Below are 72089 nucleotides of genomic sequence, written 5' to 3'. Positions count from 1 at the left end.
TGTATTGATGCCGTCGGTAAAGCAGAGCAGTGTACTGGATCTGATTTAAAATCGTGCCCCGCATTTCAGGATAGACCATCGCCTTGTCGAAGCCCCCTGCGCGATTCGAATTAACTCGAAAATTTTTCTGAAATCCGTCCACAGCATTGCGTTCCATCTATCGTTGCCCTAATCAGTCTGGTCATCTTCCCGGAGAAAACGTTCTCGTCCATGATTTTCCATAGCTTGTCTCAGTTGATACTTATCAAATTCCAATTTGTTGCTCTTATTGTAGATGGGATACATAACACCCTCTTTCCAACCCTCCGGTAGCTATTCTGTGTCCCATATCCAGACCATCAATGCTCTGGGCTGGTAGTTCCACCTTCTCGTGATCCAGAGCGGAAACGTGTCTGCAAATTGCAGATGTACGGCTGAGAAAACTATTACAACACCCACTAGAGGCCGTCAACAGATCTGCCAAATCTTCGCGGAAGAAGTGGTACACCTGAGTTTACACTCGGGTGTGAGGGTGAGGATCCAACACGGGTTCGGGGGACCATGTCCCTGACCTGCAGATGCGACCGGAGGGAATGCGACCGGCAACTCGTTTTGAGTTGTGTCAGGAACAAGAGGTGTCAGACGAGGCCCAGTGTTGTGTCGGAGGTGTCAGTGTTCGACAAGCGCTTCGGGAATTGATGCGCCCGAATCGTGTGTGCGACCTGATGAGTGCGATCGACAGCTCGATTTGCTCTTCGGGATCGTGAAGCCTCCGACCCGCAAATTGGGTAGATGCGCTAAGTGCTGACTTAAGTCAACACTACACCCATAGAAGAGGTTGCAAAAATCCAATGCCTATTTAGCACATCTCTGTGCCGATAATGCGCTGAAATGTGCACTGTGCCGAAGATGATATGTTTGAAAAACCGTAACTGGCATAAGGACTCGCCTCCCAACTAAAATGATGCATGACCACTACATTCAAGCAAAACAAGAAAAACATTTTATGGGATTTCGTTCCTATTGGATAATTCATCCCAGAAACAAGAAAATAAAATTATAAACCACAGCGCCCGTAGGGAGAATCGAACTCAAATCACTAACCAAATGGTCTTGCCAGACTGACATCTTAACCAGTGTACTATTTGAGCTTCATGCAGGAAGAGGGATATTTGTCATAGGCATTCTGCCACCGATCAATCACAAAAGAAACGCACGACAGTGGCTTCCCGGCGTTTGGCCTCCTTTCAAGGTATTCATTTGTCTTGCGATGGAAACGGGAAAGGGAACGGGAGTGGAGGAAACGGGAAACCCATTGAATGAGAACTGTGCTTTGCTTACTGCCTGCTATTACATACACACGCTACATATACACAGCTGCTAAAGCCGGGCAGCTTTGCCGGTAAATTGAAGGAATGTTTTTGTTGTTGCTTTTGCTACATACAAACGCACAGCTTAGCCGTGGTTGTTTGCCGGTTGATTGAATTGAAGGAATGTTTTTTTTGTTGTTGCTTTTACTGCATACACACGCACAGCTCGGCCGTGGTTGTTTGCCAGTGGATTGAAGGGATTGAATTAGAAGGATGTTTTTGTTGTTGCTTTTGCTACATTCACACGCACAGCGCTCGGTTCGCTGGCTGCCTGGTGTTGGCCGGTATTTATTTCCATCCTTCTTCGTCTTGTGATGCGATAGGGAGGGACGTAAAAGCGTTTTTATTTTGTTTCTTTCAGACATACGCAATTCGGTTAACTTGGGAGATTAATGCCGGTGGGAGCAAATCGAATCAGCACCAATCGCGTTATCTTCTTGTACCAATGATGCTATGTAATTGACTACACGCCATTGGCACAGAGGCTGAATTTTGGGTGTAGAGAGTTCGGAGGAGTTTGAGTTGCATACGTGGTTCAGGAGGCCTTGCCCCCTGACTCGCGTGAACGACCAGAGAAAATGTCGTTGACACCTCGTTTTGTGTTTCTGGACTTCCTGGGCTGGATTCGCAAACACACTCTTTTAACACGATGAGATGTCGGGTCCTAACTCGTCAGAGGAGAGGTTATGTACCGAGTCGTATTGAAATGAGGTCATTGCTGATAGTGGATTCGAAAACGAGTATTGCCTTGGAGCGCTTTAGCGCAAAACGACCTCCCACCACTAAAGATAAAGTGTTAGGCAGTTCGGGGTGGGGATAAAGGTCGAGTGGCCTCAGGTGGACTTTATGGCGTGGTGTAGCATTGTATCATGAGTCGTCCAATTGCACTCATGGAGCCAGAGTAGCTGACTTGTATGATAGTGATCACGAGATAGTGATTCGATTTGATGTAGGCGCCACGACAGGATCTAACTTCGTTGATATCCGAGAAGTGCCGACTGTCTATTAAAACCTGGTCGATCTGTGATTGCGTTTTATCCAGGTGTACTTGTGTGGGAGGCGGTGTTGGAAAAAGGTACGCACGACCATTCGTTTGAAGGCGACGATATCTATAAGTCTGACGCCGTTTCCGATGGCCATTTGAGGCGCTGAGCCTTAGAATTGACAGTTTGAATTCATCCTACTGGTCGACCTGAGCGTTAAAATTTCTGATGATTATCTTGATATCATGTTTTGAGCAGTTCGGCAGTTCGGTTAATATCTCGGAGTAGAAAAAGATAATTTTAAAAAATATTCCGATGTGATTTTGATGAAATTTCAAACTTTTCGTCAAATACCACTCATCATAGTTTGGACACCCTGTTCGCTGACCTCAGCGACCATTTTGTACCACCATTTCTTCATCTCTGTTGCATCCCGAGTCGTTCTACCATTCTTCTTAATCGTCTGTTTAACAATTGTCCAACATTTTTCGATAGGGTGGAATTGAGGGCAGTTGGGAGGGTTTATGTCCTTTTCAACAAAATCCTCCCCGTTGTCCCGATACCATTGTAGTACCTCTTTGCTGTAGTGCCAGCTTGTCAAATCTAATGTAGGAAAGAATACGTTTTCACAGGCACTCCTCCTTGTACATTTCGAAGTTCATGGTCTTGTTTGTTTCAAAAACCGGAGTTTTTCGTGCGCAGCTGCAAATACCTTGCCAGATCAAACACTTTCTTGCAAACTTACAGTGTCGGACAATAGAATAGGATCGCTCTAATGTAAAATATTCAAATCACCTTTTAACAGCCAATTAAAATATAATAATATGCGACACCTAGCGGCAAGCACTTATTGTAGTATGCCAACTTTGTATACTGCACGTTTGTTGCAATCAAAGCAACCCGTTTGTTCTCTTCGACCAGAAAGCTGTCAGAGGGTGAAAAAAGTCGCGTCATAAAATAAGACCAGCTCATCGGTTCGGCTGTTCCAGCATTTTCAGCGCTCTAGATTTGAAGAAAAACTGTTGTTTTCGGTGTTGTTTGTCCATTTTCGTGTCCTGGTAAGTATTTCCCATAAAATTAATCATGTAAATCATGAAAACAAACAAAAAATAAAGATTTCCTTCCTCTTACTCTGTTTTCAGCGAAAAAGCGATGGGTCGGGCACAGCACTGCACGGAGGTTCAGCGAGCGATCATCCGGAATCTGTACAAGGCTGGCAAAACCCAACGCGAGATTGCCGACTACTTAGGAAGGTCGAAAACTTTCGTTTTCAACGCGCTTCACAGCACCGGCAAACGGGAACTGACCGGCCGGCCCAACAAAACGACGCCGAAGGACGATTCGGCAATCAAGCGGGCCTCGTAAAAGGACCCTTTCAAAGCGTCCAAGCAGATCAGAGACAAGCTGAACTTATCTGTGAGTTCCCGGACGGTTCAGCGACGGTTGGCGGAGAAGGGACTAGGAGGAAAAAGTCCCCGGAAGGTGCCGAAGTATGAAGGACCAGCATCTCTACGCCCAGATACTTCGGGAAGTAATGCTGCCACACGCCGAGTGGGAGATGCCCCTAAAGTGGCAGTTCCAGCAACGAATCCAAACACACCGCTAAAACGGTTGAAAAGTGGTTCCAGGATAATAAGGTAGACGTTATAGAGGGGCCAGCACAGTTCCCTGATCTCAATCCCATAGAGAACCTATGGGAAATAGTTAAACGTAAGGTGTACACCGAAAAATAAAAAAAACAAGCAGCAGCTGTGGGAGAGAATCCAGGCGGTGTGGTACGCTATCTCGGTGAGAACGTGCTAAAAGCTGGTGGAGTCGATGCCGAACCAGGTGCGAGAAGTGATGCGTAATAAGGGGCAGGAAGCTGCCCAGAATCCATTCTTCATCCGTCGTACTTCGTTAGAACCTTGTTGTAAATATAACTGCCGGGCCGTCCTTTGGCTACTACATTTTGCTTCAATGTCTGGTTTGGTCGATTACTGGCCCGATATGATCGTATCCTTTGCGCAGACGAATCCTTTTGACGGTGCACTGGTCGTCATTGAATTTCTTGGCGATGTCATAGTCCGACTGCCCCGGGTTTGCTTTAATCGTTCTCAACACCCTCCAATACAGTTTCCGATCCTTAAGTTCACTATGACTCTTGATATGAACCTGTCGATCGATAGTATGTATCTCACGGAAACGTTTGAGAACGCTGCACACGGTCGATTGAACCTTTTTTAACAATTTATTTGAACCCGATCACGACGGGTTGTCGATGTGGATGTCCAAAATTAATTTTCGTCTCGCGGCTTCCATCACGTGTAACTGTTTTTGATACAAAACGAATCGTTATGAAATTTTTAGTACTGATAGAGGAAACATTCCAAAACAAAGTAGGCTGTCAAAACATTCCAGATCTGACAACAAGGAGCGCTATGGTGTAATAAACAGTGCGTCCAGATTTACGATGATCCATGACTTAGCTGGGCAACAAGTTGGGAAAGCGAAGTGCTAGCCAGATAACGCCTAATGGTGGTACCAAGAAAGACATCGAAACCCGGATCAGAAAAGCCCGATTTGCGTTTGCGAGTCTCCGAAACATCCGGTGGCCACGCCAGATCTCTCTACGAACGAAAAACCAAATTTTAAACTCATACGACATATTCATATTGCTGTACGGGTGTGAAACTTTGTGTACATATACGGTGACGACGCGAAAACTGCAAGTAATTGTGAATCGCTGCCTGCGGAGTATCATCCGCGCTTGGTGAACTGGCAACTGGATCTCAAATGAGGAACTACATCGCCTGGGTCATCAAAAGGGCGCTGAAAATCGAGTAAGTGCAGACCGAATGGGCACACGCTGCGAAGAGATGAGAACGAGATTTGTAGGGAGGCGCTTGCGAATGGAATCCAGAGGAACTCGTGGCGGCGAAGCCTAGTCGTCGAAATCCGAACTGTCGACGAGAATCTAGACTGGGACCAAGTGAAGACGCTGGCTCCGGATCGTAAATATTAGAGGTCTTTGACCACGGCCCTTTGCGCTGGAGAATGGACTCGGGAGTTTAAGTAGTAAGTAAGTTTGAGTTTAGTGCCCATACTTGAATGTTGTACTCTTCAGAGTGGTAATACACTGTTTAAGCCTTTGCCATGGGTACAATGAGCGGTGATAATGAGCGGAGCATTTTCAGATCGTCAGCGTTAAACACTTATTCAGAATCAATTAGTTCACAAAGACCGTTCAAAAACAAGTTGAACAGTAGTGGACCTAAATGACTCCCTTGAGGGACTCCAGAAGGAACAGTGAAGTTTTAAGATTTGATATGACCCTGTTATGAAGATTTCTCAAAGAAATACGCATTATGACAACAATTATGACTTGGGTTTTAATATTATTAAAAAAAAAAAGCATAAATACATTTTCTCAAAATCTGGTAAACAAAATGTTTGGAAGAGTTAGCAACCTTTTGAAATTACCGAGAAGCCATCTGAATATGTCAAGATTCCAGGAGCATTGAGTGATTAAGAATAGCATAATTAGCCCGTGTTCCTCAACTCCGAAATCTTAAAAAGGATTATTGTTCCGTTGCAGTTTCATTTTATGTTGGCCCAAACGAAACGCTCTGAGCCAGCCGACGTTTTCCAAGGAACTGTTCTTTTTCCGAAATTACCACAGGGACTCATTCCCCATTGACACATGTCGGTTTTATGATAATGACCTCATCATGGGCTCATTTGGTAGAGTCGGTATCATTCTCAAGCGGTAATTTTTATTGTTGATACCTACACTTTTTTTTTGAATGTGTATTTTTGTTCTCGTTTGTGTTCGTCAGTCGATAAACCCACCATCGAGAAACATGACAGCAGTACATTTTTATTAGGGGGCCCATTTCCGATGAAAATTGGGCACTTTTCGCCTCATTTTTCTGCTCGGCTTATTTTATCACAGCACATCGTCTTCTTGTAAAATCAAGCGTCGTCGTTGTCGTCTGCGTTGATGAGTGCCCAAGGTCTGTGACTGGACTGGAGTGAACCCTCACTGGAATATTTTCAAGTAGCCGCGAAAAATAAACCTCCGACAGCCGTAAAGTCCCGAAGAAAAAATAAACCCAAAAAACCTTCACTAGAGTCTCATTTGCATGCACCCATAAACGTAGGGAAGCGCGACTTTGGAAGCAAGAAATAAAAACAAAAAATGGCGGTCATAGGAAGAGAAAAATCATCGCTAAGTTGAATGTGGTTGCCTTAAAAGTGGCATTAGGTAAGAGGAAGAAAAAAAGCGAAGTCGTTTTTCTTAGATCGATGGGCTTGAATTGTTACTGACGTAGCTTAGCTTTTTATCGCCTGAACTGGGATCGTCAACGGTCTGGATGTTCTGTCTCGAGGCAAAAGAAACGTGTTTATGCGTTTTCCCGGGAAAAAGTTGAATTCGACATAAATGGAAACGATTTTGATGATTTCAAAATTGGTGTTCAGACAAAAGTGATAACATTTGATCCCATCATCGAGATACTGTTTTTATGTGATAAACCAGAATTTGCTCTTCGTAAACTGAATTTCTCAAGTCGTTTTCTTGTTGATTTTTTTGCTAAACCATATAGGAACAACAATTATTCAAATAAAGGAATCTTTCGCTGAAAACTGTTAGAGGTTATTTTTGACCAATTTGTTGAATTTGATTTTAACGGTTTTCATAGATTTTAGCAAAACCATTTGAAGAACAATCCCTCGAAAATTGTTTAAGTCTCATTCCGGCAAATATCCTGAAAATTCCCCTTCACTTTGGCAAACCAGCACGTAATAAAATATGTATAGCAATCCAGCAATCCGGAATCCTTAATCCCATTATAATCCGCATTAATTGAATATAATCAATCGTCGATGCCAAAATGTATCCATGTTTATGCATGAAATGCAAACAATTTCGCACTTACTCATACAGCATCGGCGCCATCTCTCGCAATTTTACAATTTTGTATTGCACGAAGCCGCCGCCGAAAAACAACAACAGCTGATCGGTCTTAAAACCGCAATTTATTTGGCGATACATTATATTCGATCACCATTATTGTGGTTTCGCTAGTGTGGTTTGAAGTCAGGAATTTATTAATATCGAAAGGTTTTTGAATCGAAATTTTCGACATATTTGGGTGGATTTTAACCTCAGAGCGGGCGCATGAGTTTAAGCAAAAATATCTTTGCTGAATTTGTTTTAATGGATTTGTGGATTTTTCATTGATTACTGTTATGACAAAAATGACAAAAATGACAAAAATGACAAAAATGACAAAAATGACAAAAATGACAAAAATGACAAAAATGACAAAAATGACAAAAATGACAAAAATGACAAAAATGACAAAAATGACAAAAATGACAAAAACGACAAAAATGACAAAAATGACAAAAATGACAAAAATGACAAAAATGACAAAAATGACAAAAATGACAAAAATGACAAAAATGACAAAAATGACGACAAAAATGACAAAAATGACAAAAATGACAAAAATGACAAAAATGACAAAAATGACAAAAATGACAAAAATGACAAAAATGACAAAAATGACAAAAATGACAAAAATGACAAAAATGACAAAAATGACAAAAATGACAAAAATGACAAAAATGACAAAAATGACAAAAATGACAAAAATGACAAAAATGACAAAAATGACAAAAATGACAAAAATGACAAATATGTCAAAAATGACAAAAATGACAAAAATGACAAAAATGACAAAAATGACAAAAATGACAAAAATGACAAAAATGACAAAAATGACAAAAATGACAAAAATGACAAAAATGACAAAAATGACAAAAATGACAAAAATGACAAAAATGACAAAAATGACAAAAATGACAAAAATGACAAAAATGACAAAAATGATAAAAATGACAAAAATGACAAAAATGACAAAAATGACAAAAATGACAAAAATGACAAAAATGACAAAAATGACAAAAATGACAAAAATGACAAAAATGACAAAAATGACAAAAATGACAAAAATGACAAAAATGACAAAAATGACAAAAATGACAAAAATGACAAAAATGACAAAAATGACAAAAATGACAAAAATGAAAAAAATGACAAAAATGACAAAAATGACAAAAATGACAAAAATGACAAAAATGACAAAAATGACAAAAATGACAAAAATGACAAAAATGACAAAAATGACAAAAATGACAAAAATGACAAAAATGACAAAAATGACAAAAATGACAAAAATGACAAAAATGACAAAAATGACAAAAATGACAAAAATGACAAAAATGACAAAAATGACAAAAATGACAAAAATGACAAAAATGACAAAAATGACAAAAATGACAAAAATGACAAAAATGACAAAAATGACAAAAATGACAAAAATGACAAAAATGACAAAAATGACAAAAATGACAAAAATGACAAAAATGACAAAAATGACAAAAATGACAAAAATGACAAAAATGACAAAAATGACAAAAATGAAAAAAATGACAAAAATGACAAAAATGACAAAAATGACAAAAATGAAAAAAATGACAAAAATGACAAAAATGACAAAAATGACAAAAATGACAAAAATGACAAAAATGACAAAAATGACAAAAATGACAAAAATGACAAAAATGACAAAAATGACAAAAATGACAAAAATGACAAAAATGACAAAAATGACAAAAATGACAAAAATGACAAAAATGACAAAAATGACAAAAATGACAAAAATGACAAAAATGACAAAAATGACAAAAATGACAAAAATGACAAAAATGACAAAAATGACAAAAATGACAAAAATGACAAAAATGACAAAAATGACAAAAATGACAAAAATGACAAAAATGACAAAAATGACAAAAATGACAAAAATGACAAAAATGACAAAAATGACAAAAATGACAAAAATGACAAAAATGACAAAAATGACAAAAATGACAAAAATGACAAAAATGACAAAAATGACAAAAATGACAAAAAAATGACAAAAATGACAAAAATGACAAAAATGACAAAAAAGACAAAAATGACAAAAATGACAAAAATGACAAAAATGACAAAAATGACAAAAATGACAAAAATGACAAAAATGACAAAAATGACAAAAATGACAAAAATGACAAAAATGACAAAAATGACAAAAATGACAAAAATGACAAAAATGACAAAAATGACAAAAAATGACAAAAATGACAAAAATGACAAAAATGACAAAAATGACAAAAATGACAAAAATGACAAAAATGACAAAAATGACAAAAATGACAAAAATGACAAAAATGACAAAAATGACAAAAATGACAAAAATGACAAAAATGACAAAAATGACAAAAATGACAAAAATGACAAAAATGACAAAAATGTCAAAAATGTCAAAAATGACAAAAATGACAAAAATGACAAATATGTCAAAAATGACAAAAATGACAAAAATGACAAAAATGACAAAAATGACAAAAATGACAAAAATGACAAAAATGACAAAAATGACAAAAATGACAAAAATGACAAAAATGACAAAAATGACAAAAATGACAAAAATGACAAAAATGACAAAAATGACAAAAATGACAAAAATGACAAAAATGACAAAAATGACAAAAATGACAAAAATGACAAAAATGACAAAAATGACAAAAATGACAAAAATGACAAAAATGACAAAAATGACAAAAATGACAAAAATGACAAAAATGACAAAAATGACAAAAATGACAAAAATGACAAAAATGACAAAAATGACAAAAATGACAAAAATGACAAAAATGACAAAAATGACAAAAATGACAAAAATGACAAAAATGACAAAAATGACAAAAATGACAAAAATGACAAAAATGACAAAAAATGACAAAAATGACAAAAATGACAAAAATGACAAAAATGACAAAAATGACAAAAATGACAAAAATGACAAAAATGACAAAAATGACAAAAATGACAAAAATGACAAAAATGACAAAAATGACAAAAATGACAAAAATGACAAAAATGACAAAAATGACAAAAATGACAAAAATGACAAAAATGACAAAAATGACAAAAATGACAAAAATGACAAAAATGACAAAAATGACAAAAATGACAAAAATGACAAAAATGACAAAAATGACAAAAATGACAAAAATGACAAAAATGACAAAAATGACAAAAATGACAAAAATGACAAAAATGACAAAAATGACAAAAATGACAAAAATGACAAAAATGACAAAAATGACAAAAATGACAAAAATGACAAAAATGACAAAAATGACAAAAATGACAAAAATGACAAAAATGACAAAAATGACAAAAATGACAAAAATGATAAAAATGATAAAAATGACAAAAATGGCAAAAATGACAAAAATGGCAAAAATGGCAAAAATGGCAAAAATGGCAAAAATGACAAACATGACAAACATGACAAACATGACAAAAATGACAAAAATGACAAAAATGACAAAAATGACAAAAATGACAAAAATGACAAAAATGACAAAAATGACAAAAATGACAAAAATGACAAAAATGACAAAAATGACAAAAATGACAAAAATGACAAAAATGACAAAAATGACAAAAATGACAAAAATGACAAAAATGACAAAAATGACAAAAATGACAAAAATGACAAAAATGACAAAAATGGCAAAAATGACAAAAATGACAAAAATGACAAAAATGACAAAAATGACAAAATTGAAAAAAAATGACAATAATGACAGAAATGGAAATAAATGACAACCATTATAAAAATTATGAAAGTTAAACATGAAAAAAATGTTAAAAATGACAAAAGCGACAAAAATGAAAATAATGACAAAAATAACAAAAATGAAAATAATGACAAAAACGCTCGAACCACTTTAAAATCCAATACTATTTATTTAATTAAAAAGATATTGATTCTTTTGACTTAAAAAAGAAACGTTCGAAAAAATTATCAATTGATAAACTTATAGTATTGAAATTAAAACTGTTTCCTGTAAGAGTTTTCCATCCTTCTACCGATTTTTTTTTAAGTTTTGGACATTGACTCAGTCGACCCCAAAGGATAGAATAACTAAAATAAACGCCACACTAGCCCTTTCCTATGAGCAATATTGTATGACAACAATTTCCGGTTCATAAGCCACCGATGTTCATGTCCATGTCGAAAAAATAATCACACACCTACATATTGAACTGGTGCTCGAAAAACGAATGGGATAATGGATCAAGGTGAGAACTTCGATTCGATTGATGAATAATTTTAATGTAAATAACCCTGCAGATACAGGCAAAAAAAACTGATTGATCTTTACAAACGGTTTATAGCTAACTCTGGTTGACAAACACAAACGTGACATTTCAATATTTGTTCATGCAACTAACTGTTTGAATTTGGAATTATTCATCAGATTTGAAAAAATATTATCGAAAAATAAATCCATATGGTTTGTATTCCTTATAAAATTAACTAAAACTGATATATTTCTCAGATTCTGAAGGCTCTAGAAGCTTTAGATACGAAAATTTATTTTTGAAAGATATTTTCATTAAAGTATGGTTGAAAGTATTTGTTAACATCCCTACAGAAAGAGATTTTTTAGAAAAGAGACATCATTGGCTTTGCATTTCATGTCTAAAGCGAAAATTTCTCAGAGCTTTCGTACAGTTTTCATGAAAATGATTAATATCGACGTTACAAAATTGATGTTTAATATTTACAACACATTTGCATGGAAAAATCTTTCATATTATTAAAATGTCTTTATCAATCCATTATCCGGGTTAACCTGAAGTCAAGGTTCAACTAAAAAATAATCGGATCCGGTTGTGTTGCTCGGATATCTTAAAAATATATTTAAAAAAATTCAAATGGACTTAAGTTTCGATTTTGAATTCTAACTGGCGGTTGATGGGAAAAAACTGTCCAGTTTTCTTTTCATGAAAATTTCGTGAAAAAAATTAAAAAACTTTCATTACATTGTGTTTAAAAAAAAAATTATGTTAATCCTCTTCTGCTTTCGAGCTCATATATGTCCTTGAAGTATTTACCTTTATTTTTTAGCATGATTCAGAACTGTGGAGTTTTCAAACAATTTGAATGCATCAACGAATAAATGAGCAATTACCTTAACAATCTAAGAAAAAAGTTTAATTTTTTTTATCTCCATTAAGTTATTTTCGAAGACATTTTTTTTAATCTACGAATTTGTGATTCATGCAGTTTTTACACATTTAGTAGGGTTATGACAACATTATCAGCGTGCTTCGTTATTGAAATTGCTGACAGGTTCACTTTATAAATTTTTTTGTATTTTTCTGAACTCAAATTGAACTCACTGTTAACAAAATTTCCATATTAACAATGCGTCCACGAAAAATTGTTGGTTTGTTTTCAGAAATATTATGCAAGCAAATGATGATTATTAAATTTTGAGAACTGTCGACGAGAATCTTGACTGGGATCAGGTGAGGACGCTGGCTCCGGATCGTCAACAGTGGAGGTCTTTTACCACGGCCCTATGCACCGGAGGATCGGCGCGGGATCATTAAGTAAGTAAGTAAATTTTGAGAAATGATTAGTGGGCTTCCACCTAAGGATGGAATGCAACTACCGGACAGGCATTTTAGCAATAACTTCAAAAAAAAAAATTTTTTTTTGAATATTTGTTCCTTCAGTGATATGAAGAGCATCAAAATTATGATCACCAAACTATATTAGAAAAAAAATCAATTTACTACATATTCATATGATGAGAGAAATCGTTTAAAATATGGTAGTTTTCACTCATTGTCAAAAGTGTTGTCTATTACCGAACACCACGAAAGACTTCTCCAAAGTTGTCACCAATGGCACAAGTATGTGGAAAAATGACTCAGATAATTTGCTCCGGTCTTGTGAGTACAAGTTTTTGAATATTGAATGTGAAATACTTGTTTCGAAAAAACTATAAGAAATTGTTTATGATCAGCAAAATTCTAAGTTTTTCAGAGAACTTAAATATTTTCGTTTTTGAATCTTCAGCTAGCCATTAGAATGGGGCTATAGAACTGAAAAATGAAAATACTGACCACAATACAAATGCAAAGTTTAGGCGATCCTCTTCGTACTACTAGGCAAAAGCTTTTGATTCCTACCATATTGGTTTACCTTTACAGATTGGATTCTCCTATTTCAAACACCATATCAGCCTGCTTATTATCTAATTGCAAGGTGTTAAGACAAAGTCCGGGCAAGTACTGCTTAACTCTGGCATACGAGGAGAACACGCTACTCGGGAACGAGGAGCTGGTTTCCTATCAAGCCCGCAGGCCCATGCGGCTCTCATAAGATGGGAATCGATTAACGAAAGAATAATCGTTGCCAGATTCAGAACACTGGTTAGAAACCTTATCATGGTCCAGGGTTGGGAAAAATGACTGTTTGCTATTGAATTCTTAGAAAAAAAATTGTCCACTTGACGTTACCGATTTGCAGGAGAAAGACAAGTTTTACAGTCAATTGACAGGGTCGTTGAGAAAATTTCGAAGGGTGACATTCAAATCCACTAAGGCGATTTCAACGCAAAGATTGACTCCGATAATCAGGACTTTGAGCGCATCGTGGAGCGCCATGGTCTAGGACAGATTAGCGAAAACGGAGAGCTGTTTGTAGAATTTTGTGGCAACAACAACATGATGATCGGTGGATAGCTTTTCCCCCATCGACCAGCACATAAGGTCACTTGGGTATCCCGAGATGGCCGAACAGGAAATCAAATTGACTACATCTGCATCAGCGGAAAATGGAGAAGGAGCCTTCTTGATGTTCGCAACAAACGAAGCGCAGACATTGCATCTGACCATCACCTCGTCCTTGGCGAGATACGACTGAGAGTTGCACGTGTCCAACGGCGCGAGGAGAAAGTCGGGTGTCGATACGACGTCCACCGGTTGGAGAATCCAGAGGTTAAAAGGGCATACGTTGAACAGCTAGAATCCCGAGCCTAGGAATTGCCGACAGACGGAACAGTCGAAGAACAGTGGTGTGGAATCAAAAATGCCTTTATCACGAAGAGCCATGGTACTCTCGGTAAAGTTTTTGGAAGAAGAAGTAAATCGATGTCGGATGAAAGTTGGAGGATGATCGATGATCGGAGAAAGGCGAAAGTCGGAATTGAGCAGGCATGTACCGGGTCAGCCAAAGCAGCCGCCCGCTAACGTTATGCGGATCGAAAAAAGGCAGTTGAACGAGCTTGTAGACGAGACAAGAGAGCCTGGACAAACTCCCTAGCCGGAGATCCCGATCAGGAGAGCATATCAAAACTCAAACTCAAACGTATCTCACCAAGATATTTACATCTGATTCAGTTATAATTAAGTACTGAAAAATTTAGAATTTAATTTTCTCCAATCTGAATTATATCTTATTCTGATTGACAGACTTGAATGGGGTTGAGATAATTTTCAATGATAAAGATTTTTTCGGGTTGTCCCAAAATAAAATGATTATATCTTATTTTTATATATGTACAACTTTTTCTGAAACACGGACATCGAAGTCAACGGCCCAAACCGTACATCAATCAGTTTCGCTTAACAGATCCTTAAAATTGGATCCAATTTTTGGGAAACCGAAAATGGAACATGGTTTTAGCAAATAATTAGTAATTTTTCTCGAAGCACTCATATCTTGATAAGTTATAATTTTGATAGGTTTTGTTCTGCCTAATATCAAACTATGCTATCTGAACGAGATATAATCTTGAAAGGAGCATATCTAAAATTGATATAATTTAGCTGTGATCGTATAGATTTTTTGATAGAATTTGAGATATTTTAACATCCTACGAGTACTGAATAATAACTCATTTAGATAGGAAAAAATTAGTATCAAAATATCTCATCTTGATATAATTCAGTTTTTTCCTCCTGATCGGGTCGAGGACTCTCTTCTGCTGGTGTTCGTTAATTTCGCTTTGCGCGGCTCTAAGGTGACGAGGAGTCCCAGAAAAATTAGTCCATCTCATCGAAGCACAGAACGAGGCATTTACGTGCAAGGCTCTGCACGACGCGACGGTGTCTTGTCTGATCCAATCCCGGTAACTGCTGAAGTGTATCACGGATGTATCTTATAACCGCTGCATTTTCCCATCGTAATGGATGAAATCTTGACTGGATCGATTGACTGTAGACCAAACCGAGGATTGCCGTGGAATCCTTCGACAATGGAGCAACTGAACGACCTTGACCTCGCAGACCGTTTAAAAAAATCAACACAGAAAATCGTTCCAATTTCGTGGTAGCTGCACAACAGGTTGAGAAAGTGGAGTGCTTCCAGTATCTTGGCAGCCAGATTACGCCTGATGGTGGTACCAAAAAAGTCATTGAAAGCCGGATAAGAAAAGACCGATTTGCGTTTGCGAGTCTCCGAAACATCTGGCGGTCACGCCAGATCTCTCTACGAACAAAAATCCGAATCTTCAACTCAAACGTCAAATCCGTATTGCTGTACGGGTGCGAAACTTGGTGCACATATGCGGTGATGTCGCGAAAACTGCAAATATTTGTGAATCGCTGCCTGCGGAACATTATCCGCCCTTGGTGGCCTGTCAACTGGTTCTCAAACGTATAACTACATCGCCGGTGTCATCAAAGGGCGCTAAAAATCGAGATTCGGGAATGTAAGTGGAGATGGATTGGGTACAGGCTACGAAGAGATGAGAACGAGATTTGCAGAGAGAGGCTTGACTGGAATCGAGATGGGCATCGAAGATGAGGCAGGCCCAAAAGCTCGTAGCGGCGTAGTCTAGCCGCTGAAGTCCGCACAGTTGACGAGAACCTTGGCTTGCAGCAAGAGAAGACGCTGGCTCCGGATCGCCAGCAGAGGAGATCTTTTATCTCAGCTCTATGCGTCGTTCAATCGGCGCTGAACCCTTAGGTTGGTAGGTAGGTGATAAAACATCAAAAGGATAATGTGGTTTCGAGAAAACAATAAGCGGCGTCCGGCCATAGACAGGTTCCCGTATTTACAAATTTCTTATACTCAAAAAACCCCTTTTGTTCATGTGTTGATCCTAAATGTGTAGCCTGATACTCCTAAGGAAACCACTCATCGTAATATGCCGACAACACACGCCTTGGCAGCCAGCTCGCTAGGCTGACGTGTTCCTACTGACGCGGCCACTCAGAGGCTACTTTCCTTTTGTTTTGATTATAGTCGTTTTAACATCTTTGTGTCATTCGCGAATTATATCAACGATGCAGTTGGCAGACAGTCATTGAAAAACTTATCCGGTACAACTGTGATCGATGTTTACTCTTGGGCTCTAATTCACGGACATTGGCTCAGGAAGCAACTGACTTGCCAACTGAGCTATATCAAAAGCCCCTCAGAGGCTACTCAAGCCAACTGTCGAGTTAATACCAGAACCCGGCAACGTTACACGGTTTGTCTATGTATCGTGTGACCAACATCTTTTAAATATGTGCTCGTGAATCTCGTTTTTAAGCTTTTTTCCCTCAGATTTAAGCTTTTTTTTGCCTTGAGAGCATAGGAGATGAAAGCTTAAATCTGAGGAAAAAAGCTTAAATCTGTCAAAAAAGCTTAAATCTGAGAGATGTGCTCCACACGGTTTGAATAACATTGCCGGGGTCTGGTTAATACTCACCCACACAGTTGTACTATACATCTCAGCCAAGCAGGGTTGCCAACATTTTTTTTTAAATCAAGGAACTGGCGAAATAAAAATCAGGCTACGTAAAAGTAACACAATATTTCGCTCAAAGTGATGACCTTTTTTTTGGTCATCGCTACACATTTTCACTCTAATATGTGTTCTACTAGGTTGAATAATTCTACTGCATCAAAGCAATCCAAAGATTCCCTTTAATTCCCTTTTTAAAATAAGAATTAACGGGATTCAGCCACATTTTAACATTTTCACTTCAGCTATAGTACCTACTCCAGTTCCATACTACCCATTTTTTTGACATTCGCAAAAATCAGGCACATTTTAAAAAAATCTGGAAATTCAATGGCTTATCAGGTTGTCAGACAGAGTCTCAAAAAAATCAGGCAATGCCTGAAAAATCAGGCACATTGGCAGCTCTGCAGCCAAGGAATGCACTGCGTCACACACACCAAGCTGCTATCGGTCGGCTTCGCTCTCACTGTCAGACTAATGTGGCTTGAGTGCACATCCCAGCAATGTTATTCAAACCGTGTAGAGACCATCTCTCAGAATTCCCCTTGTTTCCCCTTTTTTTGACAGATTTAAGCTTTTTTCCTCAAATTTAAGCTTTCATCTCCTTTGCTCTCAAGGCAAAAAAAAGCTTAAATCTGAGGGAAAAAGCTTAAAAACGAGATTCACGAGCACATATTAAAAAGATGTTGGTCACACGATACATAGACAAATCGTGTAAAGTTGCCGGGTGATAGCGGCACTCAAGCAGATCCCGGCAACGCTACACGATTTGTCTATGTATCGTGTGACCAACATCTTTTAAATATGTGCTCGTGAATCTCGTTTTTAAGCTTTTTTCACAGATTTAAGCTTTTTTTGCTTTGAGAGCATAGGAGATGAAAGCTAAAATCTGAGGAAAAAAGCTTAAATCTGTCAAAAAAAGCTTAAATCTGAGAGATGTGCTCCACACGGTTTGAATAACATTGCCGGGGTCTGGCCGCTCTAGGGGTTTACATGTTTCTGCTGACTTATTTTTGCACCACACACTAAAGAATAATTATTATTACAATTTATTTCAAACAGTTAACAGAAAATGTTTTTTTTTGAAACAGTTTTCAAAACAGTGTCAAAAAGTGCCACTTTTTGACTTTCTGAGGATATATTACAACCGATATCTAAAGGTATAAGAAATTAATTTCCAAGGGTACTTTCCGGCATTGCAAGAAATTGTGTAAGCAACTCGTTGCAAAATATTATTTTTCACCACTTTTTGTAATCATCCTTCACAGCAAGCCTCGTTGGATAAAATCACGACTCGTGCTAAAATCCATCCAATTTTTGCAACTGTGTATATTTTCAGTACGAGTAGTATTCAACTCAATGCTCAACGAATTGTTCGCGCAAATCGTTGTAGAACTCCATTTTTTTTATCATTTGCCGTCAGAGATGCCAATCTGTCTAATTTTTGAGGATTGGCTTGATTTGTCGAGGCTTAGTCTAACAACATGACAAGCCATAGGTTTTCCTTTATTTTGGAAAATAAGCTTGATTATCCATGATTTTTGTGAATGGGTCAAATAGGTATTTTGACGACCAAAACAAAAAGGTCCTCACCACGATCGAATTTCCGTTACTCAGATGCATCCTGATTTTTATTTTATAAGGTCCTATCCTGAAGTTTGAAAAAAATGTTGGTTACCCTGCTCGGCATAAATAACTATGCATATTCTGAAAGTGAATTCAGTATCGAAAAGTTAACGTTTTAACACTAAAGGAAATGCTAACAAATTAACCAAAAAATAATATTGAAACCCGGACTCTCCTACCGAAATACTCTTGAGCATCCCGGACCCGGTTGCAGTGCGTGCCGATTGCGTGCCGATTTCCCATCGATGGCGATAGGAATTTTCAATTTTGGCTTAGCTCGACTTCGATTCTTGTATGTGTGCGTGCGTTTGTGGTCGAGATGATATCCGGGAAACATTTCGGATCCCAGGATGGAATCCGAAATCAGAATCGAAGTGCGGTTCCAAATGAAACGTGAAATTGCATTAGTTTGCAAGCGTTTACGCGCCAAATTGGCTCTCAATCAAGGTCGATGTGATTTGGAAGTGACACGCCAAGCTAGGCGAATATGAAACCGGGATTTTATCGGAAAAGTTGGAATTTGTTCCATTCCTGATTTAATCACCGTTTGGCTATCACTTGTGTGATAATTGGCGTATTATTGCAAAAGAGAACAATGCGATTTAAAATTAGAAAATTACGGCTTATAACATGTATAGCTTTCCGCTAAAGCAATGGAATTTGGTAACGTAAAATCCCATTCAAATCTAAATCCCATGAAAAAGGTCGATCGAAGCTGCCGGTTTGTGAGAAGAAAATATGGGGCATGAATATCATTCCTATTACAACCTTCATCAGCATAAAGTTTCCAGAAGTGCCAGGCAGCTCCCCGCCTCAGATGATTGCTTGCCGAAGCATAATATTGATGCATCCCCTGGGACTTTGTGCAGGAGCATCCGGGAAAAAACTTCCGGGACGGGCATCGTCGAGCCACGTGCTTCGGAAGAATCATCAGGTAGGTTCCAAACCAGCTGCATCATCACTCGGGATCCAAGAAGCTAGAACGAGCCATTTGGGTGTGTCAATTATGATTGCGCCTGATGGTTTATGTTTTAAAAAAATCCATAAGAATCATAAAAGACTTTAATTTTATTTAAATAAAATATTTTACAAAATATAATAAATTGTGAACTTCATTGACCGACCTTTGTATATATTTAATGTAAAATCAGGCGCTGAATCCGAAAATGATATTCTGTATATACTATTTTATAGTAATTTTCCTGTGCTGAAGAACAATTACGTTTGTAATGAATGACAATGCCACTAAATAAATTCTTCCCACTTATTTTCACCATCTTTAATTTCTTCTCACTGTTTAAACGTCTATTAAATTTCATAATCTTAAGATGTTCCGTAAAACGGGGTAACTTTGATCACCGGGGTAAATACCAGTGGAAGTGAATTGAATAGTTTAAAATTGAAGCAGCAGCATGAATTATTTCCGCTGGCTCTATCTTTCATTATCTTAATCGATTGAAATTAAATCAATAAAATCTGATTTGTCAATTAATTGAACAATCGAAATTATTTTATTTTGATTTGGAGTCTCCAAACCGGAGATACTGTTTAGTAAAACAAAAAATATTAGGAAACGAATTCGGATTGAAATCGCAGGCATATTGTTCTGATCTTCTGCATTCAATAGATTTAATATAATAAACATATAAGATTGATGAAAAAATAAACATCAAACTGGTAAACTGAAAAATTTTAAACATCTTCTCTCTATTCTAAATCATATTATGATTTTTCTTGATGCTATTTATTATCTTAAGAGGTTATTTGAAAGGTTGATAAAATCAAATAATTCGAACATACATTTCACTTTGTCTGTTAGTATGTTTGTTTCCAAGGGAAAACGTGTGTAAATCGGTGAAATCGTTTATTAAAAAAATTAAATTAAATTTCTTTTTTAAGTTTAATTACTATAAAATTCAGGAAAAATTTTCAGTCAGGCTTCCGCTTTTCCAAATCCGAATTGCCGGGCTTTACGCCTAACTCCTGCCATCAGATTTTGTACAGCCATCTTGTCCACCTTCTTCGCCGCAGAAAGCCAGTTTGCCTTGAACTGCTGCTCCTCCTTAGCAGTATTTTTTTTGGTCTTCTTTAGGTTTCGCCTGACAATAGCCCAGTATTTCTTAATTGGGCGGAGCTCTGGCGTGTTGGGAGGGTTCTTGTCCTTGGGAACCACCTGCACGTTGTTGGCGGCGTACCACTCCATGGCCTTTTTACCGTAATGGCAAGATGCCAAATCCGGCCAAAACAGTACGGAACAACCGTGTTTCTTCAGGAAAGGCAGCAGACGTTTATTCATACACTCTTTCACGTAAATTTCTTGGTTGACAGTCCCGGAAGATATGAAAATGCTGCTTTTCAAGCCACAGGTACAGATGGCTTGCCAAACCAGATATTTCTTCGCGAACTTTGACAGTTTCATGTGCTTGAAAATATCTGCTACCTAGCCCCTTCCTTTTGCCGTATAAAACTCCTGTCCCGGAAGCTGCTTGTAGTCGGCTTTGACGAAGGTTTCGTCGTCCATTACCACGCAGTCAAACTTCGTCAGCATCGTCGTGTATTTGGAGTCGCGATTTGGAGGCACTACCTTCTTGTATGTCCGGCTCGTTTTTTGGCTCGATGCACGGTTGTAGACGATACACCCAGCTTATTTGCGGCATCTCGGAGAGAGAGGTTAGGGTTTCGGTTGAAACTACCGGCAACTCTCTTTGCCGTCTCAGCGGCTTCCGGTTTTCGATTTCCCCTCAATCCAGACTTCCTGGCTGTCGACAAACGTTCCCCAAACACTTTAGGGTAAATGTACCCGACCTTGGCACCTAAGGCATGGTTTACCCTTTTTTTGACATTCCTACCTTCCTGTTGAGTGCACCATATAACATCCTTTGAAGAATTTACTTGCTAACTTGCTTAGAGTTCAACAAAAATATGTTTTCTCTATGGAACTTTCATAATTGTGAGAAAAATGCATGCAAAGTATCCACTGCGGTGCTCCAATTACTTGGCCGCCGTACCAATTGTTTGCCGTTTCGATGATCCGATTCTTGACCACCAGCAAAGTGCAATAGATCTTTACCAACAATGCTCAATTGACAGTTAACAGCATCGTTGGCTATTCTGAATATAAGGCCACTGACAGAATGACGTCAGCTGAGCGTAAAGTTCTATGCGACGTTGGAACACCGGGCGCCACTCATACAACAAAAAGGCTTTTGAAAACATTGATGAAATTTGGTTGAAAGGGAAGCACAAAATAAGCTTTCATTTCAAAAAGTCGGAAGTCCACAAATTCCGCAATGCGATTGCGACACATAGGGTTATTTTCACTACCAAACAATTGTCTTCATATTGTGGAGTTTGGCTTCATAAAGTAAGAAATTGAAAAATTCCTTGAATGGTATTTTAAAATGTTGCCCATTTGAATTTGTTAGCTGAGATTATGAGCTTCTAGCAAGAGCCATCTCGAATGCCCGGGGCGTTGCGCAGTGGTTTGACACGCCAAATAGATGTTAGAATGTAAACCTTGCTAAAACAATTATTTTAATTCGATTCACATCAAATATTTTAAGGAATTATTGGAAAGCAAACGATATTTTCCTGAACTTCCAACTTCTGTTTCCATGAAAAAAATTAGAACAAAATTCCAAAAAATTAAATCTGTGTAGGTATATGGTTCCAAGCAATAGAAAACGATTCCAAAACTCAATCTATTATGTATTTTATATACTAATGTCATAAATTGCCATCGATCTAAACATTTTTAGATAAGAAAAACATCGTAAGTCTTGTGAGACGCTTAATTTAACTTAGTTTTTTTCAATATTTCGAACCACTGTGTTCTGTAGGAGACCACGTGGCTTTTGCTCGGCAGACTGCAATGCAAATGCTGTTCGCACGCATACCAATGTACCTGAGATTCATGGTTCCCTAATAGCGATTTTTGCATTTAAAATGCTTGGATATGACTTTTAGTTTGTCGAATCACTTATGTTCTCCAACTTATTTCGAAGCTTAAGTTGATAAAAACGGTCTTATTATACAACCCAATTAGTATGAAAACATTTGTGCGTAGTTTTAAATGAAGTTTTAGGGAAAACATCAGCCCAAAAATACCTCTTTAATGAACATGTATTTTTTCCAGCTTCCAACACTGGTGGTGTATTTCGATTGAAGTTGCATGCCAAGAAAAGGAACAAAATTAGTTCTAAATTTTTATTCAAAACCTTCTTCTTCTTCTTCTTCTTCTTACATCAACATGGCCAAAACATGTAGGCATCCTGGAAAATGGAAAACTTGCGTCTTTCACTTTTCTTTTCAGCGTATTATCTGTTACATATTCCTATGCATTGCAGATATTACTACGGCCAGGCCAACCATGTGATGAAAACCGCAAAAGATACAGGATACAGGGAAGGAATGAAGCGTGGAGATCCCTACCAAACGCTACATATAATATTTTGAATATGGAAATACCTAAATATGAATTTATGTCATTTGGTAAAGTATATATGGAACATTGCTACATTAAATGCTGTTAAGGAATTAGGAAATTACGATAGTTACCAACATTATACTCGCCGCAATAATAATTAGAATATTAAATATTACCTTTGGGTTTCTGTAGATCAGCTTTTATGCCTTCGTATCTTTCCGTCCCCTCTGTGGATAATATGAGGGGTTAATGATCAGAAAAAATTAGTAAACGGTTGAAACACAAAGCAATTTATTATGTATTTCCATTGGCTTTGTAACCTTCAATGCAGTGTTTTGAGTTCTGCAGCTTGATACAACCTGGGACTTCATTAAATAAAATTAGAGACCGGAAGCTATCCCAATCAATCACAGAACTGCATGCGTCCATACCAACTCATATTGTCGAGCCATGCTCCACGCGTTTGTCCAGCTTACAGTCAAATAATTCCCATTCCCTCCTCCACTCCCTACTTCAAGGAGGGGGAGTCTCCAACAATCATAGAAGCAACTCCTATACACAAACCCCGACTCCTGTCAAAGATGGGCCTTCCCCTCTCAATTTTTCATTGGAAGCAAACACGGGTCCCAAACCATCACTAAAACACAAACCGTATCCAAATTAACCCCCCTGCCATACCCGTTCTCAACCGGAGCTCAATATATCCTTTTTCCTATCATCCCGCTGTACTGGAAGGGGGGATAACCCCTCCCACCATCTACACACTACCTGCACCCGAACATCCACCCTCGCCAACCCTGACTTCATTTGTCCGATCAACTCCCGAGAATCACACCAATTTCTTCGCAGTTTTCACCGTTTAAACGTCCGCCGATAAAAAAATTGAATTCTTCCTTTCACACTTGAAATTCGTTGTATAGCATCATGAATCACCAAAGAAAACAGTTCCATTTTCACTCAAATTTATGGATTTTTTAAATCGAAATTTCGCAGCTACGGAAAAACGCGTGTTGTATTTTCAACCGACGCCTACTCCTCCTTCTTCTAAATTTTTATTCAAAACCTAAATAAATATTCACTCTTTAGTCTTTCTAGTATTTTTTGATTTATTGCCGAGTTTAACTATAAGCATGAGTATTTATTGCAAATTTTTCAAATGAATGTCCGCGTTTGAAAGCGCATGTGAATTTAACAGCTGCACTAGAAAGGTGAGTTCATCTGATTTTCATACGGTGATTTCCAACATAATTTCCTCGGATGCAGATCGAATAAAATTAACTTCTTTATTAAAGTACAAACAATCAAAAAAATCGGTATGCACAGATTTGAAACAAATTATTCTCTTCGCAATGAAAATATATTCAAAATTTTTTAAGCTCAATTTGGACCTGAAAAACATGAAAAGACATGTTGGCATGCCAAGAAAAGGACCATGCCAAAATAGGGCTCACTTACCCTAATTGCATTTGTAACGGTTGATTTGGCAACTTTTAGCGATTTTGCCAGCTTTGCGTGCGAGTAGCTCGGATTTTCGCGATGCGCGAACAAAATTTTTATACGCTGCTCTTTTTCTTGGACGGCAATTTGACAACTGAAGAGTGAATTCCAAAATCAAAATAGGAGCAACATTCTACACACACACACACCTTCAAAATGAGGGGTGTCAAGTTGATATTGACCAAATATTGAAAGTATCACCCTTTAGACTCGGGAACTACTGAACCGATTTACCGAGTCTAGAACTGATCAAGCAAATGAAATTCAATTTTACGTGGGATGGTATTTGTGTACGAGAAATGTTTGAATGCTGTTCAAGAAGCTATGGGTAATGAACTGTGTGCAATTGAATATCGAAACGGTACTCGTCGCTTTTTCCTTGCGCCTTTCAAACAATTGGCGTGGAATTGTACAGAAAAAAACATGTAGCATTATTGTGAAATCTTGGTTGATCGTGCGATTAAATTTGAAGCGAAAAAAGGAAATTTTAGAAGATTAGTAGTAAATGACGCCGAAACATGTCAGTGCGTGTTAACGTGGATCGCAGCAAACGGTGGACGTGACCCAAGAAAATTATCGGTGAGCGCGTTCCTTGTTGATTCTTCTTTTACTGTTTTCTTCATTTACTAGACACACACAAACACACACACACACACTCACGCACATACACGTGTACGTTTATGTTATTGTTCATCATGTCATTTAAATTTTTAGTTCCCGGTTGTTCATCTGAGGCATCATTTCAACTATTTATCAAATACTTAATCAACGATTTAATAAAACAAAATCTTTCCATAACGTACTTATCATCATCAATCATCAATTAATTGTTTTCTAATAATTTCAGCGGGTTATCATTGTAGATAAGTTTTCCCACATTTTCTAACAATTCCGAATCGAATTTTGAATACGGCGAATGCGATAGCGTCACTGTTTCGTGAAAACGTGTTCAAAGTTTGACGCATCCATAATCTCCCAGCAAAATATGATTTCGTTTTCTTTATTTCTCGATAACCGAATATCCTTCATACAGGCTGATAAAGGAACCAAATAAATAGCAACATAAGTAGCAGTAACAAAACCATGAAGGCGGATGTTTTTGATTTGCGATTAATTTATTTGATTTAAATCTTAAATTGTCAATGTACCCATATTTAAGCTAATTTTTATTTTTTATGTTTAAAGTATAATGTCATTTAACACTTTCTTAGGATCAAGGAGCAACAATGTGATTATTATTCTATTTCAGATGCGAACCTAATCAAGATGCTGTTTATATAAAATTATTTTTTTATGTCCATTTTTATATAACAGTAAATCTGATTTTACAGTTGAAATTATATTAGAATGATTAGATTTTTTAATTAATTGAGTAGTTGTAATATATCACATTTACATCTTATTAAATTTCTTACATTTTCAGTCGCTCTTTAAGGTTAAGAATATTTACAAAATTTTCTTCAAAATGTTCAGTTTTTCTTAACTTTTACTTGATAAGGGCAATTCATCTGTTCTTACATGATATTTGTTTGTTAAGTAGATGGTAGATTTGCAGTTCTCGTACTTGATTGTTGTCTACAATATCTATGGTGTGATAGAAAATCGTGGGTGTTTCTGATTATAAAATCGACATGGCTGTCCTAAATATATACAGTTAAGGTACTGCCTCAACATAGTGTCAACAATATTAAATTTATATTTTTCAACTCACTAATGCAAAAATCTTTTTTTGCATTTTTTTAAGTTGTTTACGGCAAGATGCTCTTTAGTGTGAATTCATATAATGTTTCTTGGAAACGCTTTCATTTTGTTTGAAATAACATAAAAAATTAACAAAGTTTATTTTCCAGGCTCAAGCTACATCGGATTTTTTTTTTAATATTCATTGAATTATCGATAAATCTTATAGCCTTAATAGCAAGAAAAAGATATCTTTTAACATACTTTGGTTAATTTACAGGTGTATCATTATTAATTCAGTTGTTGGAGTTAGCTTGTATTATTATTATTTTTTTTTTTTTGCAAGGAAGGACATATTCTCAATGCATTTTATATTATTTTATGTTTTTCTGTTATATCGGTTGAGTTTATGATCAAACAGGAGATTTTTTTTTTTTTAATTTTTACTTTTTTTTCTCATTTTAATAAAGTGTTATGGCTCTTTTGTCATATCACTATCATTATTCATTATTTTAATTCTCAATTCTAATCAAGTTTTTCATTTCACAGCTTTATTTCGTCAGTTACATCTCAAATTATTCACATATATCAAAAAGATTATCAGTTTTTGATTATTTTTTTTTAAGATTAATCGTAAAAAGTAATACAAATTACTGAAGATACAGATTAAACATATTTGTAGTATAATCTGTATCTGCAGTAGTTTGTTTTACTTTTAACGATTTAAATAATTTAGAAAAGTGCATGACGGCATTCAGATTGCATGTACAAAATCATTCATGTTCATTTTCAAAAGGTTAAGTTTTACATAATTGACCAACTCTTCATTTCAGGTCTTGATCGTTTGGATTGGTAATAGCCAGCTAGTCACTTCTCTTGTATTCAAGAGTTTTTTTTTTGTTGATTAGTAAACATTTCATTGTTTTTAGCGATGAATGCATAAACTATAATTTATCTTTTTTTCGAGAACAATAAATGAACCTTATTATTTCTACCATATTGTTATCTCATATTATATTATATTATATTGGATTATATTATATTGTTTAATGTTCTATTATATTCAATTTTTCGGGTTAGGGGCATCAGGGTATCTATGTTTTGCAAAAGGAGCAGGTAGCGGTATGTGCTCGTTACCCGTTTCGAATACTGGACGTTTCTCAATTTATGTCAAGGGAATTTGGCATGGCTGAGAAAAAGATAGTATTTGACTACTTTTTGTAAAATAAGGACGCACTCTTTTTTCGGAAGCCTTGGCGGCGGGATTATAATTTGCAAGCTATTTTGGTTAGTCAACAATATTGTTATAGTTTCTCGAGACTTTTCCCCATTACAACCCTGGATACCGTAAGTGACTCTGCTTACGATTCCATTCCCTTAGAAGTCTCATTGAGGGGTTATGACTGTGTTGCGTGGTAGCCAAGATGGACGCGTAGGTTATTTTTTTGGCCATAACCGCGGCGCTGCCGCAAACCCAAGGTGGATACATACATACATACATACATATACGAGAAATGTTTGAATGCTGTTTTAAGATCTTGAAACTCGATAAATTATCAAGCAAATGGGACCAAATTTAGCAAGGGATGGTATTTGGATTTGAGAAATGTATCTTTGATGATTAAAAACCCTTTCTTTCTTCAATATGAAGGCAATTTAGAAAGATAGAGGGGCCTCCCATACAATTACTTTCATAACTCGCGAACTTGTCAGACAAATTTTACATGGGTGTTTATTTGGGTATGAAAATTTGATTGAATGATGATTTGAGATCCCTCTCGCATGCCAATTGGAAGATGTTAGGGAAACAGGGGGAATTCCATTCAAAAATCTTTGCAATTCTCGGGAACTTATTAAGCAAAAAGTACCAAATTTCACATGGGAAGGTTTTTTGAGGGTGAAAATGATTCCATAATTATGGTATGGGATATATATATATTTTCTGAATAACTTGAGAACCAATTTAACAAATGGAATCAAACTTGGCATGTCAGAGTGTTTGGAGTTGAAAACATGTTTAGTGATAGTTCGATTGCCCTACCTCGGTGGTCGGCAACCTTTTGGGTCGGAAGAGCCAAAAACTTCGAATTTTCGAAAATTCAGAAATTATTTGTTGACAAACACGAACCCAGTTTCCAGGAGGTGGTGAAGGCTGGCCGGATACGCTGGGCGGGACATGTTGCGAGAATGCCGGACTACTGTCCTGCAAAACAGGTGTTCGCTACGAATCCGGTAGGAACAAGACGAGCGGAGGCGCAACGAGGGAGGTGGTTAGATCAAGTGGAGCACGATCTGGCGAACGTGGGGTGTCCGAGAAATTGGAGCACGGTTGCCATGGACCGAGAGAATTTTAGGAATTGTCGTAAGACGGAATACAATGTAAATAAAAATAAATAAATCGTTAACAAACACATTAAAGATTTAATTTACCTATTTGTTTACGAAAATAGCTTTAAATCCTGAATTATTTTTTCAAATCTGTTTCTGATTACAATCATGTACATGGATTTTCTACTGGATCGTCCCTTTTCTAACATTGTAGGATAATTTGAAAAGGTTGGCAAACATCGAGTCAAGAATGTTCAAATCCATATTACGCTTAAATGAATACTTGGCATGATGTTGAAGTGAAAGATTTGAACACTCTTACAAAAGCTGAATATTTATAATTTCTTTGGCCAAAAATGCTTTCAAAATAACAGTAGTAAGGAGAAAAGAAAACACTTTTACAAAAGCTGAGTATTTAAAATTTCTTCGGCCAAAACAAGCTTTCAAAATATCAGCAGTAAGGAGAAAAGAAGGGAAATAAATTTTCTTAAAATCATTGAGCTTCTCTAAAATATTCTAAAGATTCAGACATTCCTTTTCAAAATCCAGAGGAATGAGGTAAAATTAAACTAAAATTTAGGTAGTGGACAAATTTTATCTTCAAAAATTATGCTCCTGACTATTGGTAGAACTTTTTTGTCTTCAGAATTTCATGCATCTGGAAAAATTAAAAATCTTTTTCTATGTCACATGCGATTCTTCAGTGCTGTGGGTCCAATTCATTGACAAATTAAATTCAATATATTACATATTATCCATCAATGCTTGCAGCTACTGATTGGCCAGTTTAAAGTTTCAAAACATAAATTATGAAAATAAATCAATTGTGATAAACTCACAAACTCTTAAACGAAAATTAAAAAAAATACCTTAAGGGCGAAACTTCGTTCAAAATTTGTGTGATTTTGGTAAATATTTGTAATTCCCAATTCTTTGTTTTGGAATTATGAATTTGAATTTCATGTACATATCTATTTACTTTTTTTTAATTCGTTATTTATGGAGAAGCCGTTCCAGAATTTTTCTGAACGCATCCAGACCAGTTAAACCGGGCGTTGGGTTTCTATATTTTAAACTCAAAACTGGTTAATATCTGGGCAAGTCCAGCCTAAATCCAGGTATTTTCTTTTAGAAAATCTTAAAAAACACGAAAAAATATTTTTAACAATTCACATATATCAGCGCAAATCTCATTTCAAAATTTCAAAAAATTTCATGCGAATTTATTTCGCAAAACCAAGTTGGAAATTTGGAATTTCGTGAAAATTGTGCATAATTTTATGAAGAGATTAACCACCGTAATTTTTGTTTGTTACTTTGATTTATCGGCCTAGCGGTGAAAAGTGATGTCCTTTTTAGTAGGGACATCTAAAGATTATGAAATTTTTATACAGATGGATAGAAGGTTAGAAGAAATGAAAGATGGTGAAAATGAGCGGGTAGAATTTGTCTAGAAGCATTACCATCACATACCAAATTTTTGTTCCTCACGAGCCTACTACCATGAAGTGGTAGATACAGATAGAGTTGCATCTACCACCACACATTAGTAGGCTTAGCGTGGTCCGCCCCACAAGCGAGAACTTGTAGTGCGGACGAACAAAAAGATGGTATGTGATCGCTCAGATAAGCTCCCTTTAACTCAGAAACGCATCTATCGATGTTTAAGTCTTCTCAGTTTGTTATTTTCGCATTCGTTACATGCGGGGTTTGCATGCGAAACGGTACGGTCGATAGTCTGATAGTGACCAACCACCGATGCTATGATGTCGTGTTTTTATTTCTTTTTGGCCAAAGTTATTTAATTTTATGAAGAGATTAACCACCGTAATTTTTGTTTGTTACTTTGATTGTGCATAATCCTGAAAAAATCAGGCCTTGTTCCTCGATATCCAGGAAACCGGAACGGACCTGTCGTCTTCCAATTTTTTTTCTATGAAAACCTGAGCAAGCCCCGGGTAAACCGGGCAATTATCTGGAATGCAGATGAGGTATTAATATACAGAAACATTAAAATGATCATTTTCAATTCAAATAAGTAGAATGGGATTGAGGAGATTTTTCCAAATATTTTTTATGATTTTATGCGTCAATGTTTCAAAAAATTTTGGCAAAATCCGGGCATTTTATTTTAAAAGTGATCACCATAAATCCAGGCTATATCCGTGCAAATTTTTTTTCAAAACCAAAAGTTACTCAGCAAAAATCAAGAAATATCTTAATAAAAAAAAAAAAATCAGAGGATTCAGAACAAGGTTCTGAAAATGATTTTGCGGCTTCCACTTTGGCACAGCACCGAAGATCTTCATCGGATTGCGGGCATGGAATCGATCTAAGTGATGGCCAACAAAATCATCTCCAACTTCAGAGGCAAATCGATGCAGTCTTCCATCGCTGAGATTCGTTCTCTCTATAATTAGTTTAATTTTAGGATAGTTTTTAGTTGTAAGTTTAAATTTTTTTTTTTGACAGTACAGGATGTTCTCCTACATAAAAATTCTTGATTGTGCTCAGCAAATTTAAGTCGAATAAATAAATTTTAGTGATTAATAAACAATAGGGCTCTGGACAGTTCATTATTGAACTGAACACCTAATTTAATGTAATAATGTAATTTAAATGTAATGATGAATTGTTACGAATAAAGACATATTTAAAAAAAAAAAGAAAAAAAAACCTTAAAAAAAAAGGTTTTCATCAAAGCTTATCGACCGATTTTGAATGCTATTTTAGGCTTACAAAAAATCTTTAATGATGATTATTGTAAAACTTGCTCAAAAAAATCGTTTTGGAGGCGTTTGTTGGTTTTTTGTTTGATTTGCCAAATAAATTCAATAAATACGGGCAAAATCTGAAATTTTTTAATGAAATTCGGGCACCCGAGCTGGGCCGGACTGATCCCAAATTCTGTATTAAATATTCTGGCAAACCCGGTTAAATGAAGGTATTCCTTCAAGCTTAGTTTAAAATATAAAATTTGATAAAGATTACGTTGTTTGTAACAAATCAGAGGCTGTCTAAGAACTACTTTTTTTGTAAATGATAAACGAATATTTTCTTGTGTTTGTTTTCGATTGATCAATATACACTTGTTTTGGAAATAAACTATTCTATTTAAGTTTTGAAAGTTTAATGCATTAGTTATTCTTTGTATTTTCGGTAAATAATAAATTTAACCTTGACCTCTATTCCGATGCTTCCAAATATAAAAAAATTGTGAAATTAGGCATCAAAAATTGCTATTTTGCCATTTGGTCCTTTCCGCTTGTTCCTACAGCGGATGTAATTTTAAAATTCTATTCTGGACGTATGAAAATTCGTTTGCCAGGTTTCTAGATTCAATTATCGTTCCAGCACAAATTTATAAATATTTTATTCAAAAATAAATATAATATTAGCCCAGTTAACTAAAGAGCTGAAGCTTTATATGAAAAGAGCCGCAGGTTGCCGACCTACGCCCAACCTCCTTTCTATGGGAAAATGTGTATTGGAAAATAGGCTCTCATACTATTTTTACAAAATCGAGAATTGGTCACGCTAATGGAATTTAATCTTCGATGGATGGATTTTCGAGTACCGTAATCCGGGGTAATATTGATCACTTTTTCAATATTTTTGGATTATTTTTTCTGTAAAGGAGTATGTGGCATGTTTCATATTTTTAAAATCAGTACTGGACTCCTATGAACGTTAAACATGATGGCAGAAATTAATTAGACAACTTTAAATTTGATTAAAAAATTGATTTTATCTCTGTTCTGAATTTGATTCTTCGGGATAACATTGATCAGTCGCTATTTTGACGGCTTTAACGAGTTTTCTTGGTCATAAAGGATGCAAAACACCTTCATAATATTTACAAATGGTAGTTTATCAATTTTAACTTGCTTTTTAACGTTTTCTTTTAAAAAAAATTATAATCAATAAAATAACTGTTATGGTGCATACATTAAAGGTCAAAAATAAAAATTATTGCTAAATAGTTTGAGCTACAAAATACAAATGAAATTCAACTTTCGCCCTTCCACTGTTTCCATTTCCATTTTTTCTTCAAAGTTAACTATTTGATAGGGTTCCTATCCATTTGTTCAATATTGGCTTACTCTTGAGAATGTCATTATTTTAAAAATATCAAAATCTTATCACTAAATTACTATAAAAATTAAACTATTACAATACATATACAAAGAAAAAAAGTAGTTCTTTACATTCAACAACCCGTTTTCTTTAAAATGCTTTTTGGTTTCATTAGGAGATCTGTTTGTTTGCAAGCCTTGAAAAAAAAATGTTTTAAGATTTTGAAATATCATTTTTACAAATAAAAAAAAATCAAATTCAACTCAAATTTAGCCTTTATGATACTCAATTAATAGGCTTTCAAACCTAGACAACAGTTTTCAAAAATTCAAACTATAGACTGAGTTATTGATGATAGTAAGCAAAAATTTATTGTTGGTCAAAGTTAACCCGTTTTTCGTACCTACTCAAAGGGGTTCACAGACATGAAAACAGATGAGTAAAACAATTCATTTTGCATTACTTCAGAACTGACTTATTAAACGAAAGTTAATTTGGAATGTGACGTTATTCAGTGACGAGAAATTTTGGTATGGTGACCCTCACTAAAGAAAGGAGAGGAATGAGACTCTATGATTTCAATAAAATACTAAAGTAATACTTAGGGTCAGGCCCCCCTGAATAAAAGATAAATTCTCCTTTAGTAGAGGATCAAGTCTCCTGTAACTTAAAAAAAATCACAATTTTTTTAGTCTCACGAAAATTCTTCTAGTTCATCAACGAGTTCATGTATCATTCTAACTTTTGGAGTATATAAACTTGAAATTATACGCTCAGAAAATGCAAAAGACGGCGAGTTGCTAAATTTTCCCAAAAAGATATGATGAAAATAAGAAAAGGGGATCAAGTATATCAGGTCCTTAATACAACACCTAAAATTGAGCTAATTTTTCTATTTTTCAAAGTTTTGTGAATAAGTGTTTAGTTAAAGTGTTTTTTTCATTGTTAGGAATTTACCACTAGGTGGCATTCTCGTCTACGAAAAACCCATGATCCCGTTTTTCGATATTTAAACCACAGTGCGATGGCTTTATCAGGCATTGATAATATTTGTTGGAGTTTCTTTGGACTTTTCTTCAAACACGGTTGTGGTTAACCCTCTTCTTCTTCTCTGAAAAAAACTGTTCTTACAGTTGAAAATGTCGATTATAATTGCATTTTTTTTCGCTTACTAGTTGTCAATCGATTCGGACGTGTTTTTTCCGCTCCTCCGTACTCTGCGTTTAACTTTTTTTTATCGCCCGCTGTTTTTAAATTAATTAAAATGAAGTGTGAAATTTGTTCTATGGACTCTGCCACTGATTCAATCATGTGGAAGTGCATTGGTTGCCCGCGAGTTTTCCATGCATCCTGTGTGGGAGTTGTTATTCAAAGAAACACATTGAGGAGCAAAAAAGTGGATTCCAGTGCGTACCTCTTACCGTGCTGTCAAACTTGCCAGGAGCTCGTTAATGCTAAGCTAGAAATCAACAGTTTAGCTGAAGAACAAAAAAAACTAGCTGAGCTGATTCACAAAAACACGGAGGTGGCGCATCGCTTTGCGCTTCAGCATGATCAGTCAAACATGATCTTAGAGGCGATCGAAGGGCTAGAAATAGCTATGCAGGCCATTAAATTAGAGCTCACTACAATTAATAAAAACAGCACTTTAGCTGGATCTGTCGCTGCGTTGAAAAACCATGCGACATCGCTTTTCGACACGGCTATGTTGACTTCGCAGGAATGCCTAACAAAGTCAATTAATTCAGTGACGTCAGGTCTTTCCAAAGACCTGTGCAACATAAATGAGGAACTCAGTCAGCTACAACAGCTGTCGATGGAAATCGCCTCAAGTTGCACGATTACGTCAAACCCAGTATTGGAGCTTGATATACTGGATGAGTTAAAAACATTATCAGCCAACATAGCCTCTGCCCGTTGTCGTTCTCCCTCACCTCCGACACCAGATTACCCAAGCCTAGATATCGAGCTAAACAGAAAATTAAAATTAAATGACTCAGGTTGGCGACTTCTGGGTACAAAAAAGGTGTGGAAAGCTGACTGGGCAGAGTTCGATATTCGCCAGTCACGTTGCAGAGAGCAACAAAAAAACGCTGATAAAGCGAAAAAACGAAGAAAACGTCAACGTCAAATCAAACCGATCAAAAAGCCTTCCACTGACAAAGAACTGCTTGCTGCCGCCAAGGTCACGTTTAATAGGAAACCTCAGCCGAAAACAAAGATCCCGACCTTCATCAATTTTCAACGTGGAGATACTCTAAACCCTGGACCCTCTACTGTATCATCAAATACACCACCACTGGACCCTGGACCCTCTTCTGTGTCACCTAATACGCCACCACATCATGATAGGCTACCGGCTAGGTTCCCGACTACTGCTGCGGCAACGACTTCACCGTACCATGCAAATATGTGCACACATCATCCATCGACTTCCATGCCGCCATATGCAACGTTCAATCCGTGTCCCACTTCATTCAGTGCACCCTTTGCCGGCCCCTGCTACCACCATGGCCCTAATGCATTTGATTTCAACAACCCGGTAATGTATCCATATTTTCTGCCCCATCGACGCGTGCCACTATAGGTACTAGCTCTTTGATTAATGTTGACCAAGCGGATCGCGTTACAATTCGTTCGCGCGACCATAGAACATCTTCTGCCCTGAATACATCCGCTATAGTAAATAATAATGAAATTGTGGCTTATTGTCAAAATTTTAACAGAATGCGAAGTGCATCGAAATTGAATATAATTTATAAAAATTTAGCAGCTAGTAGTTATACTATAATTTTGGGAACAGAAACAAGCTGGGATGTAAACATAAAGAGCGAAGAAGTTTTTGGTTCTAGTTTCAACGTGTTTAGAGATGATAGAAACTTTCTTCTTTCTGACAAGAAATCTGGCGGTGGTGTGGTTGTGGCAATCAGCTCTGTCTTCGATTCTGAGCTCATTCCTACGACTAAACACAAAGAATTCGAGCAGGTGTGGGTCAAAGCCCGCATCTTCAATGAAACGCATATTTTTGGGTCGATTTACTTTCCGCCAGAATATGCCACTAAAGAATATTTTCAAAAGTTTCTGTTTGACATTACTGAAATGTTCGCAAATTTTGAGCCCGAATTTAAAATACACCTTTATGGCGACTTTAACCAATCAAGTCTCCAATTCTTAATTGATGAAGATAATGAAAGCATTCTCTTGCCGATCTGTGGTGATAATGAAACACTGCAAATTCTTTTTGATAATCTGGCTTCTTTGTGTCTTAATCAAATAAATCATGTAAAAAATGCCTGTAGTCGATATCTGGACTTATTTTTTTCCAATTTGACTGATGATTTTTGTGTTGTAGAAGCTTCAGATCCAATTTGGAAAAACGAGGTCTTCCACACTGCTATCGAATTCTCAATCATATGTCCTGATCAAAAACGTTTACCAGATGATTACGAGTTTATAGAGACGTTTGACTTTTTTCATGCTAACTATAATATGATTAAAACAAAATTACAAGTTGTTGATTGGCAAACAATATTCCGAGCTGAAAACTCAACAGACAATCAAGTGGAGATTTTTTACAAAATTCTTGGTAATATTCTCAATGAATACGTTCCAACAAAATTAAAGCGACGAACAAATAATAACAAAAATCCGCCATGGTTCACGAAAGAGCTTGTGCATTTAAGAAATAAAAAGCAGAAGGCACATAAAAACTGGAAAAAGAATCCATCATTAGTCACTAAGTTAGAACACCAAGAAGCCAGTAATCGACTAGCAATACGCTTAAATACTTCTTTCCAAGACTATAATATAAAAATTGAGCAAAACATAAAATCGAACCCAAGAAACTTTTTTAGATATGTCAATACAAAATTAAAAAATAATAGTTTTCCATCTCGCATGCACTTTGGCAGCATAGAAGGTCAAAATTCCGACGAAATTTGTAATCTATTCGCCGACTTTTTCCAAAATGTTTACACTAGTTTTTCCGAGCAAGATCGTGATACCTCGTTTTTTAGTTATCTCTCTGATTCAACGGTACTTACTGTAGTAGAATCAATTTCCTTTGAAGAAATATGTAAAACCATTTCTTCCTTAGACAGCACTAAAGGGCCCGGGCCTGATGGAATTCCTCCACTTCTTTTAAAAAATCTAGTAAATGAACTGAGTATGCCATTGTTTCTTCTATTTAACTCTTCATTGAAATCAGGTGTTTTTCCTCAAGTATGGAAAGAATCATTTCTTGTACCCATATTCAAGTCAGGAAAAAAATCTGACATAAACAATTACAGGGGCATAGCCATTTTATCGTGCATACCAAAACTTTTCGAAGCTATAGTGAATGCAAAAATATATAACCAAATTAAAACACTCATTACTGAAAAGCAACATGGATTTGTTAAAGGAAGACCTACAGCCACTAATTTACTCGAGTTTGTTACCTATAATATTAGCTGTAGGATCGCGGTAATTCTGTACAGGCTTTATACACGGACTTCAGTAAAGCTTTTGACAGAATTGACATCCCCATGTTAATTTTTAAATTAAATAAACAGGGTTTCAGTTCACACCTACTGAAATGGATAAGGTCCTATTTAACGAACCGCTCACAAGTTGTTAGATTTAATGGTTCACTTTCAAAAAGTATCTCCGTTACTTCTGGTGTGCCTCAAGGCTCCCATCTCGGCCCCTTATTATTTATTTTATACGTAAATGATATAACTTGTCTTCTCAAGCAGTCAAATGTGCTAATTTATGCTGATGATATGAAACTTTATATGAAAGTGAATAGCGAAGAAGACTTTAGAATCTTTCAAAACGAAGTTAATGTATTTAACAAATGGTGCATTAAAAGTCTGCTCAAACTTAACGTGGCAAAATGTTCAAATATTGTATTTACCAGAAGAAAATGTCAGTCATATGAAATTGTCAAATTGGGAGATGATCCTGTCGAGAGAGTCAACAAGATTAGAGACCTTGGAGTTATATTGGACTCAAAACTTACCTTTGTAGATCACTATAACTCAATAATCCAGAAATCAAACGGTATGTTAGCATTTATAAAACGTTTCAGTTATAATTTTAAAGACCCATACACAATAAAAACATTGTACACAGCTTATGTTAGATCTATTCTTGAGTATTGTAGCGTTGTGTGGTCGCCTTTTCAAATTTTACATGAAAACCGTTTGGAATCAGTCCAGAAACAATTTGTTCTATTCGCTTTACGAAATTTAGGATGGTCTCAGAACCAATTACCTAGCTATGAATCACGTTGCCTGCTTATAAACATGGAAACATTAAGTGTAAGAAGAGAGTTTGCTGCAATCTGTTTTGTAAACGACATAATTAATCAGCGCGTTCAGTCTGCTTATCTACTAAATCAATTAAACTTTTATTGTCCTTGCCGTCATTTAAGAACAAGAAATCTTTTCATTATAACCTCTACTCGAACTGATTATGGAAAATATAGTCCTGTTAATTGTTTAATGTATAGTTATAATAAACATTATGAGAATATAGACTTAACTATGTCAAAACAGCAGCTGAAAAAAGGTTTTTACGGTAACAGGCACCGAAGAACCTGACTTTGTAAATGTAAAGAAAAATTATTATTATTAAGCTTATTTGAACATTGTAATCTCTAGGTTTAAGTTATTATATATATGTAGCCTACACTGTTTGGCGGAATAAATAAATAAATAAATTGAAAGAATAGTAATGAAATAAAATATAATGGTTTTAGGATTCAACAATATTTAAAATTGAATATGCAAAAAAATTGTAATTAACAAGGATCATCTCACACATGCAGGAAAAACAATGATAAATTTATACGAAAATCACTTTCAAGAACTCAATCCTGTCCGAAAGATTGTTTTGACACAACCTATACGATGCCAATCTCGACCAGCCAGCCAAGATACCTGATACCAGGGCACCGATTGCAGGAAGTTGGCTTATGAGAAATTTATATGCTTTCCGGGTCTATCTATTATTCAGTGCGATCTGTTTGGAACATGGTGGATTTTTTTTCTGCTCCATTCCTCTGCCATTTGGCGGATTTCTGGTCGCTGGACGGAGTCAAAGTTGATTTCCGTCGTTTTTGCGATTGAGGTTATTTTCGCTTGCCAAACCCTAGTTCTTACTTCTTCGCCATTTGGGTCCTGGTTTCAAAACGCACCCGTTTTTGGGCTGACTTGTGTACAAAAGAAAGCGTCATATTTGTGGATTGTGCAGCGTGCAGCGCTGCCAGGAGCCTTGGATTTATGATTAATATACATAGGTTCTAGGAATGGGTTCTTCCGAATGGATGGAAATTATTCTTCAAATACAAGGTATAGAAAATAAGTCATTCAATTTTAAACTTATTCTTGGTTATTTAATGAAAAAAAAAACTTCACCATCAAACAGGATCAAAACTTAATTTTCAATACAAATATATGACTGAGCTTGCTGAAATTTGCGTAAAATGCGTCCAACGCTTCATGAAATATTCAGTATTTGTCCCGCTCCACACTCCAAATCTAAATGTCCAAAACAACGGTCCGATCCACCTGGGACCATCAGGATTGCATTTTTGTGCCACCGAGTCGTCCAATTTTCGGTTCAATGACTTACTGCCTAGGGGGTTGATTTGACGTCCCGGATTGACCATTCGGTATGAAGTTTCACGATTGCCCTCGCCGACAAAGTTCTGGGAAGGAAAAGAAGTAACCGAATAGGAAATCGTTACGAGTAAGCATAAACCACACCACGCAGTAGATTGTAGTTGGAATCCGGGAAGCGAGGGAAAAAGTAATCTAGCTCCATGAATCATTGATGACGCTGCGGCACACACGAGCTTCCGTTTAACGAAATGCAATCCGCTGGAATGAAATGTAAGTTTTGGCACAGTTACTTCCAATATTTTCCAAATGATTGACGAAATATTAAGGCAGCTGTCAGATTATGGTCGAAGTTGATTGATGATAACAAAAAGTTTGATTGACATTGAGGTTCAGAAAACCATAAAATAGGAGTTATTCCAACAGAAACCACAATCCTTTGGTTTTTTTTTAATCACTGCTGTTTGCTTCGTTGTTCAAATACACAAAACGCACGTTTTTAATCAAATTGTTTTTTGGAAGCACTGAGTTTGAAAAACTATTTCGATTTACCTCATTGCATGGTACGAAAAAATGTTGCCCAAGACACAAGCAATCTATCCCTTCGATCCAGGCGCAACCGGTGAAAACTTACCGAGTTCTCTGAAGCTTCTCCTTCGCCCGATTTGTGAACGAGTTTATCTGAACCGACAACGCACTTCAGTTGGCTTGCTTCTCTTGTCCACACTTGATTGGATGTTTTGTCGCTGTGAAGATAACTGAGCGTTTTTTAAATCTACACAGTTTGGGAAGAGCACAGTGAAACAACTACACTCTCTTAATCTGAACCTCGGTCAGGCAAATAGAAATTCGCCGCAGTATTTTTTCAACATTGATTTGATTTGATTTCATTATTGATACTTGCAAATTAAGAATACATTCTTATAATTCTTTGCAATCGGATGGCAGATTAGAATTTGAAAGTTCTTATATAATATAATATAATATTTTTAAGAAAAACTAAATCTAATTTCCTAAACCAAAACTGGCAATACAATCTCTTTGAAAGTGTTTCAAGGGACGATTAAATTTGATTTCATCCGGTAACTGATTCCAAAAAACAATGCCAGGTACGAACAACGAAGAGTTATAATGTGAAGTATTATGTCGAGGTATTACTAATTTACGAACGCGATTGCTTCTGAAAGGTTGTAATTTTTGATACAGGTAAACAGGCTGAGCATTAAAAAATATGTTATAAATCATTATTTTTGATCGCAATTTGAAAAAATTGTAAAATGAGCAACCTAGTAGATTCTGATGGAATATTCTAACATTAGAAAAACGATTTAAATTATATATCCAACGAATACAATTATTCAAAGTTATTCTAAGTGTGTCTATGGCAGCAGCCTACGCATTCAATATAAGTTCAGAACCATACGATAGATGAGGTAGTATCAGACTTTCAACTAGCTTTAGTTTTACATTACGTGGGAGCATGTTTGCTAGCTGTCATTCGAAGATGACGAAGTGCAGCATAAATCTTACCACATTGATTATTAATATGACAGTCCCATTCCAAATTATGTTGAAAAATAATACCAAGGTTTGATACTTTTTTAACGTATTTTATGTTCGATAAATCCATAGTAATGGCAGGTAAAACGATGAATTCACGCTGTCTTGTTATAAGCATGACACAAGATTTAACAGCATTTATAGGTAGACCAGACCAAGCATTAACTTTAGCTAGATCGTTATTTATTTTTTTACTTTTCGACAAAAAGCTGAGCACTTTTTTAAAAGAGTTGTAATCGTTTAAGATAAAAACTCGTGCTGAAACTAAACAAAATCAACAAAACTATTGTTTTATAGATAAGGCATGCTCAGTTTGGTAAAATTTGTGAACCTGATCAATGCAAAACTCTCTTACAGACTTGAAAAAAGTTTAATAATGATCATTCTAATGTGTAACGGATTAGTCTTGCCCACAATGTCAGTAACTTGAATTAGGGCGCCACTTCCTGAAAGGAAGGTTACTGACACAAGTTTATTGGATGCCGGCCGAAACTCTTTAACAAGGCGGGTTGGGTTTTATGGTTTGACTTATCTCACTCTGGCCCACAGTAGGCCTTACTCAAACAGGGTAAATAATTTAGCACAACCCTGGAACGATTTTCACAGGTAAGAGAATGTAGTAGGACTACCGATTCAAAACCTCAATTTCTAATAAGAAAGTTGTACTCAAGGTAGACTTGCGTTCAAGTAGATTGCATAACCAATAGGCGCATTCCGAACAGGAGAGATAACCAACATAAGTTCTTTTATGGTAAAATACTTTCTATTATTGTTATTTTCTCGTTTTTTGGATTGATTTTTTTCGGTGATTCAATGAAATAACTGCCGTGTAGTTTACGTTTCGGTTTACTTATTTTATTTCAACCATCTTCAGAACTAATTTTATAAAAAATAAACGGAAAAAAAAAATGTTTTAATTAATTAATATAAACTTTCTCATCTTTCCTATCTACTATCTTTCGCTTACACTAATAGCTTTTTTACACCCGCTGGGGCGGTCACATTGATTTTTTCTAGTCACTGTTGATGCTGCTGCTGCTGCGGCTCGCTGTCGACTGAATGTGTTCCGTTTTGCGATGTAGTTCCATTTCCTCTTTTTCCCGCAGCTTTTTCCACAGTCCGTTGTACACGCTCGAGATGCCTTTTGTGTCCTGTTGGATGTTAACTGCACGATTCTCTCGCATCTTTATGTGCAGTTTTTCAGCTATCCGACGGTGTGTTGTATTTGGGATTCGTTCGAGAATTCTCGTTTTCGGGAAATCAAACACATGACCGGGGCCGTTTTCCAACGCATGCTGAGCTAGGCCTGTAGCTTTCTGTTTTAGACGCACGGTGGTTTCGTGTTGTTTGATGCGTTTGGCAAGAGTTTGCGACGTTTGTCCGATGTACTCATTTCCGCAAGCGCATGTGATGGCATAAACGACATTTGTTTGTTGCATGATCGGAATTGGGTCTTTAAGTTTCGTAAAGATGTTGGACTTGATTTTGTCGCACGGCTTAGGAGCTGCAATCAAATTATGTTTGCGCAAGATTTTCGCAACTTTCTCGGTCAGACATGGTATGTACGGCAACGACATGAAACGGCTACCGTCGGGTATGTGTTGCTTGTTTTCGAGGGTGTTATACAAATTGTGCACTCTTCTTTGTACAACGCTGTCTATCATGTTTTGCGGATAGTTGTTTTTTCTAAGTATCGACTTGACTGTGGTGATGCTGGTTTTCCTTTTTTCGGCATCCGACAGTTTCAAAGCACGATCGATCAGCGCGTAAGCGGTGTTGATTTTGTGTGTGTATGGGCTTTCCGAGAAGTAATCTAGGTAGCGCCCATCTGGTTGTTTGGGGTACCAAGTCTTCTCAATTTTTTCATCTTTCCTTAGCAACGTCATATCTAGGAAACGGATTGTTTGCTCATTTTCTCTCTCGATGGTAAATTTGAGACTCGTGTGTGCGGAGTTGAATTCGGCAAAAATTAACTCCACATCCTCTTCGCGAGCGACGATGAAACAATCATCCACATATCGTTTGTAGACAGAGAGGTGTATGTTTTTTTTCCCTCAATCTGTCGATGCATTGTTTTTCCAGCTGTTCCATCGCATCAATGCATCGACAGATTGAGGGAAAAAAACATACACCTCTCTGTCTACAAACGATATGTGGATGATTGTTTCATCGTCGCTCGCGAAGAGGATGTGGAGTTAATTTTTGCCGAATTCAACTCCGCACACACGAGTCTCAAATTTACCATCGAGAGAGAAAATGAGCAAACAATCCGTTTCCTAGATATGACGTTGCTAAGGAAAGATGAAAAAATTGAGAAGACTTGGTACCCCAAACAACCAGATGGGCGCTACCTAGATTACTTCTCGGAAAGCCCATACACACACAAAATCAACACCGCTTACGCGCTGATCGATCGTGCTTTGAAACTGTCGGATGCCGAAAAAAGGAAAACCAGCATCACCACAGTCAAGTCGATACTTAGAAAAAACAACTATCCGCAAAACATGATAGACAGCGTTGTACAAAGAAGAGTGCACAATTTGTATAACACCCTCGAAAACAAGCAACACATACCCGACGGTAGCCGTTTCATGTCGTTGCCGTACATACCATGTCTGACCGAGAAAGTTGCGAAAATCTTGCGCAAACATAATTTGATTGCAGCTCCTAAGCCGTGCGACAAAATCAAGTCCAACATCTTTACGAAACTTAAAGACCCAATTCCGATCATGCAACAAACAAATGTCGTTTATGCCATCACATGCGCTTGCGGAAATGAGTACATCGGACAAACGTCGCAAACTCTTGCCAAACGCATCAAACAACACGAAACCACCGTGCGTCTAAAACAGAAAGCTACAGGCCTAGCTCAGCATGCGTTGGAAAACGGCCCCGGTCATGTGTTTGATTTCCCGAAAACGAGAATTCTCGAACGAATCCCAAATACAACACACCGTCGGATAGCTGAAAAACTGCACATAAAGATGCGAGAGAATCGTGCAGTTAACATCCAACAGGACACAAAAGGCATCTCGAGCGTGTACAACGGACTGTGGAAAAAGCTGCGGGAAAAAGAGGAAATGGAACTACATCGCAAAACGGAACACATTCAGTCGACAGCGAGCCGCAGCAGCAGCAGCATCAACAGTGACTAGAAAAAATCAATGTGACCGCCCCAGCGGGTGTAAAAAAGCTATTAGTGTAAGCGAAAGATAGTAGATAGGAAAGATGAGAAAGTTTATATTAATTAATTAAAACATTTTTTTTTTCCGTTTATTTTTTATAAAATTAGTTCTGAAGATGGTTGAAATAAAATAAGTAAACCGAAACGTAAACTACACGGCAGTTATTTCATTGAATCACCGAAAAAAATCAATCCAAAAAACGAGAAGATAACAACAACGGTGACTTAAACATTTAAAGATTATTGTTATTGTGTTTCCTATTAGCTCCTATCTGGTTCCCTTACGATTCTACGCTAATTTTACAAAGGATTAACTAAACCTAACAGCCGTCATTCAGGAACAAATGGTTTTGTTTTTGTACATACCAGAGTCGCTCGGAGGTTGGCGATAACGACTGAGAGGGTGTCGGTACGTACTGCGTTGGAGGCTTAACAACACCGGGGGCTCTCAAACCACAACCGTGTGTGTCGCTGCTGGAGGTTACCTTTCGTTGCAGCTCGATTGCGTAGGTGGGTAGTCGTTTTGGATGGTGACGTAAACGACCAACTGATGCAACCGACGAAAACAGCCTGTGCAGGAAGGATTCTCAAGACCCGGGGGTTTCTCAGACCACAACCGAGACCTTCACCGCGTTTGCTCTAGCACTGCAGATCGATGAGCTTTGGTATTGGCCGTGTCGGTAGCCCAGACTCGCACCCACGTTGACGCGGGATTCCTGTCAACGGTTTACATGTACAATTTATATCAGAACTGTGAAACAATTTCGATGTTTCTCCTTTTTTTTACCTTTTTACCTCAACAACGCTCGCTATTCTCAAGCGTATTCTGATCCGATTGTATGACCGGCTATTTCACCTGTATCACTATTAGGCATTACAATAGGTTACACGTGGTTCAAAAGTTAACTAGCTTGTTTAACTACTTACTTCACGAATCTACCTGATTTTCACAAACTATTTATGTATTAAACAGTGTCCGAAATTCTCAAAACGGAATCAAACTTATAATTGATCAAAAGTCTAAGAGTCTTTTTGCTCATTAAATAACGTAACGATATCGCACTCCAAAAATGGTTACCATCCGGTTTGGCGCTTCGCAATCAAGTCCTCGAGGCAAGTTTCCCTTAAGGCAGTCAGGGCATAGTCCTATTTGACAAAAGGTCTGTTCTTGATATGCTATCCTGCTCCCACTCATACATACGGTGGTCAACCGGGTTAAGGGAACGTTTCCGTCAACTTAAGCCAAGACTATTCGCGCGCCAAGCTATTTCAGAAGGACCGTTTCTAGCGTTTGCTAGAAGAGATTTACAAAACCCACCACGAGATGGCACTTTTATATTGCGCTACTTTTATTTAAGCGATCCGTTCGGATACTTTAAATAGTCCGTTACACTCGTCCTATCCAAACTCATAAAAATTTTGAAATGGAACATTTCAAAATTTTTATAAAACTACTTTTTTTTTTTTTTTTTCATCATATTCACGTAGCGTGACGTTTTGCACTTAATTCATTCTTTCAAATTTCAAACAAAAAGAAAATATTAATTTCCTTTTTTTTTTTTACAATTATTCATTTGGCATATCAATATTGAATTTTCTAAACTTTCTCCAGACGCGTTGCAGCGTTACCACTTCTGGAGGTTTAAATTTAATTTTTTTTTTTTTTTTTATATAATTTTTCTCCCGACACGCGTCCGCGTTAGAACTCAAGGAGGTTTGAATCTATTTTCATAACTTATCTAATCATTTATTCTGTATCTTATTAATCATACTAAATATATCTACTATTGTTATCACTATTTATTTATTATTATGTTATTTACTGTATTTTTCTCCGGACGCGTTTCCACGTTCGAACTCACGGAGGTTTAAATGTGTGTCTCCTGCCTCTTCAATTTTCTCCCGGGGGTGTTGCCACTTCTAAACATCGCGGAGGATTAAATTTTACTATTTATTCAAAAATTTTCTCCGGGCGCGTTTCCACGCTTGAACTCACAGAGGTTTAAACTTTCTCTCCTGCCTCTTCAATTTTCTCCCGGGGGTGTTGCCACTTCTAAACATCGTGGAGGGTTAAATTTTTCTAGTATTTTTATTTTTTTTAATTTCTATTCTATTTTTTTCCCTAAAATTTCTCCGGACGTGTTGCCACGTTTGAAATCACGGAGGTTTGAATTTGCTCTCCTGCCTCTTCAATTTTCTCCCGGGGGTGTTGCCACTTCTAAACATCGCGGAGGTTTAAATTTTTTTTCCCATTTAAAAAATTTCTCCGGGCGCGTTTCCACGCTTGAACTCACAGAGATTTAAATTTGTTCTCCTGCCTCTTCAATTTTCTCCCGGAGGTGTTGCCACTTCTAAACATCGTGGAGGTTTAAAATTTTACTTTTCATTTATTTATTTATTCATTTATTTATTTATTTTTTTATATGTAATGTTTGTTTTTTTTCAACTTTTCTCCCGGAGCATTTCGCGTATAACATCGTAGAGGCTAAATTTTTCTTTCTTGAATTCTCTCCCGACGCATTGCTACGTTGGAACTCAGGGAGGTTTGAAATTTTGTGGGCTACTCCTTCGTAATACTTTTGTTCTCCCGGGGGTGTTGCCACGCTTTAACATCGAGGAGGCTTAAATCAATTTTTGTACCTTTCTCCCGACGCATTTCAGCGTTTGAACTCAGGGAGGACCAAATTGTTATTATAAGTGTAATAGTTTTATTTTTCAGCTGTATTTGTTGTATTCTGATTAAAATAATTTCCTTGATTTCCTTTATACTTCAACTTCGGCCTAACAGTTTCCAAAATTTCGCAACATCAGATCCATAGTCTGATTCATTTAGTATTTTCCTTTTTTTTTTGTATACACTGCGTATCATTACCTCAGATGCACTGTCTGAGAACAAATTCCTTATTTGATTTCAGATCGCTTTGACTGATTCTGCTTAACGGTTCCTAATTCAGGTAACCGACCATTGAGAATGCTGCCATAATTTGATATTGATAGTCTACTTTGTCTAACTAAAGGCGGTTTAATTTTATGGTTAAATATATCAATATCCCCCAGCTCTAAGCAAGCTGAGATATGTCACAGTCCGAGCTGTCATTCTTGGATGATTATTATGCTTTGGACGAATTTGGTTACTGGATCTATGATCACCAAATTTTTCTTTATTTGGCTATGTTTTATTTTCAGGAAACTATCTTTAATGGTAAGTATATGTAAAATAAAATATGCTAACTTTTGCTTTTAGGATTTCAACACGATTAAGTCTATATAAACCATGGAATGAAAAGTGATATTGTGAACCTATATGAGAACTTATCGAAGGTTAAGTTGATTGTTTCATAATCTGAACGAAAAGAAACGATATGTGGGTTTTCAACTACTTCTACTACATAAGCAACATAACGTTGCAATCTTATAAACTAGTTCAGATTCTCGCCACTGGAAGAAACTCGATATGTTGTGCGAAAACTTTCTGGATACCTCAAATTGAGTGTTTTTTTTTTAAGTTCTGGTTTATGTGTTTATGCTTACACCGTCATAGCTCATCAAGCGTCGAATATCATACGCGTTTTAAAAAAGAAGCATGATAGCTACCAGAGATCCTACGACCTTCCAAATCTTCTAAAGCATATGAATTAGTTCCCAAAACGTTCGATATGCGAACTTTTGTGTATCTCGGTGCAAATTTACCTACAAAGTTCTTATCCTTGTTAGAAAGGTTAATGTTCTTTTTATAGACGATTTCACCTTTTAGAAAGGTGTGTTTTTGGTTGGATCTGAGGTTGTAATTTGCACTGTACTTCTTATAGGCACATGCTAGATTCTCTCGTACTTTTTGATATATTTCCTCCATGAATTTTCCACGGTCAGGGTTTTCATAATTTTGGTCAAAATTTTCGTCGCGTAAGGCCTCAAAGTTCTTCCCGTTTTCCACCATGTTACGTCCGAAGTTCACAAAGTAAGGTGTAAATCCTGAACTATCGTGAACTGTCGTACAAATGGCCTTAGCGATTTGAGGAACGGATTCATCCCAATCTCTGTGCTCGAGCTTTTTGTTTAACGTGCATCTGATTGCAGTTACAATGACGCGATTGACCCTCTCTGTGGGGTTTGGGCTAGGATGATAAACTGGTAGGTTCCAATGATGGACCCCATACCTGCTGAGCATGTTCTCAAATTGGTGTGACTTAAAGACTTGTGCGTTGTCCGTTATACAAACAGATGGTGCACCGAAGACGTTGAATACTATGTTTTCAACAAAAGTGCAAACGGATGGAGTGGTGGCTGTTTTTAGACATTGAACGAGCGTGAATTTCGAAAAGAAATCACAGACCACCAGAACCCAGACATTTCCACGTTTTGATCGCGGATAGGGACCCAAGAAATCCATTGAAATTAGCTCCCATGGTCTTGTGCAGAGCTTCGGCTGTCCACATAAGGGTGTCACGTTGTAGTTAGGGGTTTTTGACTCTCGGCAGACCTCGCATTTCAAACAGAACCGTTTAACATCGGTAAACATGCGAGGCCAATAGAATCTTTCTCTCAATTTAGCCACAACTTTCAACGGACCTAAGTGTGCTTCCTCATGCACTAATTTCATTAGCTTTACGCGGTTCTCGAATGGAATAACCTCTTTCCATGTGGCTTTGGGATCTTCAAGTTTTGAGGTGTTAGCAATGAATTTGAATAGTCGATCGTCATGAATTTTGAAGTTAGCGTAGTTCGTCGGGTCTAATGAGACCATTTTTTTAAGCTCGTCAACATACGAATCAGGAGATTTGATTTGCACCAAATTTATTGCCCTAGATAGTGCATCTGCTGGCACGTTTTCACATCCTTTTTTATACTGGAGTGTTACCTCGTATTTGGACAACTTTAAAGCCCATCTAGCTATCCTAGCTGACTTGCTGTCAATAGACATTGTTCGCAAGAAAGTCAGGCTCATCGCGTCCGTTTGGACGATGAACGGATTTCCCTCGACAAAGTGCTTAAAATTTTCAATGCTCATGAGCACTGCTAAGCACTCGCGTTCAGTAGCGCTGTAGCGTCTTTGAGTGCTCGAAAGTTTTTTTGAAAAATACGCTATCGGCTTTCGGGTACCACTTTGTTCTTGGGTTAACACAGCCCCAATTGCCAAATCGGAACTGTCCGTTTCAATGATGAAAGGCAGAGTAAAGTCCGGGTTAGCTAAAACAGGAGCAGTGACTAAAGCTGTTTTCAATTTATTTAAGGACCTATCTGCTTCAGGAGTCCAGCAGAACTTCTTCTTATCTTTTCGTAACAAATCAGTTATGGGGGTGGTGATTTCCGAGAAATTGTGTATGAACTTTTGGTAAAATCCAGCCAACCCTAGTAGACGACGGACATCTTTAACCGTTTTTGGTACCGGATAGTCGAGTACAGGCTGGATTTTACTAACATCCATCGATAACCCTTTTTCGGAAAGGACGTAACCTAAATATCTAATTTCGGTCTGGCAAAATTTACTTTTTTGAAGATTGATTGTTAGACCTGCCTCGCGAAGTCGTTCAGCTACCGTTTCGATCAGTCTAAGGTGTTCTTCGAATGAGTTTCCTAGGATGATTATATCATCAAGATAGACGTAAACATGTGGTTCAAGATCATGACCTAGTACCAGCGACATTAGCCTCATCATTCCGGCGGGTGCATTCCGAATTCCATAGGGCATAACACAAAACCGGAACACCCCTCGGGTTGTTCTGAAAGCTGTTTTATTTTTTGAGGATTCCGACAATGGCACCTGGTAATACGCTTCTGACAAATCTATGACCGTGAAAAACTTAGATTTTTCGATCCGTTGAAGAATTCCCATCATATTGGGAAACGGAAACTCGTCTTTTCGAGTACACTCGTTAAGTCTACGCGAATCTAAACAGATACGCCACTTCCCGTTGGCTTTTTTCACCGGAAGTAGTGGATTTATGAAGTCCACTGCTCCTGGGCACTCTTCTATAACGCCTAACGTTTTCATGCGCTCAATTTCCGTTTCAATTATTGATTCTATGGTAGGTGACCATCGATAGTATGGTACCTTTCGCGGTTGTGATCCAGGCAGAAGTTCAATCACGTGCTTCACTAAGTGCGTTCTTCCAAAATGACCGTTGTAAGTCGCTGGTAACTTCATTACCGCATTAAACAACGAATTTCGCTCCTCAGGACTTAGTTGATGACCTGTGTCAATTTCTTCAGGCCGTCGAAATGTGTCATTCGGAAGTTCCACAGTCGGCAGTTCAAGACTTTCGTCAACTTCCGGTTGAAAAGAAGGTTCGACAAGCGGGGAAATTGGTTCTAATTGAAACTCTGTTTTAGCAAGGTGATCGTCAGTTAGGGTTTCCACATGAAACATGTGAATGTGGTTGTTAGAATTTTCAGTTAGTTGATTGGACTGTGATCTACAAACGGAATCTGGACTGATAAGCGCAAACCCAAATTTATCTAGGAAATCGATTCCCAATATGAGGTCTTTGGCTACCTCCGGTACGACTACCGTTGGGATCACGTGCGTGATCGAAGCAAATGTATAGGGAATGTTAACGTATCCTAAGCAACTGTAAGCGGTTCCGTCAGCAGTTGAAATTTTAAGAGATAGTGGATGAATTTCGAGACCTAATCGTTTTATCAATTCCATTGAACTGATTACGGAGATACTTGCACCGGTATCAGCAAGACCTTCAATGTCTTCGGAAAGTATGCGGACTTTTAAGTGAGGGCATCGGTGAAAAGAGGAACTAACGCGAAAAATCTGGTTGAAGTATTGAAACGGTTTATCAGGAATCTTTGAATTACTGTTTGAAGTTGAGTGATTCCCTAACCCAGCCTCAACTAATCGTTTTTTTGAATCTCTCGAACTGCTTCAAGATTATGCTGATTTGGACAAGTACTAGCAACAGTATCCATATATCCACAAACATGGCAGAATTTCCGCTTCTCTGTAGCACAGTCTCGCCACATGTGAGATGGGCTTCCGCAATTCCAGCACTTCCTAGTCCCATCATTTCTGTTCGCCCAAGGTCTTTGCTCACGATTTGGATTCCTCGAAGGATTGTTGTCGAATCGACTTGGAAGCATGAACACTTCTTCTTCTTGTCCTTCGAAATCGTCTAAGCCAATTTCTCCCTCGCTAATTTGATTGATAATAGGTTTGGGAATTCCAGTGTGATACAAATTAGTTTCCACTGAATCGAGTTTGAAGCACATTTGGGCTAAATGCTCAATTGATGTGATTCTTTCTAGTGCTAGTCGGCGCTTGTAAGATAGTTTCATGTTCTCGGCAATATATTCGAATTTCTCCTGCTCTGACAACTTTCGATTTAAACGAGAGGCATACATTTCCATGTCGCTAAGGTATGCACTAAAAAGTTCGTTTGGGCGTTGCTTCCGATTCCTCATCTCTTCTTTTATTTGACGGTCACGATTAGGGTTATCGTATCTCCACCTCAAATATGCCTCTAAAGTGTCCCAAGAGTCAAATTTTTCCTCGTACGTGGTGAACCACGTGTATGCACCTTCTTTAAACAATAGGTGTGCATGCATTCTAAGCTCCGATTTTGGAATACTATACGATCGACACAATATCTCAACCTGACGTAAAAAATCCGTAACAGGTACTAAATTACTATCTCCCGTAAACTTAGGCCATTTTTCAATTATATTACACACGTGGTGCGGCAGACGGTGATACGCAGACGCAACTGGTGTGGGATACGTTTGTCGCATGCGCTCATTCGAAGAGAAAGGAAGATTAGCAAAAGGCATGTTATATGTATTTGGATTTGATTGTTGTAAATAATGATTTACTGATGCAGGTGCATTTTTATATCGATCTTGGTGCCCGGATAATTGCAAAGGAGGAGTCAAATCAAACCGAGCTGTTTTTCGGGTATTCAAATCTGCTTGATCGAACTCAGCTTTCGGTTCAGAGTACTTCGTGTTGTGGAGATGAATTTTTGAGAACTGTCTGGCCATGTCTAGTTCTTCAAGTTTCGATTGGTTTTGATCGATTCCAGATGTGAGAAGATCGCGTACACATGCTTTTACATATGCATCAATTTCGGACACATGAACAAATTCATTAGACGGCGTTTTGGCCATCAGAGGACTTACTTTAGGAAAACAGTTTTGATTAACGAAAGGACTTTGTGTTCGAACGTCTTGATCAGTTGGGATACAATTTAAGTCTGGATATGCAGGGACATCTTTAGGCTCATCACAAGACCTGTTCAAGGATGGCTCTCGAGAGATCTCAATTAGATCATCGTCGTTTCTTGGTTTATGAGAAGGGGGAAGGTTAGTTTGAGATTGTAACTTAGACTGACTTGGATGTTCCCCGAACGTTTGATATTCATTCACCCATTCTAACTTAGTCTTCGCTGGTTTGGATAATGTTTCCCGAGAGACTCCCAACTCCGCCCACCTGCCTTCGCTAAGCGTATGGACGATTGATTTAAAAATCATTTTTTTCGGTATAGTACCAGTATAGGGTTTTGGGTTTTCGGGGTCTGGTCCTTCAGCTTTAGGTAGCTGATTAGAGGTCATCATACTCCCACCTCCTTCGGCTCCTTCAAAAAATTCGAAGGTCCGATTTTGAATGTGGTTTCCCTCGACTGGTGTAGAATTTTTTCGGTCATCGGTTATCATTGAGCGATGATTCGAACCCACTTTATTTTTACTTTTTAACTGTTTCACTACCCAGTCAAAATCAGCTAGATAATATTCCCTCGTGAGCCGGGAAATTAAATCTAACAAGAGCTTCAAATTTTTCTGTTGAACTGAATCATTAGGGGTCTCTCGTGTCACTCTCATGTGATAATGGACTAATCGAGAGAGTAAGCGAGTTCGTATGTGTTTTGGGGGGTTGCTTGAAAGGATGCGTCCCAACTGTTGTAGTTGGTATGGTATTTGCTCATAGTCAAATTCGGTTCCTACGTGTTTAATCATGAGAGCTTCTTCCAGAGTTTCTGAACGTAATATGTTACGGAGGATCCTGTAACGAGTTTCGACTGAACCAACTAAAGACTGACCACGAATTATTAACTCATAGTCGAGCTCTTCCTCCTCAAGATCAGTTGCGTTTATACGATACAATTCCATGGTGTGATTAAGAAAAATTTAAATAACTTTCGTTACTGTAGCTGGTGTATATTGGTTAAAAGTTAGCAATATTAATTTTGATTAACAGTTAAATATCTAAAGATCGCTTAATTCAATTGAAGTTGAAGTATAGTTTTTTTTATAAACCAAAGAAAAGAGTATTTCAATCAGAATAACCAAATATTACTAATGACCTATCTCCTAAGTACTTTCCTAAACTATCTAGTAAAAAATTTTCTAAGCTTTACCCTGTCGGGCCCCACGCTGGGTGCCAAAATGTAACGGATTAGTCTTGCCCACAATGTCAGTAACTTGAATTAGGGCGCCACTTCCTGAAAGGAAGGTTACTGACACAAGTTTATTGGATGCCGGCCGAAACTCTTTAACAAGGCGGGTTGGGTTTTATGGTTTGACTTATCTCACTCTGGCCCACAGTAGGCCTTACTCAAACAGGGTAAATAATTTAGCACAACCCTGGAACGATTTTCACAGGTAAGAGAATGTAGTAGGACTACCGATTCAAAACCTCAATTTCTAATAAGAAAGTTGTACTCAAGGTAGACTTGCGTTCAAGTAGATTGCATAACCAATAGGCGCATTCCGAACAGGAGAGATAACCAACATAAGTTCTTTTATGGTAAAATACTTTCTATTATTGTTATTGTGTTTCCTATTAGCTCCTATCTGGTTCCCTTACGATTCTACGCTAATTTTACAAAGGATTAACTAAACCTAACAGCCGTCATTCAGGAACAAATGGTTTTGTTTTTGTACATACCAGAGTCGCTCGGAGGTTGGCGATAACGACTGAGAGGGTGTCGGTACGTACTGCGTTGGAGGCTTAACAACACCGGGGGCTCTCAAACCACAACCGTGTGTGTCGCTGCTGGAGGTTACCTTTCGTTGCAGCTCGATTGCGTAGGTGGGTAGTCGTTTTGGATGGTGACGTAAACGACCAACTGATGCAACCGACGAAAACAGCCTGTGCAGGAAGGATTCTCAAGACCCGGGGGTTTCTCAGACCACAACCGAGACCTTCACCGCGTTTGCTCTAGCACTGCAGATCGATGAGCTTTGGTATTGGCCGTGTCGGTAGCCCAGACTCGCACCCACGTTGACGCGGGATTCCTGTCAACGGTTTACATGTACAATTTATATCAGAACTGTGAAACAATTTCGATGTTTCTCCTTTTTTTTACCTTTTTACCTCAACAACGCTCGCTATTCTCAAGCGTATTCTGATCCGATTGTATGACCGGCTATTTCACCTGTATCACTATTAGGCATTACAATAGGTTACACGTGGTTCAAAAGTTAACTAGCTTGTTTAACTACTTACTTCACGAATCTACCTGATTTTCACAAACTATTTATGTATTAAACAGTGTCCGAAATTCTCAAAACGGAATCAAACTTATAATTGATCAAAAGTCTAAGAGTCTTTTTGCTCATTAAATAACGTAACGATATCGCACTCCAAAAATGGTTACCATCCGGTTTGGCGCTTCGCAATCAAGTCCTCGAGGCAAGTTTCCCTTAAGGCAGTCAGGGCATAGTCCTATTTGACAAAAGGTCTGTTCTTGATATGCTATCCTGCTCCCACTCATACATACGGTGGTCAACCGGGTTAAGGGAACGTTTCCGTCAACTTAAGCCAAGACTATTCGCGCGCCAAGCTATTTCAGAAGGACCGTTTCTAGCGTTTGCTAGAAGAGATTTACAAAACCCACCACGAGATGGCACTTTTATATTGCGCTACTTTTATTTAAGCGATCCGTTCGGATACTTTAAATAGTCCGTTACAAATGGAAAAAAAAATTATTACCTGCTCACTGATGTCATGTTTGGCACAGTGCACATTTCAGCGCATTTATGGCACAGTTATTTTTATTTACATAGTATTCCGTCTCACGACATAACTTGACGAACATTATTCCTAAAATTCACTCGGTTCAAAGCAACCGTTCTCCAATTTCCCGGGCACCCCACGTTCGCCAGATCACGCTCCACTTGGTCTAACCACCTCGCTCGTTGCGCCCCCGCTCGTCTTGTTCCTACCGGATTCGTAGCGAACACCTGTTTTGCAGGACAGTCGTCCGGCATTCTCGCAACATGTCCTGCCCAGCGTATCCGGCCAGCTTTCACCACCTTCTGGATACTGGGTTCGCCGTAGAGTCGCGCGAGCTCGTGGTTCATCCTTCGCCTCCACACTCCGTTCTCCTGTACGCCGCCAAAGATGGATCTTAACACTCGTCGCTCGAATACTCCGAGTGTACGCAGGTCCTCCTCGAGCAATATTCATGTCTCGTGCCCGTAGAGAACAACCGGTCTAATGAGCGTCATATACAGGTTACACTTCGTGCGAGGGCTAAGTCTTCTCGACCGCAGTTGCTTGTGGAGTCCATAGTAGGCACGACTTCCGCTGATAATTCGCCTCCGGATCTCACGGCTAGTGTCATTGTCTGCGGTCACCAGTGAGCCGAGATAGAAAAAGTCTTCGACTATCTCCAGCTCGTTGCCGTCGATCGTGACCTTGTTATTACTGGACAAGCGGGTTCGGTCGGTCTCGGATCCGCAGGCCAGCTTATACTTCGTCTTGGACGCATTAATCATCAACCCAATCCTTCCTGCTTCGCGTTTCAATTTGGAGGTAGATCTCCTCCACCGCCGCAGATGATCTGCCGACTATATGAATGTCATCGGCAAAGCAGATAAGTTGACTGGATCTGTTGAAAATCGTGCCCCGCATTTCGCCCACCGCTCGTCGAATAACACCTTCTAGCGCCACGATGAACATCATGCAGGATAGACCATCACCTTGTCGAAGCCCCCTACGTGATTCGAATGAACTCGACAATTCACCCGAGATCCGCACACAGCACTGCGTTCCATCCATCGTCGCCTTGATCAGTCTGATCAGCTTCCCGGAAAAGCCGTTCTCGTCCATGATTTTCCATTGCTCGTTACGGTCGATCGTGTCGTATGCGGCTTTGAAGTCGATGAATAGATGGTGCGTAGGGACTTGGTGTTCCCGGCATTTTTGGAGAATTTGTCGTAATGTGAATATCTGGTCCGTCGTTGACCGTCCCTCCATGAAGCTGGCCTGATGACTTCCCACGAATCTGTTTGCTTGTGGCGTTAGGCGGCGGAGTAGGATTCGGGACAACACTTTGTAGGCGGCATTGAGGACAGTGATCGCTCGGTAGTTCTCACAGTCCAATTTGTCGCCCTTCTTGTAGATGGGGCATATTACCCCCTCCTTCCTCCCCTTCCTTCGGTAGCTGTTCTATGTCTGAGATCCGGACTATCAACCGGTGTAGGCAATCGGCCAACTTGTCCGGGCCCATTTTGATGAGTTCAGCTGCGATGCCATCCTTCCCAGCCGACTTGTTTCTATTCAGCTGGCTAATAACTTCCTTAACTTCACTCATCGTTGGGAGTGGCTCCTCTACGTCGTTGGCTACGCCAGCGATGTACCTTCCCCCACCGTCTTGATCTCCTGCATGTGCGCCGTTCAGGTGTTCATCGAAGTGCTGCTTCCACCTTTTGATCACCTCACGATTGTCTGTCAGGATGCCCCCGTCCTTATCCCGGCACATTTCGGTTTGCGGCACGAAACCTTTGCGGGATGCGTTGAGTTTCTGATAGAACTTTCGTGTTTCATGGGAACGATGCAGCTGCTCCAGCTCCTCGAGCTCCTCCTCCTCCAGGCGGCGCTTTTTCTCCTGGAAAAGTCGGACTCGCTGCCTCTTCCACTGTCGGTGATTTTCCCCATTTCGACGGGTACCTCTCTGCACTACTGCCGCCCGCGCGGCATTCTCTTCGTCCATCACCCTCCTACACTCCTCGTCGAACCAGTCGTTCCGTCGAGTTCGCTCCACATAACCGATGACGTTCTCCGCAGCACTGTTGATGGCTGTCTTGATGGTATCCCAACAGTCCTCGAGAGGGGCTTCATCAAGCTCGCCCTCTGCCGGCAGCGCTGCTTCGACCGATTGCGCGTAGTCTGCCGCGACCTCAGGTTGCTTCAGTCGCGCGATATTTAACTGAGGCGGGCGCCGGTTGCGTGTGTGGCACAGAGATTTGCTAAATCGGCATTGGATTTTTGCAATCTCTTTTATGGGTATAGATTACATTGTCTTGTATCAGTTTGAAGAAATGCAAGCAGTTCTAGACTGCGTGAACTCTAGATCCTCCAAAATAGATGCTTGAATTCAGTGTTTAGTGAACCTCGTCTTTTCCCAACAATATCGCTCTACTACATCGAGAAGGACTCGTTTCTTCTTATTAGAGGACTTTTTGAATTTCAAACGATTGCTCATGTACATTCATAAGGTGACATGAAGGTGACACCAGCCGTGAGATCCGGAGGCGAATTATCAGCGGAAGTCGTGCCTACTATGGACTCCACAAGCAACTGCGGTCGAGAAGACTTAGCCCTCGCACGAAGTGTAACCTGTATATGACGCTCATTAGACCGGTTGTTCTCTACGGGCACGAGACATGGATATTGCTCGAGGAGGACCTGCGTACACTCGGAGTATTCGAGCGACGAGTGTTAAGAACCATCTTTGGCGGCGTACAGGAGAACGGAGTGTGGAGGTGAAGGATGAACCACGAGCTCGCGCGACTCTACGGCGAACCCAGTATCCAGAAGGTGGTGAAGGCTGGCCGGATACGCTGGGCGGGACATGTTGCGAGAATGCCGGACGACTGTCCTGCAAAACAGGTGTCCGCTACGAATCCGGTAGGAACAAGACGAGCGGGGGCGCAACGAGCGAGGTGGTTAGACCAAGTGGAGCGTGATCTGGCGAACGTGGGGTGCCCGAGAAATTGGAGAACGGTTGCTATGAACCGAGTGAATTTTAGGAATTATGTTCGTCAAGGTATGTCGTGAGACGGAATACTAAAGCTTAGTTCTTTTAGAAATGGGACATTTACGAATGCCTGTATCTAAAAAACCATTCGTTTGAACGAAATACTTTCTATGAAGAAAAAGAAGGTAATGTTATGAACTTTTATGAAAAAATTTGAAAAAAAATATTTACCGTTTTTTGTTAAAGAAATTTCTACTTTATTCGTGGTATCTCCCATTGGCCGGCGCACACTTTTTTCAGTCATGGTATTGATCAGTTTCTCCAACTTATACTTCGTAAAATTTATATTTTAGGTAGCTTCACCCTCCTTCTTCAATTTCTGATACTTTTTGGTCCAATTCTTCTCTGGACACTGGAAACTGGAAGCATTTTAGTGGATACAGTTGTTTCGAAATGAACAAATTTGAATATTTTTGACCACATTTTTGAACGTTTTTTTTCGGTACCGGTTTTTCAGCTTAAGAGCTTTGGAACTATCAAAAAATGGTTGTTTGAGGTTGGATTTCAATGAGTCATCACTAGGCAACACTTTCAGCTTATCGGAGAAAATTGTTTTGGACGTTTCAGCGATCTACCCTTAGTTTTTCGTTTATTGAAAATTAAAAATGCTGGTATGAGACTCGACTTCCTTGATGAGCCTGAACCGTTGTTGCCGATCATGTGCTTCTCTCCAATGCTTGATTTGAACTTTGTGGACATTATTGACAGTGTTTGCATACTTATCCACCACAGAAACTCAGTAATTCTTTGAATAATCAACGGTTTTGTCAGCTATCAATTTGATAATGACGTATTTTCAAGGAAACTGTGCAAAATTATTTTTTTCTTTTTCTCTTGCATCGTACATATCTCAAAAACGCGTAAATATTAAATTTTGAAAAAAATAGGTCGAATAGTACTTTTTACAGGCAACAAAATGCTGTCAAAATTTTCAATATCCAATAACTAGTTAACGAGCTATTGGCAAATGAAAGTGTCCCATTTCTAAAAGAACTAAGCTTTATGTAAATAAATCTATATATATAAAAATGAATTTCTGTCTGTCTGTCTGTCTGTCTGTCTGTCTGTCTGTCTGTCTGTTCCCTATAGACTCGGAAACTACTGAACCGATTTGCGTGAAACTTGATAGGTGGGGGTATTGGAGGCAGGGGAAGGTTCCTATTATGGTTTGAGACCCCTCCCTGTATCGTGAAGGGGGGGAGGGGCCTCCCAAGCAAAAGTAAATTTTTCGCATAAATCGGGAACGCATCAAGTAAATGGTATCAAATTTGGCATGGGGTGGTATTTGGGAACAAGGAATATTTCTATGAATATAAGGTACCCCTCCCTCCTCTCAATGGGGTGATAGGAAGGGGGGAGGGGGGCTACCTTACAATTTATCATACAACTCGAAAACTAATCAAGATATTGGAACCAAATTTGGCATGGGAAGGTATTTGGATACGAAAAATAATTCAATGGTTATTCGAGACCCCTCCTTCTTTCCAGTAGAAAGGGGGGGGGGTCCTCTTTCATAATTTTTTACATAACTCAAAAACTAATAAAGCAAATGGAACCACATTTAGCATGGAAGGCTATTAGGATACGAAAAATATTTCTATGATTATTTGAGACCCCTCCCTCTTCCCAGTAGGGAGATATTAAGGGGGGAGGGGCCTCTTTTATAATTTTTTACATAACTCAAAAACTAATTAAGCTAATGGAACCAAATTTGGCATGGGCGGGTATTTGGGAACGTGACATGTTTTAATGATTGTTTGAGACCCCTTCCTTCTTCCAGCGGGGAGTAAGGAAAGAGGAAGGGGAGTTTCATACAATTTTTACTGCATAACTCAAGAACTACAACCGCAAATGGAACCAAATTTGGCGTGGAACGATATTTGGGAACGAGAAATGCTTCTATGAATATTTGGTATCCCTCACTCCTTCAAAGAAGTGGATGAAAAGGAGGGGAGAGGTTTTCCTTTCAATTTTCAGTATAATTGGAGAGCTGATCGAGAAAATTGAACCATATTTGGCAGGTGAGGGTATTTGGAGACGAGAAATGTTTTTATAATAAATTGAAGCCCCATCTTTTCTCAGCGGAACGATATAAAGGGGGAAAAAGGGGCTTCCACACAAATTTTTTGCATAACTTGAGAATAAATCGTGCAAATGATACCAAATTTGGCATCATAAAGTATTTGAATATTAAATATTTTTAGGAATATTAAGTTTTCACCCCTCCATTCAATAGAAAGAACGGAAGGGGAGATGGTATTTCCTTTCAAGTTTATGCATAGCCCAATAAATTACAACGCAAATAAAACCGAATTTGGCATAGGATGGTATTTTAATACTAGAAATTTTCCTATGTGAAACGATTCCTTTCTTGCAGTAGGAGGATAGAATTGGGAATATAGGAAGAGAAGAGGAATGTATTTAACTTTTTTTTACAAAATCCGAGAAATGGACAAATCTTAACATAAAAATTCATTTTGGTGTGATTCTATGATTATCTGACACATCATCCTCCTTTCAGTGATTAGGTACATAGGAGGAGGGAGGTGAGCCCAGTACAATTTTGTTAGCATAAGTTCTAAATTTATGCTAACGAAGCCAACCAATGGAAACAAATATGGCTTGGAAAGGTACTTGGTTACGAGATATGTTTCTACGATTGTTATAGACTCTTACGCTTCACAGTGTTGAGAGGGGAAGAAAGGAGGGGGCTCCATATAAATTTTGTAAAGCTCAAAAACTTATCAACTAATGAAACTATATATGATATAAGTGGATTTTGGGGAACGAAAAAAATGGGTATGATTATTAAAGATCCCGTCCTCCATTTAGCAGGGGGTGAAAGGGAGGACAGGGGGGCTCTCTTATCAGTTTTTAGAACATATCAAGCAAAAACAACCAGATTTCATAAGTTAGATGGTTTGCGTAAGATTAATTTGAGACCCTCCTTTTTCAGGGCGAAGCTTAAAGAAACAGAATAAAATTATCATATTTTTAACACAAATTCACAGATCAAGATTCAGAAAATTTGTTTAAGTTATCTTTGTATTGCAATTCGAAACTCCAGCTGTAGTTCTCATTTTAAAGCGGTTGCTTATGAATTATGTTGTTATTTGATTTAAAATAATGCCAACAAAACAATAAAAATTTAAAAAGTTTCTGAAAATAACATTGGTTTTTGAAAGGTGTAGCAAAGCACACCGGGTCAGCTAGTAAATAAATAAAATAAACATTCATAAGGTGGATATGAGTAGTCAACAAAGGTAAGCTAAGCTGAACGATTGCTCATATGCATTCTATAGCGTCTGGACAAATCATTCAACCCAGTGTGTATCGGTGCAACGAACTGGATCAAGCAGAGCAACAAGAGAGGCTGGCCAACAAGCAATTCAGAGATCTAACTCTGGGTTTGGGAAGAAAAGGTTCAGCCTGATACATGCCAGGCTCTACAATATCCCTGTCACTATTAAATCACCTCGAGAGCAACGTTGAAAGACTTTTTTCCTTAAATTGATTCTGCTATTTTCTTTTAACACTCGCATTTAGACACCTCCGCCACCGTCTCAGCCTTCTGCCTCTAACCACAGCCACCAACAACAACAGTCTCCACCCACTGCTACCAACACACACGTGCTCAACTTACAAATGGAAATGGCAGCAATTAATCAACTATGCAAACTAACGATATCAAACTCAAGTGAAATGAAAAAAAAAAGAAATTAAAAACTCTTGAAATTTGTAAAGTGAAAATTATAACATACAGAACAAGTTAGCCATCACTGAATTACCATAACAACCCCTTAAAAGAACATTATGTTCACTGGGAATGTTAAAAATCATTATATGAATTCAAATAAAGAAATTATAATTATTATTTTTATTAATCGGCAGACTGGTTTCTCGTGTTCACCTATTAGTTTTAACATTCACACATCTTTACTGACACCATAAGGCCTCAAATGCATAATCTTCTCATAAGTGGATTAATATACGCATCGCCAACCTCTCAATCGAATGCAACAAGGCTGCAACTGGTAGGATAATAAAGACTATTTTATTCCCTCTCAAGAGCCTTGAATTAATGAACTCGACTAAGTTGCTCAGCCACCCGTCAACTACTTTTCTCCCATACGATTACCCACGTAGGAAGGAAAATGTACGTACATGCGTTTATGCACATTTTCCTGCACCCTCCAATTGCAACAGCAAGCACCCCCTTCCGTCTCTCACTTTCCGACGATATGGTTGAGAATCTTCAAGTGGGATTTGGGATTGTGGCGAGTGGCCAAATTTTTTAAATCTCATAATCCGATTCACCAACCGGTCGCCTTCGAGCTCGTCGTTTCGTCGTCGTGGGAACGCTCTTCTTTGCGATGTTGTTCGATTTGTTGCGTAAGCCGGGGATGATTAGTTTTATCACGAATCTTCTTCAAGCGAGCTCGGATGCATCCGCCATATCACATGGACATAGGTTTGAGAAGAGTGTATCAAATTGCAAAACTTATGCCATTGATGATGTATGGGAACGAAAAAACTTTCGATTTCACGTGGAATTGTTTTTGGCTGTTAGAAAGCTGTACAGTGGCGTGATGTTTTGCTTTTTAGAAGAAACAAGTTTTAAAGTTTTGGCACACGCAAATAAATTAACAATAATCCTTTTTTCCAGAGAATTAAAATTTTTTGACTGTAGTTAATTGAAATAAAAGGGTGATACGGTCAAAATTTGGTCAAGGGAAAACGCGTGTAAATCGGTGAAATCGTTTATTTAAAAAATCCAATTAAATTTCTTTTTCAAGTTTAATTAGTATAAAATTCAGGAAAAATATTCAGTTAGACTTCCGCTTTTCCAAATCCGAATTGCCGGGCCTTACGCTTAACCCCTGCCATCAGATTTTGTACAGCCACCTTGTCCACCTTCTTCGCCGCAGAAAGCCAGTTTGCCTTGAACTGCTGCTCGTCCCTAGCAGTTCTTTGGTCTTCTTTAGGTTTCGCTTGACAATAGCCCAGTATTTCTCAATTGGGCGGAGCTCTGGCGTGTTGGGAGAGTTCTTGTCCATGGAAACCACCTGTACGTTGTTGGCGGCGTACCATTCCATGGCCTTTTTACCGTAATGGCAAGATGCCAAATCCGGCCAAAACAGTACGGAACAACCATGTTTCTTCAGGAAAGGCAGCAGACGTTTATTCAAACACTCTTTCACGTGAATTTCTTGGTTGACAGTCCCGAAAGCTATGAAAATGCTGCTTTTCAAGCCACAAGAACAGATGGCTTGCCAAACCAGATATTTTTTCGCGAACTTTGACAGTTTCATGTGCTTGAAAATATCTGCTACCTTTCCCCTTCCTTTTGCCGTATAAAACTCCTGTCCCGGAAGCAGCTTGTAGTCGGCTTTGACGTAGGTTTCGTCGTCCATTACCACGAAGTCAAACTTCGTCAGCATCGTCGTGTACAGCCTCCGGGATCGCGCTTTGGTCGTCGTATTATGTTTATCATCGTGATTTGGAGTCACTACTTTCTTGTAACTCGATAGTCCGGCTCGTTTTTTGGCTCGATGCACGGTTGTAGACGATACACCCAGCTTATTTGCGGCATCTCGGGGAGAGAGGTTAGGGTTTCGCTCTTTGTCGTCTCAGCGGCTCCCGGTTTTCGATTTCCCCCCGATCCAGACTTCCTGGCTGTCGACAAACGTTCCCCAAACACTTTAATTACATTTGTAACGGTTGATTTGGCAACTTTTAGCGATTTTGCCAGCTTTGCGTGCAAGTAGCTCGGATTTTCGCGATGCGCGAGCAAAATTTTGATACGCTGCTCTTCTTCCTTGGACGGCATTTTGACAACTGAAGAGTGAATTCCAAAATCAAAATAGGAGAAACATTCGACACACACACACACACCTTCAAAATGAGGGGTGTTCAGGGTTTTTAAATGCAAAATTAAAAAAAAATACGTCAAGTTGATATTGACCAAATTTTGACCGTTTCGCCCTTTAGGTCAATTTTATCAATTTGAATTTCGATTTAAGTTTTTTTTGTTTCTGTTGAAAAAAAATAAGAATAAATCAATTCCTGTTGTTATTGTTCATTAATTTGCCTGGTAGGTAGGTATTATTCCTAAGCCAAGCTTAAAAGATAAGAATAATGATTTTTCTGAATCCTTTTTTCTGTCACTTTAGTATGAAAAAAATATGTGCGCTTATCACAAGTGAAGCATCTACCGTTGAAAATTGTATTTCTCAGTGCCGTGCCGCGTCGCGTTTTGAAGTTTCCGCGATGAGGCGTGAAAATACTTTCAAGATAGACTGTTCGCAGTTTACCGTCAAGCCGTCGGTCGAAAAACTTTTTGGTTTCAGTCGATCCGTGCTTGGATTGAAGAGAGAAGACATTAAACGACTTCAGTGCCACAGAGGTGGAGCTTGTGCTTTCGTCAAGGTCACTGACTTGGCGATAGCACAAAAAGTCGTAGATGAACATGACGCGAAACATGAAGTGGAGGTTGGGGAGGGGAAGAAGATCAAGCTACGGATCAGCTTGGAAGATGGCAGTGTTGAAGTGCGGGTCCATGATCTTCCTGAAGACGTGCCCGAAGAAAAAATCGTCAGTTTCCTAAACGAGTCCGGTGAAGTGTTTTCGATCCGAGAAGTGATGTGGGGCGGAAGCGAAGAAGACGAAGGGATCCCGCTCGGCATATGGTCTGCCCGTATGATAGTGAAGCAGAATATCGATTCGTGGGTGAACATCGACGGAGAGACAGCGTTCGTCACCTACAAGGGACAGCTGCAAACTTGCCGCCACTGCAAGGAGTAAGCACACACTGGCATATCATGTGTCCAGAACAAAAAGCTTCTGTTTCAGAAGAGCTACGCAAACGTGGCGAAGCACTCTGGGCAGACTAACAGGTCAACCACCGGTCATCAACCCAGAAAGCCAGCTGGTGCGGGACCAAAAAACACAGTCGGTCAAAAGTGTACCGCTGCACCACCAGTATTATCGTCGTCGGCGGCTTTTCCTGAACTGACTGCTACGGGCCACGATGGAACCTCGAACTCGAGCAACGAACCTGCAGTGGTGGCTGTACCACCACGAACCCAACGAACGCAAATCCCAACGTCGTCGTCGTCATCAGTGTTAGCCCTACCGCAGCCGGTGGTCTCTCTGGTCGATACTTTCAAGAAGCCAGCGGAGAAATCAGGGCGATCGAAGAGCAAAACCAACAATGGCAACGAAACCGACGACTCCACTGCCTCCACGGGCAGCAGAACGAGCCAACGAATAAGAAATAAAAAATCTCGACCGAATCCCACCGGGGACGGCATGGACGCCGAAGAGGAGCTGGCAATCCCTCTGTAATGGCTCTCACGTCGTACAACATCTCGTCGATCAACATCGGCACCATCACGAACCCCACGAAACTGAACGCTCTCCGAACCTTCATCAGCAGCCAAAACCTCGACATAGTGTGCCTGCAAGAAGTGGAAAACGAACAGCTCTCCTTGCCTGGCTTCACCGTTTTTTTCAACGTAGACCACACGAGAAGAGGCACAGCTATCGCACTTAAGCAGCACATCCAGGTCACTCACGTCGAGCGAAGCCTGGACAGCCGTCTGCTTGCGCTGCGAGTGCAAGACACTACAATCTGCAATGTATACGCTCCCTCGGGTTCCGCACTACGAGCTGCTCGGGAGATTTTCTTCAAGGAAACACTCCCCTACTATCTCCGTCACCGCACTTCGCACGTCATCCTGACCGGCGACTTCAATTGTGTGCTTCGAGCATGCGATTCAAGCAGCCCAAATACCAGTCCCGCTCTCAAAACAGCCATCCAACAACTGCAGCTGCTTGACGTATGGGAGAAATTATGTCCACGCGATAGTGGTTTCACGTACGTCTGCCGCAACGCCCAATCACGTCTCGATCGCATGTACGTCAGCAGCGGTTTGCGCGATCACCTGAGAGCAGCACACACTCACGTTTGCTCATTCACCGACCACAAAGCACTGACACTCCGCCTTTGCCTCCCACATCTTGGACAAGAGCAGGGCCGAGGTTTTTGGTCCCTCCTTCCACATCTCCTGACCAACGAGAACGTAGCGGAATTCCAGCAGCAGTGGCAATACTGGACCCGGCAGCGTAGAAATTTTGGCTCTTGGATCGAATGGTGGATTTCGTTCGCAAAGCCAAAAATCAAACGATTTTTTAAGTGGAAATCTCGTGCTTCTTCGAAGAATTCCACGACGAACATCAGCGCCTCTACAGCGAGCTGCGTGTTGCCTACGACGGGTACTACCAGCACCCAGAAATGTTGGCTACCATCAACCGCCTGAAAGGCGAAATGCTCGCCCTACAACGGAGGTTTTCTCACACGTTCATGCGAATCAATGAAACGCATGTGGCGGGAGAACCCATCTCCGTATTCCAGTTGGGGGAAAGACGAAGAAAGAAGACCATCATCACACAGTTGCGGACGGAGCAGGACGAAACAATAGCAGAGCCGCATGCGATCGAGGCGCACATGGTCGACTACTTCTCGACTCTCTATGCAGAAGAAGCAACAGCAGAGGACGAAAACAGCTTTGTTTGCGAAAATGTCGTCCCACCTAACGACCCATCGAACGAAGCCTGCACGCGAGAAATCACGACGGCCGATATCTGGTCGGCAATATCTTCAAGTGCTCCACGAAAGTCCCCCGGCTGCGATGGTATTCCAAGAGAATTTTACCACCGCATGTTCGATGTCATCCACCGTGAACTGAATCTGCTGCTTAATGAGGCGCTCAGAGGAAATCTTCCCTCTGCATTCGTCGAAGGGATCATCGTGCTGGTCAAGAAGAGAGGTGGAGATAACACGGCGCGATCGTACCGTCCGATCTCGCTTCTCAACAGCGACTACAAGCTCTTCTCACGCATCCTCAAGTCCAGGCTGGAGAGCGTGATGAAAGAGCATCGCATCCTGAGTGACGGGCAGAAATGCTCCAACTCAGAGCAAAATATTTTTCAAGCCACTCTCGCTCTGAAGGACCGAATCGCCAGCCTCCGCCACCACCGTCGCGCCGGGAAGCTGATCAGCTTCGATCTCGATCATGCGTTCGATCGGGTCCGGCACTCTTTTCTCTTCGGGACCATGCGGTCGCTCGGCATTAACGAGGACCTCATCGCTCTTCTTTCGCTCATTGCCAGCCGGTCCACCTCGCGACTACTAATAAACGGTCGTCTTTCTCGGCCGTTCGAGATCCAACGATCGGTCCGGCAAGGGGACCCGTTGTCCATGCACCTTTTCGTGCTGTACCTACATCCTCTCGTGTACAGACTGGAACGCGTGTGCGCCAATGATCTGCTGGTAGCGTATGCGGACGACATCAGTGTGGTTGTCACTTCTACGAGGCAAATCGATGAGATGAATGGGCTGTTTCTTCGCTTCGAGAGGGCTGCCGGAGCAAAATTGAATGTGCTGAAGACGGTTGCCATCGACGTTGGGTTTTGCGAAGGCAGCACTATCAACACCCAGTGGCTGCAAACAGTCAACACAGTCAAAATTCTGGGTGTTGTGTTCGCAAACTCAATACGTCTTATGACAACACTAAATTGGAATGCGCAAGTGGGGAAATTCTCGCAGCTTATGTGGCTGCAGTCTCTCCGAACGTTGACGCTGCATCAACGGGTAATCATGCTAAATACCTTCGCCACATCAAGGATTTGGTATCTCGCATCCATTCTACCGCCGTTCTGCGTACACACGGCGCAAATCACCTCGACGATGGGAACGTTTCTTTGGAGAGGAATGGTTGCCCGCGTTCCAATGATGCAGCTTGCTCGCAGCAGGGAAAACGGAGGACTGAAGCTGCAACTACCGGCGCTAAAATGTAAGTCGCTCGCAATTTCTCGTCATCTGAAAGAGATCGTTTCCCTTCCTTTTTATAACTCCATTCTTGTCCAAGCAAATTCCCGCCCAGCAATTTCAATAGATCTTCCCGACCTGAAACTTATCCTTTCAAACATATCCCAAATACCTCACAAAATCCAACAAAACCCCTCCGCCGATCAAATCCACCAGCATTTCGTACTGCAAACCGAACTGCCAAGGGTGGAACGAAACAGTCCGTCGAACGACTGGCCACGTGCGTGGCGTAATATTGCATCGAGGCGGCTGACGTCGGCGCAAAAATCCGAACTCTACCTTTTCATGAACGAGAAGACACCTCATCGGGAACTGCTTTTCGTGATGCGGCGAGCTAACGACGAAAATTGCACATTTTGTGATAATGGCGAAACGGAATCTCTAACCCACAAGTTCTGCACATGTACTCAAGTCGGACTGGCTTGGACGGTTCTTCAGCAGAGAATAGCAGTCATCTTGGGAGGATGGAGGCGGCTCGTTTTCGAAGACCTGTTGAGACCTGTTTTAGCAGGAATAAACGAAAGGCGTAGAATGGAAATTCTGAAATTGTTTATAAAATATATCTGCTTCGTTGATAAATGTAACGGTAGAATTGATATAGCTGAACTAAATTTCCATCTAGATGTTGATGAGTGATAAAATAAGAAGAGACAAATTTTGTAAGATAAATTGACAAATAAAACTTAATTTTTAAACCAAAAAAAAAAAAAAAAAGCTTTGCGTGCGAGTAGCTCGGATTTTCGCGATGCGCGAGCAAAAGTTTGATACGCTGCTCTTCTTCCTTGGACGGCATTTTGACAACTGAAGAGTGAATTCCAAAATCAAAATAGGAGCAACATTCTATACATATACACCTTCAAAATGAGGGGTGTTCAGGTTTCTTAAATGCAAAATTGAAAGAAATACGTCAAGTTGATTTTGCCCAAATTTTGACCGTTTCACCCTTTATGGGTAGGGTAGATAAGAGCATATTTAACAAGCACCCGGGCATAGTAAGCACTTCTCTTGTCTTCAAAAGTACAAACATATAGCCTTAAATAAATTTTCATGAGGATTAGTTACATATGTTCTTCCTAAAGTAGGGGAGAGTGGGGTATCATGGGCCTCAGTTTTGACGTAGAATTACGTCTTACGGCAACACTATAGGGGGGCAAATTGAAATTCGCGAACGGATCTCGCGTCACGAAAAACGCCTCTTTCACAGACATCTTTACGGTACATTATTTTGGGTCAGCTATGTGTTGGTACACCAATACTAATAAAGCGCTTATACAAATTTGTGCACAAAACACCCTAGTGAAAAAAAACCCGACTGTCGACCCAAACTGCACTAGATCCGAAGTTATAAAAGGGCAAGGATTGCACCGTCCCGGCTTCATTTGGTTTTTGGGCATTCTCCCGTGTGATCGGTTGGAGCGACCAAAAATGTTGTGAGCGCTGCTATTTGCTTTGTCGGTGCTGCGTATGTGCGACCAATTTTGCCGTTTGCTATTCAAAGCGCGCTATTCTTCACGATGAGTGAGTGGAGAATGCGAGGGCAATTTGCTAAGTTGCTGCCGCAGCTTAAGTTTCTTCTCTCCCAGTCAAGAAGGAGCGCAACGAGTCGTTTCCATGTATGACGCTATTTCTAGGATTTTGACTTGTAGTCCCCCGATTCAAGATTTTGAAGCGACCGTTACTTCCATCAAGAAAGTTTTCAACCAGCAAATCTGCTCCGGTGAAAGTAACTTAGGAGTGTGGTACGGACAGAGGCCACCACGCAAATTTCTAGGCAAAAAGCCGTAACCATTAAAACCAGTCCTCAGGACCAGGCTTCCGAAAAGTACTGGCGAACGACAGTATTCTTGCGAATGTCGCACATGCACCTCGATGAAAGCTTCCCGAATATTTCTTCCCCGACAGTTTTAAAAGGAGCGGTCGGGCGATGTACAGCGATGGCTTGTTTTACCTCATGCGAGAGTTTGTTCGTGGGTATGAAAGTTTTTTAAGCTTCGTGACAGTTTTGGGAAAATCTTCGTGACAGTTTTCAATGCGTTGAATTTCGCATGACAGTACTACTCACTCCGTCCGACTGTAGCCGAGATTCGCTCGAGCCGAGTTAATTTCAAACGAACGTATTTTCCCTTAGCTTGAATCTACTGCGGGTGGTGATCACCCCAATCACCCTCCCCACCCCTTTCCGCCTAACCTGCACCGGCACCCGCACGCCCGCACCACACATCGCGTTGCGCCTCGGTCGTATGCTGCTGCTCGGTGTGAATATATGGCTCGTTCGATCAATTCGATCCGAGCAGAAGCGCATACGATCGAGCATGGGTACGGTATGGGCACTACAGTCACCCGTGACAGTCCTGCAAAAACTGTCACGCCCTGCAGTCGACAGTTAGGGTGAAATTATTTTCGAAACAGGAGGATGGGGGGATGAAAACCGAACTGTCGGTTGGGTTCGCTACAGCTTAAAGCACAACACTTTCGGCAACGCATGCTTTGAGCAGATTGTTCAGATACAGCCTGGTTTCTCGCACGTGTGCGATGTAGCCGAAGCATTACGATTCGTTACCGACGGTACAGCAGCGAACCGAGTGGTAAGGAAAACCGAGACAGTTTGTTTGGCAAGAAAAAAGCTGTCATAGCAAAGCTGTACTTTTCGGAAGCCTGCTCAGGACTGTATTCTCTTAATTGAAAGAGTTTAGAACCATATTTCCGTCGTTTTATGTTGATAGATTCTGGGAAATCTTCTCTATCTAAAGGCATAAAATTTCCTATACTGAACTTTTCTTCCATAAAAAGAAGATTTTGTTAAAAAAACGAACATTTCAACAGAACACGAAATGTGTCGAATGTTTATCCAATCAGTGTAAGTAGTTATTTTCATAATTTTAAGTACAAGGCAATCAGTTGCTCCAAATTTAACGAATGTGTTTTGATAAGTATATTTTCATGTTCTAGAGAGGGGTGATCTACAAACTTTTGGCTGGCAGTGTACTTTCAATTGATCCCGATGAAAACCCAAATGGATCAAAGCAAGCTTTTGTTCGTCGATACTCGCACGTGTGATCCACCCTTTTTCGTTATTATGCTTAGAACTTTACCTTCATTTTGCGTGCGCTAAGATATTTTCGGCATTTAAAATAAAAATTTAGGCTAATTCGATTAGTTGCTCAGCAACTTTTGATCTAAACACGTGCAAGTTCAACTAGGGCTTGGCTATATAGCTCCAGTAAAAATTATTCAAATTCGACAAATTTGTATAATAAATAACAAATCAAGTTTTTATCGTAATTCTACGTCAACCTTGTGGTTGTGTCTGATAAACAACCTCTTAAACTTTTTCTTTTCTTCATAACTTCTTTATTTTACAAGATAAAAAGAAAAATATAAATGGAAAGGTTTTCTACATTATGAAGGTATCATTCGGAATTTTTCATAATTCAATTATTAGTTATTTTAAAGCAATTTTAGATGAGGATATAAACAAGAGAATTGTGAATGATCGAATAGTTTCTAATTCCTGGATCTTGAATGTTTTGGCAAAATTCCTCATAAAGGATTTTTGTTCCTCTCTATCGCATTGGAAAAAGTGGACAAAATACTCTTTATTTGGCATAAGAAAACTTTGCAGATATGAAAAACGTATTTAAAGTTCATAATGTGTATAAAAACACCAAAATTTAGGGTGGCCCGAGATACCCCAAAAAAAGCACACGATTCCCACCAAGCTATGATTTGCAAATTGGTTGCTTTTGTTTGACTTATTGGTGTTCCATCAAAAATTCCTTTACCACGTGAAATAACATGACAAAACTAAGATCATAAGCGTATGAGTATATTTTTTTCATGTACTTTAGGTCTCCCATAGATGCAATTTGCTGTGCTTCTTTAATTATGTAAGATCGTTTTTCTAGGCTTGTTATATAATAGAAGCATATGATACGTACATAAGTCAACAACATATAGAAAAACATACTTACGCAAAGCGACCATGAAGACAATTGGATTGAGATTTTTATCTCATCACAGAACTGAGATATTTAGAGTGGTCCACGTTACCCCACTCTTTCCTATAAATTTTTCACCAAAAATCAATCTTCTTATATTTTACAAAAATATTAAAAATAAATAAGGAGTGGCGAAAATATTATTACTTTTCGGTACCGGAAAATAAGCTATCATGATCGTTAAATCGTCCTGATCTATAATGTTCGCACTGCAACATTGTTCCCCAATTTTCATCATGCTTTCACGAGTCCT

At 38.9% G+C, this 72089-nt stretch overlaps 2 protein-coding genes across 2 annotated transcripts; one reads left to right on the top strand and one right to left on the bottom strand.

The window, feature by feature from the left end:
• Positions 1 to 41787: 41787 nt before the first annotated feature.
• Positions 41788 to 42660, bottom strand: LOC129737978 (uncharacterized). Its single transcript, XM_055729152.1, has one exon. It carries the CDS (start codon positions 42658 to 42660, stop codon positions 41788 to 41790), a length of 873 nt encoding a protein of 290 aa, XP_055585127.1.
• A 396-nt stretch (positions 42661 to 43056) lies between these two features.
• Positions 43057 to 43929, top strand: LOC129737977 (uncharacterized). Its single transcript, XM_055729151.1, has one exon. It carries the CDS (start codon positions 43057 to 43059, stop codon positions 43927 to 43929), a length of 873 nt encoding a protein of 290 aa, XP_055585126.1.
• Positions 43930 to 72089: the final 28160 nt, after the last annotated feature.

This window comes from Uranotaenia lowii, chromosome 1 (assembly GCF_029784155.1).
Source record: "Uranotaenia lowii strain MFRU-FL chromosome 1, ASM2978415v1, whole genome shotgun sequence".
Lineage (NCBI taxonomy): Eukaryota > Metazoa > Arthropoda > Insecta > Diptera > Culicidae > Uranotaenia > Uranotaenia lowii.
Note: the sequence above shows the minus strand (reverse complement) of the source record. Positions and strands in the feature narration are given on the sequence as shown.

What these genes read in the sequence shown, in the direction of transcription:
- LOC129737978 (XM_055729152.1), bottom strand. Translation starts at nt 42,660, where the DNA reads ATGACGTTGCTAAGGAAAGATGAAAAAATTGAGAAGACTTGGTACCCC.
- LOC129737977 (XM_055729151.1), top strand. Translation starts at nt 43,057, where the DNA reads ATGACGTTGCTAAGGAAAGATGAAAAAATTGAGAAGACTTGGTACCCC.